Source organism: Primulina eburnea, chromosome 16 (genome assembly GCF_022965805.1).
Source record: "Primulina eburnea isolate SZY01 chromosome 16, ASM2296580v1, whole genome shotgun sequence".
Classification (NCBI taxonomy): Eukaryota; Viridiplantae; Streptophyta; class Magnoliopsida; order Lamiales; family Gesneriaceae; genus Primulina; species Primulina eburnea.
In genome coordinates this window covers 8,487,740-8,559,828 of record NC_133116.1, presented here as the reverse complement: position 1 = coordinate 8,559,828, position 72,089 = coordinate 8,487,740, and the positions used below count along the sequence as shown (strand labels likewise).

The following is a 72,089-nucleotide window of genomic DNA, read 5'->3' as shown; positions in this document are numbered from 1 at the left end:
GATATGGTTGTCACTCAGTAAGAGGGGGCGGGAATAACTCCCAGTTTTCGAAATCATTTTCATACAGAACAGTAATACGAAAATATACAGAAATTCTTATTTTCATAACAGAAATCAGTGTTCAGTGTTCAGAAATCAGTAATCGGTATTCAGTAATCGGAAATCAGAAGTTTATCAAATAAGCACTGAGCACATTCGTGAATTTCATGGCTAAACTGATATCAGTCCCCTATATGTTCTCTCCTCTAAGGGGTGAGGCCAGTAATCAATAATCAGTAATGTTCAGAATATATATTCCTACTATTAGTTCACTAAGTTTCAGTGCTTCGAAATCAGATAACAGGATTCAAGAATATACTTTGCTTTAAAACAGAAATCACCAAACGGTTTTCAAGATATTTATACATAAACCCACTTACCGTAATTTGCTTAGAGGTTTCGGTTGAAGTCTGGAAAAATGCTTGCTCTCGCTACTGCTTTCTACTGCCCGAAAATAAGCACTCTCCTATCTCAAATATTTCAAGTGACAATTCAAGATTTGTGTAACACCAATTCAGAGGTTGAGGGTGCTATTTATAGGCAAATATTCTGACTGTTAGCTTCCCATTTAATGGCCATAATCTGCCATTAACCACCTTTATTCCGTGATAAATGCTTCAGTTACAAGTCTAAGCTGAATCAGTAACTGTCTGCTGGAATTCGCTCTTCTGCTGCTGGATTTTGTCTGCTGGATTCGGTCTGCTGGATTTTGTCTGCTGGAAAATGTCATCTTCTGAAATATGAGTTGCTGCTAGAATCGTTGGCTTCTGCTGAATTTGGCCAGCTGCTGCTACTGCTGGAATTTCAGGTTCTCACACCGTGGAAACTTAATTAAATCACTCATCTAGATATTTTCTCTCATTGATATTTTCTCGATTCGATGATTAGATTAATATTTATTTGCAATTAATTCATTTTCAGTAAACCAAACATTTTATTGATTTTTCTAAATAAAGTCGTGACTATTTTAATTACAAGTACTGATATATTTTTAATACAAACTTCTCGTGAGAACGATACTTTACTCACATATATTAGAAGTTGATAATCGTTTGCGAGTGGAAAATACGCAACAACTCCCCTCAAATTTGTTGTGCATCGTAGAGTAAAGCTTTCTATTGATGTGGCGACAAAAATGGTGGATCGATGATGGAAGCTGGTGAGAGAAGATGTGAAATATTGGTGAGAACAAATAGGGTTAGATAAAAGAAACATAAATTTTGTTCTTTAAAAAATATTTTTTATTTGCCGTTTTCACCCCTAGCCTCTGAGGAACTGCTTGAGACAATATGAGAAGATGTTTTCTTGTAAGACGTGATCACGAACAACATTTTTTAAAAGATATTTTTTTATTTGCCCTTGAGACAACATTAGACAAAAAATTACAAATTAAATAAAATCTAATACTACTAAAATAATAATTTTTTAAATGTTCAAAATCCAAACACTCGTATACATATATATAACCGAAAATAAAATTTAAGAATTTAAACATTAAAAAATTAAAAAAATAGTGAACCAGTTCGACCTATTCAACTAGCTCTTGACCGATTTTGACTATTAAAACGTTTTGAAATATCATCCGCAAAAGACTAGTGATGGCCGGTTCGGTTTTATAACATGGTCATAGCTAATCTTACTCCAAAAATATCACTTGCACATAACATGACATTTTGAAATCTAACAAAATTCATCAAATATCAATCTTATTTTAAAATCTCATTTTGCCAAATACTAACAATTTCAAATCCTATCAAATTTAGTTTTGTATATTCTGTCTATTTAATCGATGTTTCAATTCGGTTATAGTTAGTGGGGGAGGCATGAAGCATTTGTCATCTATGTTTAATGACCTTGCAAGATCAGTTACGAGAAGAAAAAAAAAACGACAGATTATTTTTCTTTGTCATTTAAAGCCAAGTCTATAAAAAATTAAGAAAAAAATAATTCGAGCTTTCGGGTATCCGAGGAGTAGCCAGAACCCGACCACACTCAATATATCACCCAAATGAATTACCCTAAAAATGCACCCAATCGTGTTCGGGTCGGGTGAGCCAATCTGACTGCCCACCCCCAGTGAGGAACACATCTTTTTAGTCAAATAGAAGTCATTCTTATAAATTTGAACACGGTTAGTTTTTTTTATTATATTATACCCGGTTCTTCTCTAGAAAATCATGACTCAATGTTTATAATCACAATTTGGTGAGTATAATTTACACCTAACTATCTCGAAAGAACGTTAATTACGGAAGAATTCTAAACTAAAAATCCCAGAAAATATTATGGAAAATTTTCGGCCCACTATATCTCTCCTACGCTACTCCATCCATCCACCTTGAAAATCTTGACAACCTCCAACTAGATTCTTGTGAGATCCACAACCTTAATTATCTTCCATGCCCATCCCCACCGAGGTGACATCATTTTTCTTGTTTTGTTCGAATCAAACAAATGTTTATTTATTAAGAATCCTTAGCATGCACGTACAAAATTTTACCTGAATAAACCAGCAGTCTTGTTTTTTAATTGTCAACTCAATTCGATCACCACTGTTTTCATGAAGAATGATCCATCCAATCCCATTGAAGGCCGGAAGCCTTCAAGCAAAGAGGTGGATGGATTGCCTCCATGCATCGCTTTCATTTTCAATTTTCACTCAAGAACGTAGGGACCTGCCACCCTAAAATAATTGGTACAGGTACTCCCAAAGAATTCATTACTACAGCACTAATTAATGCTTTGCAAAATACCAGCTCAACAACAGTGAGAATCTAACCACTTTTATTTAATTCTTGGAAATTAAATCTCATTACATTTAATGTCATAAAATCAGTTAAATTATAATATCCCATTTTTCAGAATCTAACCACTCTTATTTAATTTTTGGAAAGTTAATCTCCTTACATTTAATGTCCTAAAAACAGTACTTAAAATTATATTATCCCATTTTTTATTATTATTTTCCCAGTTTTGATACTTATAATTGACATCAAAAATCAAGGTAAACTGTCTTAATTAACTTTGCGTTAGGCAACTGGCAACGGGTCTTGCTTCATCTTTTCATTTATTGCCAACAATATCTACACACACACACACACATATATATATATATATATAAATGTGTATATATATATATATATGTGGTGATCAAAGAATTCACTGGAAGAAACATGAAGGCGAGATAAGCTTAGCATTTAAAGCAAAGATGGTCCACTAAACTAATATCGGGATGCTATTTAATTTCTCTAGTCTGAATTATTCATGAAATTAACTCATGTATATATGAATTTCGTCTAGTACGGCTGTCTGCTGCTATAATATCCAGGTTCTTGAAACTTTTTTGTTGGGTTAAAAATAGCGAAGGAGTTATTCTATTCACTTAGGATTTTGTCTAATAGTTGGTGGTAGAATTGGAAAAAAAAAATGGAGTTTATATTATTATTATTTTTTAAATAAGGCCAACTTAAAAAAAATTGGCCTTACTATAATAAATCTCAGTATATTAATCTGTCAGCATTTCAGTGAAAAAAAATAAGAAAAAAATATTAATTTCTTGTGCTAAAATCAAATTTTGACTAATAAAATTCTCAAACTCTTGTATGTGTATTTACATCAAAGTATAAAAATGTTAACAGTCGTGTCGTAATATTGAAACCAATGATCGAGGTGACACTAGGGCTAGTCTTGTAAATGCACGTCAACGACCAGCGAACGACCAATCTGTCTTTTAATAAAGAACGATTGATCGATTAATATAGTAGTAAATGATTTTCTTTCGAGAAAGTAAATATTAGATTTTTTTTAGATTTAATATGGACAATTTTATCTGGACAAGCAAACAACTTGACTTCATGTAAGAATACAAATTTTATTTTAATATTTGAAAAATGGATCGAGTCAATATTATTTTTTTAAAAGTTTTTATTTAATTTTTTAAATTTATTTCATGACCATTAATCCAATCATTATATTATGTTTCCATTTCTTGTGTACTGTATAAGAAAAAAGAATCGGAAAATCATACATAAAAAAAGTCAATGAAATTAGGCATCCATAAATAAACTTTAGATTAACGTAATAATTTACGAACAAGACTGTCAACTAAAATCACCGAGCTTTGTGTGACTTGGTAGAAAAAGTTTCTATGATGAATCAAACGAGTGTAGTATAAAATTCCACGTGGAATCGCTGGTTCAAAGTGGGTCTGTCTATTTAAATCCCCACGTTTCCGAAGCAAGCACCCAGCTCAAGATCACACACACACACAGCGACCCAGAAAAATGGCTGCCAAGAGTCCACAATTCTCCCAGTCAGTTAAACTCAAGTACGTGAAACTTGGCTACCAATACCTCGCAAGTCACATGCTCGCCTTCTCCCTCATCCCCGTAATCATCACTCTTTCGGTAATACTCCTCCAAACGGGCCCTGAACAAATCTATCAGCTATGGAGTTCCATGCGGTTCACCTTTGTTCAGACCATTTGTTTCTCATTCCTCGCTGTTTATGCTTCCACTGTCTTCTTCATGACGCGGCCTCGGACAGTGTATCTGGTCGATTTCGCGCTTTTCAAGCCTCCACAGAGCATGCGAGTCTCGTTTGCAGGATTCATGGAGCATGCGAGGTTGGGCCTCTTCACTGAACCTAAGAGTGTCCATTTCCAGATGAAGATTCTCGAACGGTCGGGTCTTGGAGAGCAAACCTGTTTGCCGCCTGCGGTTCATTACATACCTCCGTGTCCGAATATGGCGCTTGCTAGAGAAGAAGCCGAGTTTGTCATCTTCTCCTGCGTGGATACATTGTTTAAGAATACAGGGATCAAGCCGAAGGATGTTGATTTCTTGATCTTGAATTGCAGCCTTTTCTCGCCGACACCTTCTTTAACAGCTATGGTGATTAACAAATACAAGATGAGAAGCAATATTAAGAGCTTCAACTTGTCTGGAATGGGGTGCAGCGCTGGTCTGATTTCAATTGATTTAGCGAAAGATCTTCTGCAACAGTATCCCAATTCAAACGCGGTGGTTATAAGCACAGAAATCCTTACCCCTAATGTTTACAAAGGGAAAGAAAGAGCGATGCTCCTCCCCAACTGCTTGTTCAGAATGGGTGGCGCCGCTATACTGCTGTCGAACAGATGGTCGGATCGGCGCCGCGCGAAGTATCGCCTCTCCCATGTTGTGAGAACCCACAAAGGAGCGGATGATGCATCATACAGATGTGTATCGCAAGAGGAAGATTCAGAAGGAAATGTAGGGATAATGTTAAACATCGAACTAATGAGGATCGCCGGTGAAGCCTTGAAATCCAATATAACAACGATCGGCCCTCTAGTTCTCCCTGCATCGGAGCAAATTCTGTTCGCGATCTCACTCATCAGAAGAAAACTCTTCGAATCCAAACTGAAGCCATATATTCCAGATTTCAAGAAAGCTTTCGAGCACTTCTGTATACACGCCGGAGGAAGGGCGGTGATCGACGAACTACAGAAAAGCCTACAGCTCACGGCGGAGCAGGTGGAGGCCTCAAGAATGACTCTGCACAGGTTTGGAAACACTTCTTCTTCCTCACTCTGGTACGAACTAAGTTACATAGAATCGAAAGGGAGGATGAAGAAAGGAGATAGGGTTTGGCAGATCGCATTTGGAAGCGGATTTAAGTGCAACAGCGCCGTCTGGAAATGTAACCGGACGATCGAGAAACCGGCGACCGGAGCATGGGCCGATTGTATTGATAAGTACCCGGTTCATATCCCGGAAGTGGTGAAGCTCTAAATTTGAAAATAATTTCAGATTTCTCATTAAATATTTTCACAGATCAAGATTTAATTTACTCTATGGGGTGTGAAATTATTGACTTCTTTCTTTTAGAATTAAAAATAATAATTTATTTATCCTCAATTTTTACGTAGTTTTAATTTTTAGCTTCTTCACTTTATTTCATGTCGTGGGATTTCTCGACAGTCTTAAGTAGAGGATTCATGAATCAAGCTGCTAATTTTCATGTCAAAAACTTGTGTGAGACGGTCTCACGGATCATATTTGTGAGACAGATCTCTTATTTGGGTCATCCATGAAAAAGTATCACTTTTATGCTAAGAGTATTACTTTTTATTTGAATATGGATAGTGTTATCCTGTCTCACAGATCAAAATACGTGAGTGAGATTCACTCAATTTTCATTATACTCCTTCCGTCTCATTCATTCATGTCTATGCGTGTTTTCAAACAAATTAAGAAATTGTTTTGAAAGATAAATTTTTTAAAATAGTTTACCATTTTATGTCTTTTTATTGAAATTTTAATAGTAAATGATATTAAATAAGGGTAGATTATTAATGATAAAAGAGTTGGGAAAATAATATTTAATATGAAAATTGAATTTTATAATTGAAATAGATGAAAAAAGAAATTCATTATAAATTATCAATGGGACGAAGAGAATATTTAATTTGAAGTCGAAGCGTCTGTTTTTTTTTTTTTTTAATTTTACCAAAACATTTTCTTTATTCGATCTGCATAGATTTTGGATTAGTTAAAATCAATGTGGCTTCCGAAGTTAAGATCTTGAAATTCATTTACGTGCAACTGATATAAATAATTCAGTTGGCAGGAAAATAGTCGAATTCAAATTTTGGTTTATTACATCATATTTTGTCGGAGGAGACCAAAAAACATTAACAATATCTAATATTATATTAACAATGGGAGGGAATAAGATTAAAAACAACCAAACTAACTTATTTTATTAAAATTAGTCTAATTAAAAGAACGAAGACTAAAATATGTCAATTTATTATACGAGTTTGATATTTGTTCCTTAAATTGGAGTAAATACAAATTCAAACCCAATTAGAAGCTATGGTTAATTAATAATCCCCTAATCTAAATGAATTGATAATTTCTCGATCCATCAAAATTACTGACTGACCCACCTAATCAAGTTGGTCTTTCTAATAATGAGTTGTGGGTATGCACACTTTGCTAGCTCATTTTGACATTTATGGTGACCAATTATGGGTTTTTGTAAGAAAAAATTCAAAATTTGAAGTCTGAATGTATAATTGGGTGGGAATATTTTTACTATATTATATTACATTGTGTGGAAGCAATTAATAAGCTCAATTATTCGCATTTGTACTCTAAAATAATTTTAGAAATTAAATTACTCGAGAACATTACAGATACTAATATGATTTAAACATATAATCACATATTCGCGAATCATTGAATAAGTTAAAAGATTTTATATTAGCTGCATTGAGTTTTTGTAAGTTATATATATACTTGGACAATCCTTCTCATTGAGTTAAGTTTTGGACAATCATTCTCATTGAGTTAAGTTTTTTGTAGTTAAGTAAGGTGTAAGTCAATGATCTTAACTTGTTATTAAAGCTCAGATTTATCGTTAGGTATTGGATTGTTTTAATAAACTACTCGTTGATGTCTTGTAAATCTCACGTTTTAGTTATTTATTCTTAGACACAAAAATGTATATCAGATATCTCATATCATCGGTTGGATATATAGATATCCTTCACTTCGATGGTGAGTGGAAGTAAAGGTAGGCGAATGAGCTTTTTGTTTGGAGTGAGTTTCATGTGAGACCGTTTCACGTATTTTAATATGTGAGACAGGTCAACCGACGGATATTCACAATAAAAATTAATACTCTTAGCATAAAAAGTAATATTTTTTCATGGATAACCCAAATAAGATATCCGTCTCACAAATATGACCCGTGATACCGTTTCACACAAATTTTTGTCACACAAATTTTTGCCTTTTGTTGATTAAGTAGGAGCTGGCAGTTAGAAGTTCGCAGTCTATTTTATTTAATGACTAATTTTAATATTGATTGGGATTTGCTAATGAAGGTAAGTCAACACACGTACATTTAATAGAACTAATCTGTTAATTTATATATTTGTTGAATATTGCGTGTGTGTATACGTCACAATTGTTAGATTAATATTATTAATTTCTTTGAATTGAGAAGATTTCTATTGATTTTTTTTTATTATTACATTTTTTTGGCTTATTTGGAAAATGGCAGAAGATTATATCAGTGGATAATAAACCTTCTACCAAAACCAACAAAAGTATATCTAATGGGAGCGTGTTCGTAATCATTTAAAAAAACTGAGTGCTCACTTTTCATTTAAAAAAAATTTAGTTTTTGTGCGTCTTAACCCCAAATTATGTTGTTTCTTAATCAATTCAAAATCATAAATTTAGTCATATGGTGATTCTGATTCTTTAAAAGTGATTCTGATATTTTGGTAAAGAAATGAAAATTCTGTTAGAGTAGATGCCCTGCAAGCCAACGGTTGGCTAGGGAATTTATTGACTCAAGTGAAATAAACAATCTTTATTTTAATATAATTTAACTTTTTATGGTCTTGTTATACTTTATCTGTATACACATGCAAACAGCATAGATAAAGTCCTTGATTATGCTTTAATACAAATGAATCGTAATTCGATGTTGAAACTCATTTGTAAACACTGCATATTCTAAATTCGTTCCTAGTCGATTCAGCCGCCTAAAACAGGGATAAAGGCCGCTTGAGCTCGAGACTAGCATCTGTGATGTTGTGTACTGCGTTTCTTGGTAAGGGCATAGTGATGTCCAAACATGCAGATGGGTAGTCATATGATAATTATACCGAACAACCCTCCCTCGGACTTTCTAAGTGGTTATCATTCATCGAGAGGATAAGTCCGTGATTATGATTGTACACCATTAGTCCTTACGACCCGGGACAACACTGAGGCTCTATATGCTAGGGCTGTGCTTTGACCCGTTTACCGGCTCCAGGAGAGTCATCAGGTGGCGAGATTGAGTACAGTTGCGACACATATAGGAGCCAGTGCATTGTAGTCGGGGATTCACCGCTCACCTACGGGTGTGGATATCCTGTGTGATCTGATGAAATAATAGTGCACGGAATCTCTGGCCAGAGTATGAGATGTACGTTAGAGAAGGAGTTCTCAAATAGTACACGCGATGCCACTATTATAGTTATCACATAGTTATCGAATTAATATGCAACCCTCGATGAACCAATGGTTGCAGATTCGATCGGGATATATGAGATGAAGGGACCGTACTGTACGTTAATCATAATCTACTGGTTCTTGCAGGCACTATCAGTGATACCTAGGGGATCATGGGGCGATGCTACTAGACGCTCTTACCATGATCCGATGGGTGCTATCAGAAATGAGTTCTGACATTCTTGATCAAGGTGTTGATGAAAAGAATGGGGCTAACTAGGGTAAGCCCGAATAAAGGATTATGTCCTGAATCACAAAGAGTTGTGAACCCACGACTAGCTGTATCCCTGAACCATTGAGGGTCACACAAGCACTAGATCGTTTGTTCCCGTTGAGAGAATAAATTCAAGGAGTTGAATTTATATTATGATATAGTAAATTCAAGGAGTTGAATTTATGATAATTAAATTTTGAGAAAATAAATTCAAGGAATTGAATTTATGATATAGTAAATTCAAGAAGTTGAATTTATGAAATTTGGAGAGAATAAATTCAAGGAGTTGAATTTATAAAATTTGATAATTTAATTTATTAAACTCAAATATTGGGTTTATTAGATATTAAATTTTGGAGGTGATCTAAATTCAAGGAGTTGAATTTATAATTTAAATAATAAATTCAAATGTTGAATTTATAATGTATTTAATTAATTTATTAAGCTCAAAAGTTGAGTTTATTAATTAATGAATTAAAATTGGTGGGAAGTATATTTATGGGCTTGTAGGAGTACAAGTCCAATATACTTAATGATTAAAGTTTAATGGACTTGGATTAAATAATTAAACTAGTTGGACTAGTCTAATAAATTAATCAAGCCTATTAATGTTAATTATATATTTTAGGTCATGTGTTATATATAAATAAGATTTTGCAAGTCAAAGACCTAGCCACCACCCATTCTTCCAAGGTCATTCACGTGAATGACAATTCAAATTCCTCCAAAATAGTTTTTCCATTTTTCAAGAAAAGAGATTTGTGTCTCTCAAATTTTAAATCTCAAACGAAAAACATCTTTTAATTTTCTAGTGCAAATTAGAGGAGGAACAAATCTTCCAGTCGTGAACCTGATTAGAAGATTATTGAAGAAAGTTCGTAGGGATTCAGCAAGAGCCAGATCTGTAATACCGGATCGGTTGGTGTCCAGTGAATTAAATTCACAAAGGTATAATTACTAAACATCCTATGTATGTTTGATTATGAAAATCATATGAGCGTCCAAATCAAATATATTTTGATTGTCTAAATAAAATAAAAATTTTAAAACTTCCGCTGCGTTTGGGCGTGTAGAAAACCGTGATCCAACAGTGGTATCAGAGCCAGGTTCTCTATATCGTATGATTTTAAATCATATAGAATAATTTATTTCTAACCACACAAGAAAATTTTTCAGAAAATTTAGCACCACGAAAATTTATTTTTTCAGATTTTCGAAAAAAAAAAAAATTAAATCTGCCCGGAACTGTTCCGGGCAGTCCGTGCGCGCAGGGCAGCGCACGGCAGCGCGCAGCGTGAGCGCAGGCGCCGGCCGCCTGCGCGCACCGCGCTAGCGCAGGCGCCGGACGCCTACGCGCACAGCGCTATCGCAGGCGCTGGACACCTGCGCGCCGCGCGCTAGCGCAGGCGTCCGACGCCTGCGCGCGGCGTCGGCGCGCCTGCGGGCGTTCTGCGCGCACAGGGCCGCTGCCGCTGCCCGAAACGTTCGGGCAGCGGGCGGGCAGTGGGTGGGCTGCTGCCCGGGAGCGTCTCGGGAAGCGCGCTGAATAATGGGCTTGAATTGTTTGGGCCTAGGGTGCGATTTTCTGATTTTTCAAATTTTTGGGTAAAATTGATATTTTTGAAAATTGGTTCAATTTTTATTTTGAAAATTAATTTTTGTAAAATTAATAATTTTCTTGTGAAATAAATAATTAGAATATGATTTTAATTATTTATGGTAAAAATGAGTTTTTTTACAAGAAATCAATTATTATTGATTTAATTGGAAATTAAATAAAGGGGTTTATTTAATTTATTAAATTCTTTAATAATTGTGGTGGTTTGTGATAAGTTATTAGATATATGATTTATCAATTAATTAAATTGTTTAATTAAATTGATGTTAATATTTGATATTAAATGCATGAAGGATGATCGAGAGCCTTGACCAATGTGTTAGGTTTAATTAAATGCACGCGATTTTCAAATAAAATGATGAGACAAATTTTTTTAATTAAAATCCCTCATTTTGAATAAGATTCAAAATTTATATCAAACCGAAAAAGTAAAAATTAAAGGAGTTTAATTTTTCCTTGCCTTCCATCAACCGTGGTTGCATGTTGATCGCTACCCGCGGACAGTGTCTGGCTCATATTATTGGGGAGGCCTGTACGCCGGAAAGCTGTGACTTCCACCGGACATATGATGTGAATTGAGTGGAACTCCCATGACTTCGGCTCATATTATTGGGGGAACTCATGGCGACCGTCTACTACAATTCAATATTGATGGGTTGGTTTGGCACGCGAAAATAAACGACGTCATATTATTGGGTCCTTATTAAACGTGAGGCAAACACGCGGAGGTTGCATAGGGATGCAATTGGACTCTACCTTTTAGAAATTATAATTGGCTGATATTATTCGGGATTATAATTGGCTAATTGGACTCTACGTGCCTACTAAGGAAATACGATTTCCCTTTTTCATCAGAGGGTGGTGGAAATGTCAAAATAGTGGGAGGGAATTTATAAAATAAAAATCCATATTTTATATCTTAAAATTATTTTAAAATAATCGGCAACAATTATTCTGTTTCCATATCAGTATATTTTTTCGATTTCGTTACATGATCCAATTTTGTTATTAACAAGCTAACCGAATCTAATTTTCAAGACTGGTTGGGAAAATTGTTCTGAATTCGGAGAAAATGACATACACACTAATGTCAGTCTTGTTGAACTGACAATGCATGCAAGATGGTGGGACCATATTTTGCAAGCTAAAGTGTGATGGGCTCGCTTCTATGTCAAATGAACTGTAGGGACAGTTTGAGAAAATGGTGAATGTTGCTGACATTCGAATACACATGCAAGAGTTGCATAGTGCATGAAACTCGTACAGTGATGCACACCCCTTTTAAAAGCTCATGACTACACGAATGCAAGATGGGGCTTTGGTCCATGAGCGTGGTGTATATATGATTGGGTTTAATGAGAAAGTGGTGGGCCTGGAATAGGTGATTCCTAACAAGTTACTTCATGACAATCAATTTGTTGTCATTCTCTTTCTCATTTGACGGGTTTATGTTGAACTTCAATTTGAATAAAATTGATGATAGCCTTGAAGAGCTATTCAACATGCTTATAACTTATGAAGTCATCATAAAATAGGAAAATGTTGTTTCCTAGTTGGGCTTGTTGACATGAACAAAAGTGGCCCGCAATATAAGGGAAAGAAATGTTCTGCCCCTCACAAGAAAAACCCAATAAGAGGCAAACTCCGAAAGACACTTAAAAGGCCTACAAAGCCCGATAAGTCAGAACATAGTTCACTGCAAGAGGTTCGGACATAAGAAGTTATATGCGCCAGAAATGTTCTGGAAATGATAAGTGAATGTCCAAGAAAACATGATTTCAACAAAAACCAAAAGAAAGTTAGATGATCCAAATCCCACACAAATATGGCATGCTAGACTAGGTCATATTTCCCAAAGAAGGATGCACAAGCTAGTGGGAGAAAGCATGTTTGACTTGTCAGACATAAATTCTCTACCTGCTTGTATGTCATGTCTAAAAGGAAAATTGACCAAGATTCCATTCAATGGAAACGTGGAACGTGCGCATGGTCTATTGGATTTGATCCACACAGACAATTTTGGCCCGCTAAGTGTTAGCACAAAATATGGGCAATCCTACTTCATTACCTTTACTGATGATCATTCGAGGTATGGGTATGTTTATGAAACTCAAATCTGAAGCATTTGAAAAGTTCAAAGAATTCACATCTGAAGTAGAAAACCAGCTAGAAAGAAGTATTAAGGCATTTCGATCTGATCGAAGTGGAGAATACTTGAGTGCTGAATTTTTGGGTTATCTAAAAGAAAATGTGATTCTCACAGTGGACTCCACCAGCAACACCACAATTGAATGGTGTTTCTGAACGTCATAAGCAAACCTTGTTTGACATGGTTCGATCAATGATGAGATTCGCTGAATTGCCTACTTCGTTTTGGGGCTTTGCGCTTGAAACTGCGGCAATGTTGTTGAATAATGCCTATACTAGAGCAGTGGATAAAACACCATATGAGATATGGATGGGAAAAACTCCCAAATATTCTTACGAGAGAATATGAGGATGTCCTACTTGTGAAGCAGACACTGGGAGACAAATTGGATAGTAGATCCACTTTGTGCTACTTTGTAGGATATCCAAAGAATTCTGTTGGATATTATTTCTATCATCCTAATGAAGCAAAAGTGTTTGTTTCAAGAAATGTCACCTTTTTGGAAAGGGAATTTCTATTAGATAGAAAAGGCAAGATGATAGAACTTGAAGAAATTCAAGATACTCCCTCAGAAGTTGAACCCATCTCCAACAACCAGTAGTTGAAGTACAAGCTCCTAGGAGGTCTGTTAGGGTTATTAGACCACCTGCTAGATATACGCTTCTTCATGAACAAGACCATGATGAGTCTTGTGTTGGATATGATCCAATGAACTTTAATCAAGCAATATCTGATACTGATTCAACCAAATGGCTTGAAACCATCCAGTCAAAAATGGACTCTATGTATTCAAACCAAGTCTGGACGTTGGTAGATCAACCTGAGGAAATCGTTCCTATAGGGTGCAAATGGATCTACAAAAGAAAGCTTGGGGCGAATGGGAAGGTAGTGACCTTCAAAGTAAGACTGCTTGGAAAAGGTTATACTCAAAGGCAAGGAGTTGTCTATGAGAAACCTTTTCACCAGTTGCTATGTTTAAGTCCATTAGATTGCTACTAGCCATAGCATCATGGTATGACTATGAGATATGGCAAATGGATGTAAAGATTGCGTTCCTCAATGAAGACATCAAAGAGGAAATTTATATGTCTCAACCTGAGGGACACAGATCAGTAGGAAGTGAGCATAAGGTATGCAAACTTCAGAGATCAATATATGGTCTCAAGCAGGAGTCAAGGAGTTGGAACCTCAGATTTGATAGCACTATCAAAGAGTTTGGTTTTGCTTAGAATCCTGAGGAACCGTGTGTGTACAAGAAATTTAGTGGGAGTGCAGTGACATTCTTAGTACTTTATGTTGATGATATCCTGCTCATTGGGAATGATGTAGGATTACTGCAATCAACTAAAGTATGGTTAGCAAGTAAATTCTCCATGAAAGACATGGGTGAAGCATCCTATGTATTGAGAATACAAATCTATAGAGATAGATCAAAAGGATGCTAGGGGTAACCCAAGCGATTTATATCGATATCATTCTAAATAGATTCTCTATGGAAGAGTCCAAGAGATGATACTTACCAATGTGTCACGGTATTACTCTATCTAAAGCTATGTGTCCCAAAACTGATGAAGAGATAGAGATGATGACACGTATTCCATATGCGTCAGCTATTGGTAGTATCATGTATGGTATGATATCGACACGTCCTGATGTTGCTTACGCTTTGAGTGTTATAAGCATATATCAGGCGAACCCTTGTCCAATAAATTGGAAGGCTGTGAAAGATATTCTTAAGTACTTGAGAAGGACTGAGAACTTGTTCATGGTCTAAAGGGGTGGAGAATTAAAATTAGAAGGCTACACTGATTCTAGCTTCCAATGTGACGTAGATGATTCGAAATCGACCTCTGGTTTTGTATTCATGCTATATGGTGCGGCTGTCTCTTGGAAAGGTTCCAAGCAAGACATCGTTGCGGATTCCACCACTGAAGCTGAATACATTGTTGCATCTGATGCAGCCAAAGAGGTAGTTTGGATGAGGAATTTTGTCCAAGAGTTGGGCGTTATTCCTAATAGAGTTGATCCAGTCCCATCGTACTGTGACAACACTGGTGCCATTGCGCAAGCAAAGGAACCAAGGTCTCATCAGCGATCCAAATATGTACTGAGAAAGTTCCACATCATACGGGAGATAGTGGGAAGAGGAGACATATCAGTTGAAAGAGTCCCCTCTGCAGATAATGTTGCTGATCCACTTACATAGCCCTTGCCAGGACCATTGTTTGAAAAGCATCGCGAAGCAATGGGATTAAGGGTAGTTGGCTCTAGGGCAAGTGAGAGATTGTTAGAGTAGATGCCCTGCAAGCCAACGGTTGGCTAGGGAATTTATTGACTCAAGTGAAATAAACAATCTTTATTTTAATATAATTTAACTTTTTATGGTCTTGTTATACTTTATCTGTATACCCATGCAAACAGCATAGATAAAGTTCTTGATTATGCTTTAATACAAATGAATCGTAATTCGATGTTGAAACTCATTTGTAAACACTGCATATTCTAAATTCGTTCCTAGTCGATTCAGCCGCCTAAAACAGGGATAAAGGCCGCTTGAGCTCGAGACTAGCATCTGTGATGTTGTGTACTGCGTTTCTTGGTGAGGGCATAGTGATGTCCAAACATGCAGATGGGTAGTCATATGATGATTATACCGAACAACCCTCCCTCGGACTTTCCAAGTGGTTATCATTCATCGAGAGGATAAGTCCGTGATTATGATTGTACACCATTAGTCCTTACGACCCGGGACAACACTGAGGCTCTATATGCTAGGGTTGTGCTTTGACCCGTTTACCGGCTCCAGGAGAGTCATCAGGTGGCGAGGTTGGGTACAGTTGCGACACATATAGGAGCCAGTGCATTGTAGTCGGGGATTCACCGCTCACCTACGGGTGTGGATATCCTGTGCGATCTGATGTGGCGAGGTTGGGTACAGTTGCGACACATATAGGAGCCAGTGCATTGTAGTCGGGGATTCACCGCTCACCTACGGGTGTGGATATCCTGTGCGATCTGATGAAATAATAGTGCACGGAATCTCTGGCCAGAGTATGAGATGTACGTTAGAGAAGGAGTTCTCAAATAGTACACGCGATGCCACTATTATAGTTATCACATAGTTATCGAAACCAATGGTTGCAGATTCGATCGGGATATATGAGATGAAGGGACCGTACTGTACGTTAATCATAATCTACTGGTTCTTGCAGGCACTATCAGTGATACCTAGGGGATCATGGGGCGATGCTACTAGACACTCTTACCATGATCCGATGGGTGCTATCAGAAATGAGTTCTGACATTCTTGATCAAGGTGTTGATGAAAAGAATGGGGCTAACTAGGGTAAGCCCGAATAAAGGATTATGTCCTGAATCACAAAGAGTTGTGAACCCACGACTAGCTGTATCCCTGAACCATTGAGGGTCACACAAGCAATAGATCGTTTGTTCCCGTTGAGAGAATAAATTCAAGGAGTTGAATTTATATTATGATATAGTAAATTCAAGGAGTTGAATTTATGATAATTAAATTTTGAGAAAATAAATTCAAGGAATTGAATTTATGATATAGTAAATTCAAGAAGTTGAATTTATGAAATTTGGAGAGAATAAATTCAAGGAGTTGAATTTATAAAATTTGATAATTTAATTTATTAAACTCAAATATTGGGTTTATTAGATATTAAATTTTGGAGGTGATCTAAATTCAAGGAGTTGAATTTATAATTTAAATAATAAATTCAAATGTTGAATTTATAATGTATTTAATTAATTTATTAAGCTCAAAAGTTGAGTTTATTAATTAATGAATTAAAATTGGTGGGAAGTATATTTATGGGCTTGTAGGAGTACAAGTCCAATATACTTAATGATTAAAGTTTAATGAACTTGGATTAAATAATTAAACTAGTTGGACTAGTCTAATAAATTAATCAAGCCCATTAATGTTAATTATATATTTTAGGTCATGTGTTATATATAAATAAGATTTTGCAAGTCAAAGACCTAGCCACCACCCATTCTTCCAAGGTCATTCACGTGAATGACAATTCAAATTCCTCCAAAATAGTTTTTCCATTTTTCAAGAAAAGAGATTTGTGTCTCTCAAATTTTAAATCTCAAACGAAAAACATCTTTTAATTTTCTAGTGCAAATTAGAGGAGGAACAAATCTTCCAGTCGTGGACCTGATTAGAAGATTATTGAAGAAAGTTCGTAGGGATTCATCAAGAGTCAGATCTGTAATACCGGATCGGTTGGTGTCCAGTGAATTAAATTCACAAAAGTATAATTACTAAACATCCTATGTATGTTTGATTATGAAAATCATACGAGCGTCCAAATCAAATATATTTTGATTGTCAAAATAAAATAAAAATTTTAAAACTTCCGCTGCGTTTGGGCGTATAGAAAACCGTGATCCAACAAATTCTTCGTATTTTTTTAAATTCAAAATTAAGTTTTGAATGAATAGAAAGATATTTTATTTAATAAGGATGATTTTTTTATTATTATTAAAAAATAGTATAAGAATCACTTATTTATAAAATAATCTACTTTTAAAAAAATCACTTTCTCAAATTAGAATAATGTTATGTTTGGATGAAAAGATAAGAATTTGAAACGTGGATAGAGATTTTCAAATCCATCATAGTCATCATTGTATTTACATAAGTTAAGAGCGAGATTAATTTAAAAATAAATTCAGTTTAAATTAATCCAAATAATCAAATGAATTTTAAATCCATGAATCTGAAAATACAAATTAGTGAACTAAGACTATAATTGATCGATAACATGAGACAAAAGAGAAAACAATCAAATCACAAGAAAAAAATATAATTTTCCCTTTTTAATACGATATTCTAAAACTTCTTGTATGTTTTCATGTATTATATATAACTTAAAGTGACATAACGTACATGATGCCACATCAAAAGTGCTCAAATAGGTGTCTACAATGGATGCTCATCTTATTAAAACTGTGTGTGTTTGTGTATAATGTGTGTGTTGCAAACCCATCGTGCCTACCTCTTTACCCACCAATGAATTACATACAATATATAAGTGTCATTTCAATGATGAGCACGGAGGTGAGGGTTTATCCACACACACACACACACACACACACACACACACATATATATATATATATATATATATATATATATATTATAGGACCGAACACTGGTCTCTTTACCAAAGCTATAATTGGTGGTAATTGTGTAACTCAAATTATCTTTTAAACATACAGTAGTTCAAGCATCATGTTTCGATTGTCCTATCCAACACATACAATTATCTTACCTAAAAGCATCTCTCCTAATAATTGCATTTATTTTCATCAATGAGGATCAAACATGTGACATTGGTTCTATATCAATTGTAAGACTGATCACTCTTCGTTTTACCAAATGTCATAGCTGATAGTAACAGTACAACTAAAATCTTGTAAATCATACAATAGTTCAATTACGACATTTCGATTGAATTAACAAACATGAACAATTATTGTACATTATACATATAATATGTATGCATAAACAAACAAGGTTTGATTTCAATTACACTCACTGATTAAACAAGAAATGAAACAACTGCTTACATTAAACATATTTGTGCACTTTGGGTCATCCCGAGTAGAAATTGCTAACGTAAATTATATATGGATTTCATATGCTAAAATCTTAATGGGAAGTGTAATAAAATTTTCTAATTTTTCTTTTCAAGTTAGTACAATATTCTTAATTTATTTATCGTCCTCGAGTTCACATGAATCAACACTTGGATGGGGACGGAATTTTAATGCTAGATGAAAAGTGCATAAAACCAAAGCTGAAGAGCCCTGCCTTGAGGACTCGGTGTGTCATAGCCATTCATGTATCGAGGTGACTTTGGATTTAGGTAATTTGTCGGATATATAATTAGCTCATTTAGTCTGTCTTGCGATATTGTTGATCGAAGATAATTTTTGTAGAAACTACATTTTTAGTTTCTATAATTGTAGAAAGTACAAAATCAAAGAATTATTTGAGTCGAAATAACTACAAAATCAAAGGACAAAAAAAATCCAAAAAACAAAGAATTTCATCTTTGAACGGTCCACACATTCAAGCTCTATTCACAATTTATTTTATTTCCTTAGACTATCCACTTATTAATTACACAAGTAGCGCATAATATTTATATAAAATCATAATTCAATTGTAACTAATTAAAGAATTTAAATCATCCGATGCGTGCTTTAATTATATATTTAATTAACTTGATCTCTAAGAACATTACAATACCCATATCGCAAGTAAATTTCATTTTCAGTGACGATCTTTTGATAGATTCATCTAAAAATATAAACATAAATGTGTATTTATAAAGAAGATTTGAAATGGAAATAAAGCATAATTAATGAATAAAATTACTTACCGTCAGACTTAAGAGAAGTAAGGGACCGTAAAATTTATTTGTTGAATATGAACAAAAATTAAGGTTGAGATTTGGCGTGAGTTAGAAAACAAATAACATATATCATATAATATAATATAATATATATATATGACCTCTTGTGAGGCCAACCAAGCGATCGTCTCAGGGTCCGGTCCAATAAGATGCCCAAATTTATATATATAATGATGTTTAGAATGTATATTTCATTCTTATCTTATTCAAATATACCAAACATACCCTAAATTATGAGTAGCGACACTTTTAGCACCAGTAATCTCATCGATGCTAATTATTTCTTCGCCCAAATTTTAACAACCTTTTTCAATCGTTACAAGGCTTGTGACGGTTTTTCGACTAAACCGTCGCTGGATCATTGAATATATTTATTGTTAAATTGGCAATGGTTCTTCAATCGTCGCAAGATTTGGCGTCGGTTTTTATAAATCTTCACCACGTTGTAACCTTTTAATTGAAAAATTACAAATTTTCTCTCGATGAATTTGCATTATGTTCCAGCTAAGACATTTTAATTTAAATAGTCGCAAATAAAACAAATCAAAACGGTTGGATTAAACCATCGCATGTTCAGCAATGGTTTTAAAAACCCCACTTGGGCATGGAGTCATAGCCTAGGGACAAACTGTAGTCGTTGTCCCAATACCATAAACCCTCCATGTGTTGACCTCACCAACAATGTCAATCTGCTCTGGACAAGGGAGGTGGGAGTCTGACCCATCCTCGTCCTGGGATAATTCATATTTTCTAATAATATTAAAACTAATAATTGTAAGAAACATTATTAGAAATCTTATTACTAATAAACAAATGAATATTAAGAAGGTTTGTTACCAGCTCAAGGACAAATGATGAAAATGACTTCGAGCCACCAATGCCCGACAGGCTCGCTGTGCCTGTTTTTCCTTGAATTTTTCTGTCCGGGCTGGACAATTCAGAGATGCCTAAACCTCCTGCCATGCCGCCAAGGTCTGATCACTAACTTTCTCCAGCCTTTTACCTGACTTGCTCCATGCATAAATGGTTATCCTGTACAGTACGACACACTACTCATATTGAACATATATCAGATTTGATTCTACCGACCCATTGAATAAAAGTCTATAAATATGGAAGACTTAACTCAGTCTACACACTTACACTCTGGCATCTTTGAAAAAGTTCACGCATTCTGGAGCTTTCAAGAATCCAAATGATATAAGTTTTATAGCACATACTTGAGTGTAATATGATAGTAAGTGCACAGATCAATTTTTTTGAAGTGAAATTACTAAGAGTTTCAGTGTATGGTAAATTCAGCTGAAGTGGAATTACTAAGAGTTTCAGTGTATGGTAAATTCAGCTGAAGTGGACAGTTGCAAGTGTTGTAATATTTCAAATATTTTAGTGTAAGCATTCTGATATGAAGAATAAGTGACGTATGGGTCTTGAGCGAACAAAGTATTTTTCTTTTGATTAATTATTATATTATATTTGTAATGCAATAATTAATCTAGAATCAATTTGATGAGCACAGGTATAGCACTGGTATATATATAGGAGAATGGGATTTCTTTTGAAATATTTGGTAGGTGGAAATATAATGAATTTTAAGAATTAGTTTAAAATATTTCAAAATTATTGCAATATGTGCGTTGTTTTCTAAACAAAATCAAGTAAATTGCTACTAAAGTGGAACCTTGGAAATAAAGTGGATTTTCTAGACATAACCTAAAAATATTTAAAAAAAATCTACAGTATTTCGTAAATTGCTACATAATTTAAACACAGAATGAAATTATGCAAGAGCATCTCTAAATTCTGAGGGAATTAATTCAGAAAAAATTTAATATAATTATATAAAAGAACACATTTAGAGGATGTTAGGATTGAAAATATGTTTAAAGTGGTGGTGGATAAACATTAAAAAAATATTTAAGAGTTGTAATAGCTCGATTCTTGAAATGCCGAGTACCCATAAATTAAATTGATAAAATTAAAATGAATGATTTGAAATTATTTTTTTTGTTCAAATTATTATTCCCCAGCTTAGTCATATGAGAGATTGGGCCTGGTTTGGTGGTGGGCCGGAGCCAAACAACACTGCTTTGTTTTGTGGTCCATCAATTTATGGGCTTGTGAGGCCCTGCCCAGCTTGCTTGACATGAGCATGGTACCATTTCATTTGCCCATTGTTACAAGGCTTTCACAATAACAAAATTTTCAAATAAGCCATTATAAACCCTGGGGATAGGATTGATGGTAAAGCAATCAACACGGGTGAGTTGGAAATATTCATATCTACCAAAATATGGGTCAGCTCGACTCGTCAGAGTCAGCACAAAATTTTCCTGATCAATCGGATCGGATCGTCCAACCACATAAAATAAAGGAGTTGGATTGATAATTTTGCGACGTGCTAAAATGGCGGATTGCTGCTTGCTACATGCAATCCGTCTCACTGACCTGTCTTCACAATAATATTAGATAGGTCTTGAACTCCAAACATGTTTCATTTATAGGATATTTTTTGCCACTATACCAATAAATCGGAAAAATCGGTGGCCATAGTATTCCTTTTAGTGCAACCAATGGTTACAAATCCACCGGAATTTGTTTTCAATGTTTCGATTCTCTCCTGTGCAAAAGAATAAAATTTGGGCCCAAATCTGATCGAGTCCTCGTCGGTTCACAAATCTGATCGAGTCCTCGTAATTTGTGAGACGGATCTCCAAATATACATGTGATATCCAGAGCCAAATATCCTCGAGTTGTATACGGTCCGCAATATGAGTTATTAATACTTAAAAGACAGAAACCAGCCAATGACAACATAAACGTCTATGTATGAACCGGGTCGATCAATCAGCCTACTCGTAATTGATTCATTCAATCGAAACATACGCCCGGCTCAAATCTGATCGAGTCCTCGTCGGTTCAGTGGTGGGTTAATATATTTGGTCTGAAGATAATTAGAAATTTTTTATAAATACGGCCGAAGATATTGTTGTTCCAATAAAAATATAATATACCTAATTCGTTGGATATCAAGAATCCACATTGGTCTGGATTATGCGAATATAAGACCTTCACTGAATCATAAGCCAGACAAATTACCAATTCAACTTGTCGGATTTAGCTTAACAGAATGTATTTTCATAAGATCATATAGAGGTTTCTGTTGCGATTTAATTGATGGATTTGGTTTGGATAAAATAATTTGATTTGAAGAAGTATCTGAGAGATGAATTTTGAATGAAACTCTTATAGAGTATATTCGAAATCCACCATAATTACTATTGAAAATTGTTCGTTTAAATATTTTTTTATTCAAACAAGAAAATATATTTTGAAATTCATGGGTCTATAATTTGTTGTTTTAGATCCAATGATCAAACACAATCTCTGGTAGTAGATTTTCGATTTTAGTGTCAAATTTGTCACGCCCCGGGACGGGGGTTGGTTGACACCGACGTTGTTCTCAAATATTCATTCGAAAACAACAAGCCTCAGAAGTACGAAATTCAGAAACCAGTCTTTTATTCATAAACACTGAATATTTCAATGTCTGATACAAACTCGAATAAGTAATGTTTTACAGCGGAAATGTGAAACAAACCAGACATCACAATGTCTTACATACGTAGCGGAAAACAACATAAATAAAACTGAGAATTAACAATCTTCTTCACCAGCCCCAGAACTGGATCTGCTCCTCTTCTTCTAGCCTTTCTTCATCGTTCTTATCTGAGATGTTTTGGTGGGTGAGTGATATGGTTGTCACTCAGTAAGCGGGGGCGGGAATAACTCCCATTTTTCGAAATCATTTTCATACAGAACAGTAATACGAAAATATACAGAAATTCTCATTTTCATAACATAAATCAGTGTTCAGTGTTCAGAAATCAGTAATCAGTATTCAGTAATCGGAAGTCAGAAGTTTATCAAATAATCACTGAGCACATTCGTGAATTTCATGGCTAAACTGATATCAGTTTGCTATATGTTCTCTCCTCTAAGGGGTGAGGCCAGTAATCAGTAATCAGTAATCAGTAATGTTCAGAATATATGTTTCTACCATTAGTTCACTAAATTTCAGTGCTTCGAAATCAGATAACAGGATTCAAGAATATACTTTGCTTTAAAACAGAAATCATCAAACGGTTTTCAAGATATTTATACATAAGCCCACTTACCGTAATTTGCTGGAGAGTTTCGGTTGAATTCTGGAAATAGGCTTGCTCTCGCTACTGCTTTCTACTGCCCGAAAATAAGCACTCTCTTATCTCAAATATATCAAGTGATAATTCAAGATTTGTGTAACACCAATTCAGAGGTTGAGGTTGCTATTTATAGGCAAATATTCTGACTGTTAGCTTCCCATTTAATGGCCATAATCTGCCATTAACAACTTTTATTTCGTGATAAATGCTTCAGTTACAAGTTTAAGCTGAATCAGTAACTGTCTACTGGAATTCGCTCTTCTGTTGCTGGATTTTGTCTGCTGGATTCGGTCTGCTGGATTTTGTCTGCTGGAAAATGTCATCTTCTGAAATATGAGTTGCTGCTGGAATTGTTGGCTTCTGCTGGAATTGACCAGCTGCTGCTACTGCTGGAATTTCAGGTTCTCACAAAATTGAAGCCGTGTATGTAAATAAAAGTAAGGTTCTAAAAACCGTGAAAGATGTCAAAGTGTTGGATCGAAGATTTTTTAGCTTAAGAGAGATTAATATAAGCTTAAGTAAAAAAATAATAATAATTGAAACTATATTTTTAATTATCTCAAACAAATTAATAGAGCAAAAAATGCACAAATATAATAAATTGAAATGTAATGCATAATTATTTTTTTTGTCAAATTTCAAATTTAATTTATTATATCATTCATTTTATATCTCGTGTAATCAAATACAACCCCGATTAATTGGATTACTTTAAAACAATAACATTTTATCTCTTATAAGTTATAAAATGTCCATATTCACCGCATATCCACATCGTTACACTTAACAATTCAAGATTACACATTACTAACATGGTAAAATTTCAAATTCATATTTATCTTCTTTTTATTCATCAATCTTGATTTTTTAAAAGTCGTAATTAATCATTAGTAAGCACGATTTTACATTACTAGCATCATTTATTTATAAAATAGCTTCTTCTTATTCATCAATTTCGTTTCTTCAAAAAAGTAGCACTTAAGTGTATCTAACGACGCTTAATATGATCAACCTATGTTTAACTGCTTTTGATCGAAGCAAAACGTTTTTAAAAAACTTCAAACTTAACCGAGGCTTAATCAAGTCCTTGTAGAATACTGATAAAAAGGAAAAAAAGAAAAGAAATAAAGGTTTTTAGAAGACTAAGAATGGAACAATGTTAGAATTTGGAAAGATTCAATAGCTTGAACGACAAATGATGTTATATATATAAACCATGATTAATAAATTATAGCAAATTTTATTTGGTCATGTTGTAACCTAACCCAACAATTGAATAATGTCTTTGTTGGGAATATATATTTTTTTAGGAGTAGATCTCTTATAAGACAGTCTCAAGAATCTTTATCTGTGAAACGGGTCAACCCTATCGATATTCACCATAAAAAATAATACTCTTACGCTGCGTTTGGTTGCTGTGATAAGGTGGGTTTATTTTTTTTTAATCCACCTTATCTCTCGTTTGGTACGCGTGATTATTTAACCAAGTCAATACCTCATATGAATGATTATGTTATATTAGGTGGTTAAAATAATACCTCATCTTCCCTAGGATTATTTATCCAACTCTTAATCCTTCCTATTTTTCTAATTTTAACCTTCTCCTATATCCAAATTCACCATCATTTCCCGCCACGACCTCCGCCACCGACCACCAACCGCCGCTGCTGTCGGCCGACTGCCGACTCCGGCCGACAACCCCCACCGTCGACCGATCTTAGCCGGCAGCCGCCGAGAATCAGCCGACGCCGCCGACCGATAACTTCCGGCCGGCCGACGCCGCCGGCCGATAATTACAGTTTTGAGGACTATTGGACTAAGGCATCATCACTATGAGTATTGATATTTTGTTTTGAGGACAATTTATATTATTTTGACTTGGACTTGATAATGATGCTATGCAATTTTCTTTTATGAGGGTTCAAATTTTCTGTAAATGGCAGCTGAGATTGAAAAGTATCAGCAGAAATTTGCGCCCTTCCATTGGGGTCATCAATAATTAAACTAAACCTATTTGATTTTTCGTCCTCCACAAGTAACAAACACATGAATGCACTTCCAAGAGTTTGATTTCACCAACTATATTTTTTAATATTGGCATAATGGGGCCAACGTTTGAGGAAGAATTAATCGGGACGAGAGTAAATTTGTGAGATTATATAATTTTTATTGTTTCATCCAGAATATGTGGAATTTGTGCCCATCAAAACTATTTCTTTGTTATGTCTGACATGTTATTTTAGAGCGATGTTAAGATTGAGATTTGAACATAACTCAGCTTCAAAAATTAGCTAAGGAGGGATGATTGTCCAAATTCATATATGCAACTCTCGGGAATTTTATCTAATCGACGTGGGAGAACTAACATCCCTATTATGTCAAGGAATAAACATCTTGAGCATGAAGTTTACAAGACAACGGATGACACAACTATTTACAGTCCAAAACATAACGGTGGAACCTGATCTCTAATATCATATTAAGATTGAGACTTAACCCTAACTCAACCCAAAAAGCTTGGATTTTCCATACTTAGGCAACTCGTTGTCTTGTAAACTTCACGCTTTGGATGTTCATTCTTAAGCATGAAGTGAGTGTGTTAGTTGTCCACGTTGATTAGATAAAATCTCTGAATTTACATGTATGGACTTAAACAATCCTTACTCATTGAACTAGTTTTTGGGTTTGAATTAGGTCCAAATATGAATCTTCACATGAAGAAGAAATGAGAGCCAAGATCAAGTAACGTGAGAAATAAAATTCTTGCAGGATTTTCTTTCCTCCAATTTATTGTTTTTCTGAGAATCACATAAATCTATTCAATAAATAAATCAGCCTTAGCTACACTAACCAACCACAAGAGAAATGATCTTTCAACCCACATCAAAGGTGGGGGACTGGATATTTGTACACTTGTACACCTGACGCGCCAAGGGGTAGAAAATTAAACAATGATTCGTAGATGTCTCCAGCATACAATATCCGCTTATGGAATAATCCCATTATATATTTATGAAATAAACCATGGTTTTAAAATCAGTTCTTATGACCCGTATCAAAACGGTTTTTAAATTTATTGCAGCTTTTATGTTATCGTATATTCACAAAAATGGTCCTAAAATCGGTGGTAAAAGCTGTTTAGACCATTTATGCTGGGGATTTCATAAAGACCATTCCTGATAGAGGATCCCGACAAATGAAAATATCATTTTAATTTGTTTTAGGAAAGTTTGGAAAATTTTGAAAATTTAAAATGTTAATTTTTAAGAAAGCATGGGCCCAAGCATAAATGATCTAAACAAATACGTTGTAGTCGGGGATTCAACGCTTATCTATGGATGAAAATATCTTATGTGATATGATGAATTAATAGTCTAAGGAGTTTCTGGTCAGAGCAAGACATGTGCTTTATGAAAATGTGTTTTTCTAGTTTCAAATATATATCACATCGTTATCGAATTCAGTGTCCCCGTTGAGATCATCAAGTTCAAGGAGTTGAACTTGACAACTGTAGTTTGATGAAAATCAAACAGATTTCTGACAAATGAGTTTATAAGTGGATTTCATGTATTAGAAGTTGTGAAAGTTAGCTTAATTGCTAACTAAGTGATGAGAATAGAATTGTTTGTTTTGGTGAAGGAGTTCACAAAACCTGGAGCTGCCAAAAATAGATCAAGAAAATTTTGATCTTCGAAAATTTCAATTTTCATTATAGGAACAAGATTTATAGAATTTGTACATCGATGTTGTCTGATCGTAGATCGAAGTTATAATGAGTTCAAAATTATTTAATTAGTAAATTTAGAATATACTAACTAAATAATAATGTTAGTAATTGTCACTATTATATATACATGATTCACATGTAATATTCTATAAGGGTCTAGAATTTATTATTTAATTTTACATATATGTCTATACATGTACATATGTGTATATGTATGTGTAGATGTGTTATATATATGGTATATACATGGGAATTTTAATTATTAATTAAAATAATATTCCTAATTGGATTAGTATAATTATTCCTAATATGAGCGTGATTCTTGATGTACTTATAAATATTTTATTGAAGATCGTATGAAATAACACGAGTTTTTACACACGGATTTAGGTAGACAAAATTTTGTCTCCCCTCCTTCTCTCCTCAAAACTTCGGCCACCCCATTTTCACAATGAAAATTCATGGCCACTTAAACGGCCATAGCTTCGCTAGATTTCTGGAATTCAAACAATCAAGTTTCGACGCAAAGTTTGTTTAGATTTCCAGTGCTATCTAAGAGCGAAATCCAGGCTCCGTTCGAGAGAATCCGATCATTGACTTGATTAGGCGATAAATTTTGATTAAATTGTGGAATCTTACCACCAAATAATTAGAATTATATTTTAATTATTTATGGTAAAAAAATGTTTTACAAGAAATTTAATTATTAATGGATTAATTAAAATTAAATTGAGATGTTTATTTAACTTATTAGCTTATTTTTAATTAGGATATTTAGTGATAATTTACAAGATACATGATTTGTTGATAATATGTGATATTATAGATTAATATAATATTTGATATTATTTGGTAAAGTATGAACGAGAATCATGACAAATTTGCTAGAAGTATGTTAGGATATTTTATATGTTATGTGTGAGGCCCGGCGTCGAAGAGGGCGGGGGGTGATCGTCGGTGCCATCAGTTGTGATCGAGCAAAACTTGCAATGTGAAATCCTTAATAAAAATATGTTTTATATGCTCAAAATTAATCGCAAGTGCACGATGTCAAGTAATAGTATAATGTACCGGAGTACGAGTATCGTTCCACTGAAAACTGTATTTAACAATTATTATTTTCAGTTATTAGATCTTTAGCAACGAAAAGTGATTGGGTATTGTATTACTACTAAAATCAAATAAACATGCAAACAAAAAAATATTCACAATCAAGTAATGAAATATAATGTCTAAAATGGTTGAGTAAAATTCAATAAGAAATGAATTTGTTGGGAATATCGATTCACCTACCCCTCGTTAATTAATTAATTTATTCGATAATGATCATATGCTTCCGGCAGGATTTCCTATTCAATTGAACACACTATCTCGAGCTATGTCAAACTAATTCTACTCAATGAAGTAATTAAATGTCTTTAATTATTTATCAAGAGTGAATCGCACTTCGATCTATGAAATCCCCTATTTTTCGACCCTAAGGACTATGACTATCGGCGCGTATCCAATTTCATATATCTATGCAAATTGTAGATCCACGGATTATACTACTCGTTCCTATCACAAGTTATTCTCTCGAACTCAGTCGCAATATACAAACGTTGTTAAAGTTAGCTACGCTCTAACAACACGATAAAACAATAGTATAATCAAGAACAAATCAAAAATCGATATGTAATTAATTTAAATCAAAGTTTGGGGTAGGATCCTCTTAAATCCCAACAAATATTAAAGTTTAGCTACTAGAATTCATAGTAAGATAGATTCAACAATGTTTAAAAGATGAAAACCAAGATAGAAATACTAGAATTGATGAAAAACGCGAATAACGGTGCCCGGAATTCTTTGAATCTTCAACTTCGGCGCGAAAACGCTCCTCCCAGCTTCTAGCCGCCTTCAATAATCTCCCAATATGTCTGAATAATCCAAAAATCTCGTCCCTAGCCTTACATGTTGTTAGCCAGGAATAGGATTTCATTCCTTTATCTGGCTCCTCAACACCTTACATCTCCAACTTTAGCCAGGAATATGATTTCATTCCTTTATTCGGCTCCCCCACACCTTACCTCTCCATCTTTCTCTTTTTTTTTTCTTTTTTTTTAAATATGCTGATAGATACCTCGATTCAAGAGAATGTCGTCAAGTTCAATTTACACCTTCAAACATCTTCGTTCCCCACTTTAGTTTTAAAATTTTCACAATCTTATCATGCATGCTTCTAGTTCTAACATTTGTGCAAAGAGAGTTCAATGTTTTAAATAAAACTTTATGTCTTTACCATAGTAGTGCTAAAGGTGTGCGAATATACGACAGACAGGGCATGTCTCATCACTTCCTAATCATCCTTGCCTAATAATTTACTACTCCAAACACTATCGGGTGCCACACAAACATATGCAAAACAACTAAAACTACATGCCAACAAATATAACCAACAAGACACCAAAAATAAACACACGAAACGACACCCATCCACCCCCCAATACTAAAGTCGAGCATTGTCCCCAATGCAACAGACGATAGAAAAAAAGACAGATAGGGCACAACAAAATGGATGCAATATACCCTAACCATGTAATAAAAACAGAAATAATTAAAATGAATGGAACAAAATGCAGTAAATAAAAGAAGGGATAGAAGTGACTCCTCTCTCACTGATCCTCCTTCTCGTGCTCCTCTGGCGGGAAGATGCCTAAAACTAACATTAAAATAAGAAGAATGACTAACTCAAAATAAATAAATAAATAAATAAATAAATAATAATAAAATCGAATTAAATGCAAGATAAGGGAGAGAGGGGTAGTTCTCAATTTATAGTCGAGAGCTTGACTGTCGGTTCCTCTCAGCTCTGACTGTTTTGGAATCGAGTGACTCCAATTTGTGGCTCCACTGCACCACCCAAATAATGCTTCAGTCGTTGAGCATGGACTGTGAACGTCTCATTTTTCCCATCTCGCACAGTTAATACTCCCGAGGGTAGTACCTCGGTGATCTTGTAAGGGCCTGTCCATCTTGACTTGAGATTGTCAGGAAATAAGCGTAACTTGGAGTTGTGTAGGAGCACCGCTTCGCCTTCTTTAAATTCTCTTGGTGTAATGCGCTTGTCGGGTGCTAGCTTTTTACGCTTTACGTACACATACTTCAAGTGTGGAGGCAGTGGTTCGAACTCACATGTCGGCGGTTCCTCAACGCTTGACTTTCGAGGGGTCAGGTCCCTTCGAGCTCCCAAATCATCCAATTTCATTCACTGGCTTCGTCCATGGATGGTTAGCATTAAAGTATGCCTCTCTTTCAGATATTTCGTCATCAAGTTCATCCTTCAATTCAGTGGTAAGGGTGACTTTCAATGAATCCTTCATAACATCCTGCACAAATTGACACAGAAGTGAATCCGATGAATCAACTATAAAACAATCATTAATGTGCAGTGTGTGCTTAAGAGGGTTAAAAACATTAAAAGTGATTTCTTCCTTTCCCACTCTCAATCTCAACTTCCCTTCTTGCACTTCAATCACGGCCTTGCTAGTTGCAAGGAACGGTCTCCCTAAAATCAAAGGCATCTCTCTATCCTCTTCCATGTCAAGCACCACAAAATCTATAGGAAATGCAAACTTTCCCACTTTCACCAACACATCTTCTTTGACTCTTCGTGGATGTTTGACGGATTCGTCAGCTAGTTGCAAGGACATCTGTGTCGGTTTAGGCTCGCTCAATCCAAGTTTCCTGAATACAGATAAAGGCATAAGATTTATGCTCGCACCAAGATCACACAAAGCTTTGTGAAAAACAAAATCACCAATCATGCAAGGAATAGAAAAACTCCCTGGGTCTTTTAGTTTCGGTGGGATTTTGTTTTGCACCAAAGCAGAGCAATTTTCAGTTAAGTTCACCGTCATGTGATCCCCCAACTTTCTCTTGTTAGCTAATATGTCTTTCAAAAATTTAGCATAACTAGGCATTTGCATCAAAGCATCGGCAAAAGGAATATTGATGTGCAATTTTTTAAATACCTCAAGAAACTTATCGAATTGCGCATCAAGTTTTGTTTTTTTCAATGCTGCAGGGAAAGGAGGGGGTATAACGATTTTGGATTGTGCAGTGGGTGATGGTGCAGTGTTAGAAGACTTACCTTTAGATGTCTCAGTCAGTTCACTCGGCACTTGATTATTTTTCCTTTTTCTCTCGACTCTAAAATTTTTCCACTCTTCAACTCGATGGCCTTCATTTGCTCTTTTGGATTTGTCTCTGTGTTACTTGGCAAGGTGCCTAGCTCTCTACTTGCTATCATCTTGGTTAACTGCCCAATCTGATTTTCAAGCCCCTTTATCGATGCATCTTAATTCTGTAGTCTAATCTCGGTAGACGAGATGAACTTAGACATCATCTGCTCCAAATTGGACTTCTATTCTCTAGGAGGACCAGATCTGTACATCGGTTGTTTCCCATTTGATTGTCCTCCTTGTGGTCGATTCTGGCTGTTTTGACCACCCCATGAGAAGTTTGAATGTTGTCTCCACCCCGGATTGTATGTGTTCTAATAAGGGTCATTCCTTGGGCGGTTTTGGACTCCCACTTGATTTATTGGTGCCCCTTCTTGCACATAAAATGGATTGTCATCTTGACTGTCCTTCACATAGTGTTCCCCTCCACACTTTTAACAGAATATCTCTTGAAGACGCATAGCCGTGCCACCCACATTCAAGCTGTCTAGTTTCCTATTTAAAGCATCAAGTTGTGCAGTAATAGCAGAAAAATCGGTTACCTGGTGAACTCCTGCACTCCTCCGCTGGTTGTTTCTTTCTGATTGAGGATGATAGCTGCTAGCAGCCATCTTCTCCAACAACTCATATCCTTCTTCCGCAATTTTTCTCAACAAATTTCCACAAGCAGCAGCATCTATCATAGTACGGTTAGGAGTAATCAAACAATAATAAAATGTTTGAACGACTAACCCAAGGGGTATTTCATGATGTGGGCATCTTCGTAGTAGATCCTTGAAGCATTCTCATGCCTCATACAATGATTCCTGCTCGAATTGAGCAAAGGTGGTGATGTCTGCCCGAAGCTTCATGGTCTTAGATGGAGGAAAATATTTGATGAGAAACGTGTTAAGTGCAATTTTTGCACTTAATTTACATTAGAATCCATTATGAATTATGCGTGTTTCGAACAGGATTATGCGTTTTTTGGTTTGTTTTTGTTGTCATTTCAGGAATAGTGAAAATAGCGATCACGAAGCCAAGTGAACCAAGAAAACAATGAATTGCCATAACCTCGGACAGTGGCTCTCGCGCCCCAGCGCGACATCCCGCGCTATCGCGCGTACTGACATGCAAGGCACCAAACAGAACGCATCGCGCCACCGCGCGACATCTCGCGCCTTCGCGCGGAATCCCCATCACACCACTTGCAGAACACCATCGCGCCATCGCGCGACATCACGCGCGACCGCGCGCTCGCCACAGCATCCAATGACAGAGGACCGCACGCCCCACCGCCAAACCTCGCGCGACCGCGCGCCCACTCAACTTCACACTCAGCAGCACACAACGCGCCCCAGCGCCAGAGCTCGCGCTATAGCGCGCACCGCGACCCAGATTTATTATAAAAGGCCGCGCGAATTAGGTCATGGATTCATTCAGCCGTGTGGGAAGAACTCAGACGAAATTACACCATCTTGGGGAGAAAAGCAAGCGAGAGCGGAGCGCTGGCACGAGATAACGACTCAGAGTACGAAGAACGGTCGCAAATACGAAGACGACGCATCTGGACACAGAGACGACACTTCGGATTTGTTACTCTTTCTCTTGTTTCTTTGTTTTCGTGTGTAACGATGTTTAGTTCTACGAACATGTCTTGTTTTCCCTTGGCTTTCGTGATGAACTAATTCTATTTTCTAGAGATTGACGTAGTCGATGTCGAACCTATGTTATTGACGTTTTGATATTGCATTGAATTGTTTCATCGTGTTTATTTGTGATTTCCTGTATTTAATGCTTTTGGATTATTGGCCATAATTCGACTGATAAAATAATTGAGATCTAACACTCGAGAGAGGTGATCGAAATTAGGAAAAAGGGAAATTACATCGCTAGTTGTTTATAACGTGCAAAAGACGTATAACCCCTGCGAATCTTTGATAAGAACCTTGTGTGCATTTATTACGTGTTGCATGATTTTGAATAGACATATTAAAATCGGTAATACGTAATACATTTCTATTTAGCACTCGACAGAGGGAATAGAAAATATTGTGAGTTCTTGGTTAATAAATATGGTGCAATTTAATATAATGTTAGTCATGGATAATTTAGCATAGGGGAGACTCGACGAAATCATATCTCTAGATTGCTTTACTCACCGAATTTCAACCGCTTGATTAGATTTCTATAATTTGTTATTTTATTTGAATTAAGTACAAACCATCTTATTGATTGTTCTAAATAAAGTTTATCTATGTCAATTACGGTATTTAATATAAAGTTTAATTAATTACTCCTCGTGGGATCGATATATGTACTCATACAGTACTACTAAACTTGACACCGTATACTTGCGGTAGTGAAAATACGCAACAAGTTTTTGGCGCCGTTGCCGGGGAGTAAACTATTTAATTGCATATTAATATCGTTACTAAGTAGTCTTGACTTTAATTTAGACTTTATTTTATTTATTTATTTTGTTACGTTATAATCTTTTCTGTTTTGCAGTGTATGCTAAGATCGCACAGCCCTGATTTGCTTATCTTTGATCCGGAGATCGAAAGAACTGCGAGAAGACTAAGAAAAGCGAGAAGGGAAGAAATCCAAACAATGGCTGAAAACAGAGAGGACGCAAGATATAACCCGCCAGAGGCTATACCGATCAGAGATCACTTCAGACCAGTGATCAATACACATTATTCTGGCATTGCTCGGGGGACCATAAATGCCAACAATTTCGAGCTGAAGCCTGCCTTGATCAATATGGTTCAACAAAACCAATTCGCTGGAACTGCTACTTCAGATCCTCATGTTCACCTGAGAACCTTCTTGGAGATCACGGATACGGTAAAAATTAATAATGTTTCTGATGATATTATTAGATTGCGCTTGTTTCCGTTTTCTCTCAGAGATCAAGCTAGAGGATGGCTCCAATCGCTTCCCTTGGGAAGTATCACGACATGGCAGGAGTTGGCAACGAAATTCCTTTCTAAATATTTTCCCCCAGCGAAGTCTGCACAATTGAAGATTGAGATCAGCACTTTTAGACAGACTGACTTCGAGCAGTTGTATGAGGCATGGGAAAGGTACAAAGAGTTGTTGCGGAGGTGCCCGAATCATGGGTTTGAAGACTGGGTGCAGATCGAGCTTTTCTATAACGGGTTGAACGGTCAGACACGGACAACAGTGGATGCAGCGGCAGGTGGCACGATCTTTGCCAAATCTCCTGCTCAAGCCTACGACTTGCTTGAGCAGATGACTATTAATAGCTACCAATGGCCGTCTGAGAGGTCAGGAGTACAGAGGACTGCCGGAGTTTATGCTGTGAATCCTATCACATCACTGACTGCGCAAGTATCAGCATTGACTACACAGATAGCGACTATGAACAAAGCGAGTACATCAAACTTTGAGGGACCATCAGTTGTCGTTGAAGAGTCACACACTCCTGAAGAAGTGCAATACATCAATAACAAGAACTTTGGAGGCTTTGGCGGATATCGAGGTAACCCTCCCCCTAATACTTATCATCCTGGGTTGAGAAACCATGAAAATTTTTCTTATGCAAACAATAAGAATGTGTTGAACCCTCCACCGGGGTTCAATACATCAAATGGGGAAGGGAAGCCATCATTTGAGGATCTAGTGGGGACATTTGTTGTTGAATCTGGTAAGAGGATGTCTAGAACTGAGTCTAGACTTGACAACCTTGAAACACATATGGCGAGTATTGGTGCTACTTTGAAAATCCTTGAATCGCAAGTGGGGCAGATAACGAAGCAACTCACGTCTCAACCGTCAGGCGCAGTTCAGAAGACTGCCGGCCCAAATCTGAGAGAGGTGAATGCCATTTTTATACATCATGAAGAGACTTGTGTGGTAGGCAGAGAAGAGAAGAGGGTTGAACTCACACCTGTTCAGGATGAAAAACTAAGTCCAACCAAAAGAGCCCGAGGTAAGAAGTCTGAGAGGTATGATTTAAATAAATGCATAGATATTTCTTTACTTCCCTACCCCCAGCGATTTTTTCAATTACAAGCTGAATTTCGAAAGAAAAAAGGTCTTGAAGATCTCAAGGACCTACACACTAATAATGAGTTTGTAGATCAGGTGGAAGGTGAAGTTACTGAAGGAACACGAAGAAATCTTCCTCAAAAGTTGCTCGATCCCGGTGAATTTATTGTACCATGTGAAATAGGAGGACATTTAGTAGAAAAGGCTATCTGTGACTCAGGAGCAAGTATAAATATAATGCCAAGTTCTCTCTACGAGAAACTTGGATTGAGCAAGATGAGATCCACCGAGTTAAGCGTGCAGCTGGCAGATAAATCGGTGAAAGTACCATTGGGTATTGTGGAAGATGTTGAACTGAAGATTGACAAATTGAAAGTTCTAGCAGAATTCTTGGTACTCGATATGGAGAATAGTCAGGACGTTCACGTCATTCTAGGACGACCTTTATTGGCTGCTGTTGGAGCCATCATCGACGTGAAACGAGGAAAGATGACCATGGAAGTTGAAGGTCAAATGGTAGCAGTAAGGGCATCCCAGAAATCATATGACCCACCATGAACAGGATTGGTGACAGTCGGGCTGATGACGTTAAACCAAGCGCTGTGTGGGAGGCAACCCACATTTATTTATTTTTGCATTTGTTTTAGTTATTTTATTTTATTTCGATTCCTTAGTCTATTAATTTTAAATTTCTCGATTCAAGTATTAATTTGCATTTTGTTATTTTTTTTTTTGCAGGTATTTTATTTAACAAAAAAAAAACAGGCTAAAAACAGACGAATGCGCGCCCTAGCGGGACATCTCGCGTGGCAGCGCGATCAGGTCCACACTCGGTTTTACAGAAGCTCGTGCGCCCCAGCGCCATGTCTCGCGCGATCGCGCGCATCATTTATGGAGGACTTACAGTATGTCACGCGCGATAGCACGACTTCTCGAACCATCGCGCGCCTCAATTATTACATCGAATACAGTATCTCGCGCGCCACAGCACTGAATGTCGCGCGATCGCGCGCCTTCCATAGTTGCCGATTTACAGTAGCTGGCGCGCGGTAGCGCGACCGCGCTTCCTCAATTACTACCGACTCACAGAAGACTCCGCGCCCCAGCGCGGATTGTCGCGCGACCGCGCGCATCGCGATACACCACCAATATAAAACCCGCTTTTGTTTTCTCTCATCACAAATCACTCAAACCCTACTTCATCTCAATCTCTTGGCAGAGCCGCCGCCGCCCTCACACAACCCACTTCAAACTCAAACTCTACCACAATCACAATTCCTCTCCAAAATGACTCAACCACAACCTCCAGCCTGGCCACCACCCCCCCAGATCTTTCACCACCGCAGCAAATGGATGATGATGATGATGAAGGGACCATGGATGATGACTCGAGCCCCGAGTTCTGACACTCGGGCGCGAGGTATGTGTTGTCATATTCTTTATTTCTATACATTGAGGACAATGCATATCTTAAGTTTGGGAGGGGTAAATTTTCTGCTTGTTAGTTTTTGTTTTATTTTTGCTCAGTAGTTAAGTTTTGATTTGTTTCTTTAGCTTTAAGTTCAATTCTGCATGCTAGTTTTGTTAGGAAAAGTCATGAATAAGTAAAGTGTGTGGCCGATGATGAAAATTGAATTGCGGTCCTTAAATATATATGTGTTCATAATGCCTTGAGAGTCACAAATTTTTTTGCACTGTCGTGTTCGTTGATACTATTGTTGCTTAGAGACAAGTTGTATGCCTTTGATGCCAAATAGACGATGGAGATCTGAATCTTGGTAATCTTGCATGACATTGATTGACACTTTTGCAGACATAGAAACGATCTAGGCATTTCTTCACAACATCTTTGGGCATGTGTTCTTTGTTACTGTCAATTGTAGCCCGTTGAGCTTCGAAGAAATTGAGCTGTTTAAAATTCCTTTTGTACTTACCTCGTTTATCATTTTTGAACAAATGCATGTGATTAGTTTATATGAGATGATTAATGGATTGACGGTAATCTAGAACTTGGTTGAGCACTTTTCGAGGCGAAATACGGATAATATGTGACATAGGAATGATTTAGGCGATCTTTGGAACCGTTGAGCCTTCGAGCCTACCAAATGAACATGAAATATCACTAGTGACCCATTTTGAGCTTGCTAAAAATCAAGTGGTGTGTGTCAATGACACACAATAGCCCCTACTTGTATCTATTCTACAATCCCACAACAACTACCAAATGAAGCTTATACACTTATTTTCCTACCTGATTTTGAGAGAAATAAATTCATCGGTGTTGTAATGATTCGAATACTCCTTGAAAAGAAAAAGAAAAGTTGAAGTGTGCAAAAAAAGGAGTTGGCGAAGAAAAGAGAATGAAAAACAATGAAAAGAATCAAACAAGTGGTGAAAAAGAAAAAGAAAAAATATGTAGAACATGAGTGATATGATTGAGAGGAAAACAATAAAGAGATGGTGAATGAAATGATATGAAAATGATTACTTCTCTCAAATTTTGAATTCCATTCCCTTATTGTAGTCATGAGCCGTAGCCTAACGTTACAAGCTTACAAGACCTATTAACCTTGTCACATTTACCCAATATACTAGTGGAGAAAAGCTGCTCAAGTCAAGCCTATGGATACCTGAAAAACATTGTCATCAAGTTAAATTTTAGTCACTTGCATGCGGGCATCTCAATGTCTGATTTCCTCTTTGGTTTACATGTTTGTTGAATATCTTTTGAGCAAATTAATCACCGATAAAGTCCTTTGTGATCTATGAATGTGAAATTGGATTTTAATGAATTGTGAGTTGCACTGAGTTGATGATCTCTTGAGTCTGCAAGGCGGATGGGTATAACAACTCTATTTGAGTACTCGATGGGGTAAACGAACATTGACATATCACACACACGTGACTCTTGGGAAATCATGAACTACATTTTATCAGATACGTCGGAGGCAAATATCACGTTTCGCATATCCATGACTGTAGTAGTTGCATTTCCTTCTTGTTTATTAGTTTTATTTTATTTTGCTCGGGACTAGCAAAAATTCAAGTTTGGGAGGTTTGATAAGTGCAATTTTTGCACTTAATTTACATTAGAATCCATTATGAATTATGCGTGTTTCGAACAGGATTATGCGTTTTTTGGTTTGTTTTTGTTGTCATTTCAGGAATGGTGAAAATAGCGATCACGAAGCCAAGTGAACCAAGAAAACAATGAATTGCCATAACCTCGGACAGTGGCTCTCGCGCCCCAGCGCGACATCCCGCGCGATCGCGCGTACTGACATGCAAGGCACCAAACAGAACGCATCGCGCCACCGCGCGACATCTCGCGCCATCGCGCGGACTGCCCATCACACCACTTGCAGAACACCATCGCGCCATCGCGCGACATCACGCGCGACCGCGCGCTCGCCACAACATCCAATGACAGAGGACCGCGCGCCCCGCCGCCAAACCTCGCGCGCCCCACCGCCAAACCTCGCGCGCCCCACCGCCAAACCTCGCGCGACCGCGCGCCCACTCAACTTCACACTCGGCAGCACACAACGCGCCCCAGCGCCAGAGCTCGCGCTATAGCGCGCACCGCGACCCAGATTTATTATAAAAGGCCGCGCGAATTAGGTCATGGATTCATTCAGCCGTGTGGGAAGAACTCAGACGAAATTACACCATCTTGGGGAGAAAAGCAAGCGAGAGCGGAGCGCTGGCACGAGATAACGACTCAGAGTACGAAGAACGGTCGCAAATACGAAGACGACGCATCTGGACACAGAGACGACACTTCGGATTTGTTACTCTTTCTCTTGTTTCTTTGTTTTCGTGTGTAACGATGTTTAGTTCTACGAACATGTCTTGTTTTCCCTTGGCTTTCGTGATGAACTAATTCCATTTTCTAGAGATTGACGTAGTCGATGTCGAACCTATGTTATTGACGTTTTGATATTGCATTGAATTGTTTCATCGTGTTTATTTGTGATTTCCTGTATTTAATGCTTTTGGATTATTGGCCATAATTCGACTGATAAAATAATTGAGATCTAACACTCGAGAGAGGTGATCGAAATTAGGAAAAAGGGAAATTACATCGCTAGTTGTTTATAACGTGCAAAAGACGTATAACCCTTGCGAATCTTTGATAAGAACCTTGTGTGCATTTATTACGTGTTGTATGATTTTGAATAGACATATTAAAATCGGTAATAGGTAATACATTTCTATTTAGCACTCGACAGAGGGAATAGAAAATATTGTGAGTTCTTGGTTAATAAATATGGTGCAATTTAATATAATGTTAGTCATGGCTAATTTAGCATAGGGGAGACTCGACGAAATCATATCTCTAGATTGCTTTACTCACCGAATTTCAACCGCTTGATTAGATTTCTATAATTTGTTATTTTATTTGAATTAAGTATAAACCATCTTATTGATTGTTCTAAATAAAGTTTATCTATGTCAATTACGGTATTTAATATAAAGTTTAATTAATTATTCCTCGTGGGATCGATATCTGTACTCATACAGTACTACTAAACTTGACACCGTATACTTGCGGTAGTGAAAATACGCAACAAAACGCTTTCGCCATATCCTCCCATCTGGTGATCGAACCTATAGGCAAACAATTTAACCATGCTTTAGCTTTATCACGTAAAGAGAAAGGAAACAAACACAACCTAACAGCACCATCAGAAACTCCATTGAATTTAAAAGTATCGCAAATTTCAAGAAAATCTGTGATGTGCGTGTTTGGGTCATCTACTGCAGATCCTCCAAACTGGACTGTGTTCTGAATCATCTGAATTATAGCTGGTTTGATTTCGAACTGGTTTACTCGCACCATAGGCCTCACAATGCTGGGGCATGCTCCATCCAAAGAAGGTTGGGCATACTCCAGCATCGGTATGCGGCGTGGTATCTCAACGTGTTTATCTTCACGCTGTTCCTCCTCACGTTCTTGCTCGGGTCTCTCCATCAGTTCTTTAAGTATCTGCTGTTGTCGTCTCCTGCGGAAGGTTCTTTCAATATCGGGATCGAATATCTCTAGTTCAGACTCTAGAGACTTTGGCATGCACAAAAGAGATACCTGCGAAGAAATCGAAGGTGCCAAACAAAGTAAAATAGAAAATGCTAAAGTAAATAATGGAAAATAAAATTGGGAATTAACAGTCCCCGGCAACGGCGCCAAAAACTTGATCAAGAAAAACTTGCACTGTGAAATCCTTAATAAAAATATGTTTTATATGCTCAAAATTAATCGCAAGTGCACGATGTCAAGTAATAGTATAATGTACCGGAGTACGAGTATCGTTCCAATGAAAACTGTATTTAACAATTATTATTTTCAGTTATTAGATCTTTAGCAACGAAAAGTGATTGGGTGTTGTATTACTACTAAAATCAAATAAACATGCAAACAAAAAAATATTCAAAATCAAGTAATGAAATATAATGTCTAAAATGGTTGAGTAAAATTCAATTAGAAATGAATTTGTTGGGAATATCGGTTCACCTACCTCTCGTTAATTAATTAATTTATTCGATAATGATCATATGCTTCCGAAAGGATTTTTTATTCAATTGAACACACTCTCTCGAGCTATGCCAAACTAATTCTACTCAATGAAGTAATTAAATGTCTTTAATTATTTATCAAGAGTTGATCGCATTTCGATCTATGAAATCCCCTAGTTTTCGACCCTAAGGACTATGACTATCGGCGCGTATCCAATTTCATATATCTATGCAAATTGTAGATCCACGGATTATACTACTCGTTCCTATCACAAGTTATTCTCTCGAACTCACTCGCAATATACAAATGTTGTTAAAGTTAGCTACGCTGTAACAACACGATAAAACAATAGTATAATCAAGAACAAATCAAAAATCGATATGTAAATTAATTTAAATAAAAGTTTGGGGTAGGATCCCCTTAAATCCCAACAAATATTAAAGTTTAGCTACTAGAATTCACAGTAAGATAGACTCAACAATGTTTAAAAGATGAAAACCAAGATAGAAATACTAGAATTGATGAAAAACGCGAAGAACGGTGCCTGGATTCTTCGAATCTTCAACTTCGGCGCGAAAACGCTCCTCCCAGCTTCTAGCCGCCTTCAATAATCTCCCAATATGTCTGGATAATCCCAAAATCTCGTCCCTAGCCTTTCCTTATCAGCCTCCTCCAGAAAATTAGGGAAGAAATCGACCAGCAAATCTTTCCTTTCGAGTGCGCCCCCGGGCGGACATAAGTTTCCGCCCGGGCGGATGGTCTTCGCAAATCTTGTATTTTTCTTCTTCTTTAGCACGCCCGAGCTGACATAAGTTTCCGCCCGGGCGGATGATCTTCGCAAAATTTCTTTTTCCTACATCTTGGAAGCACCCGGGCGGACATAAATGTGCGCCCGGGGGAATGACTTTCGAATTTTTTCTTTAAATCTTCACTTTATTCCCAACTCACCTGCATTTTCACCAACTAAACTCATAAATAACCAGAAACATAAATAATGCTAAAATAACACAAAATGCATGAAATCTAAATGATAAATTCAATACAATGCGACATAACAAGATACGCAAAAACACGCAAAATCCACCTCTATCAAGTTGCACGGACAATGAGCGGCTCCTGGCAGGCTTCTAGGTGGAGGGAACATGAATGAACCGACCCACACGGGAATGAGAGGGATTCCGAGACTGTTCAATGTAATGGACTGTACAGTTGAAGAGGGCTTAAAAGATTTGATTTGTACTACTCATATCACGAAGGTGCATCTTCTTTTCGGTAGCTCGTTAAATAAGAACTCCAAAGTTAAGTGTGCTTGACTTGGGGAAATTTTGGGATGGGTGACCTTCTGGGAAGTTTCCTAGGGTGCGTGTGAGTGAGGACATAAGCACGCTGAAAAGACTCGTCTTGATACAGTGAGGACAGTCGTCGAATCTGGGTCGTTACATTATGTTTTTAATTATTTGATAATTATTTATAGTGATTTCACCACTAAATTTGTATCTCATTGTGCTATGAAATTTAATGTAAATATTATATTTAGTGGGAGATCATGATTTGAAGATCAAAGACATGCAAAATATTGGAAGCTTGTGTAATATTTCATTTTCATCCATGCACTTCCCTAGGTTTCGGACATTAATGCATATATGGCTCATATGAATCAATTAGCTCTCTGTTATCAATCATATTTTATTATTCATAATGCATGTGATATATTATAAATAATTAGTATGTTTGTTCTTATTAACGTAATAACAAGAGTTGCATGAATATGGAAATATACAAACATGATACAAGATTTTAAAACTAATGATGAGACATATTTTTAAAATTAAAATCTCTCATTTTGGATAAAAATCCAAAATTTAAATCAAGCTCATTAAATATAAATTAAAAGAAAGTTTTATATGTTCTTGTCTTTCATCAATGATGGTTGTATTATGAACGTTACTTGCGGTCAGTATCTGAGTCATATTATTGGAGAAGCCTGGATGCTGGAAAGCTATTACTTTCACCTATATATTTGATGTGAAATACGTGGAACTCCATTACTTCGGCTCATATGGGGGATCTCATGGAGACCGTGCACTAAGGTTTAGCATTGATGGGTGGACTCGACATGTGAAGAGAAATGAGATCATATTATTGTGCCCTTTTCAAACGTGAAGCAAAATTACTTGAGGGTTGTAAAGAGTTGTAATTGGGCTCTACATTTTGGGAATTGTGATTGATTGATATTATTTAGGTTATAATTTAGCAATTGGGCATTGCGTACTCACAAAAAAATTGGATTTCCCATTTTCATCAAAGGATGGTGAAATGTAAAAATATTGGGAAGAAATTCATAAAACAAAAGTCCATATTTTATGTCTTACAAAATATTTTAAAATACTTAGTTATGTTTATTCTGTTTCCGTTTCAGTATACTTACGAAGTCTTCGCGAAATCCTCTATCTGTTATACTCAATGAAAACAAGCTAACCGCACCAATTACCTAGATTGGCTAAGAAATTGCTTCAAATTCTGAGAAAATAGCATATGTGCTCACAAAAGCGCCTCCAAAAATGACTGCTGCAAATGCCTCTGATGAGGAATTGTCTAGGCTTGAGAAATAGTAGGACCATCTGCAAGCTAAGAGCTACATGATGGCTTCTATATAAAACTAATTGCGGTGGTGGTTTGAGGAAATTGTAAATATTGATGACATTTACGATCACTTGCAAAAGTTGTATGCTGAACAAACACGTCCACTAAAGCATGCTACTGTCAATGAACTCATGAAATCATGCCTGCGAGAAAGGTTTTCGTCCATGAGCATGGTGTGATGATGATTAGGTTTATCGAGAAGCTAGTGAGCCAACCGGACCTTGTTATTCCAAATGAATTGTCAATGGACATTTTAAGTTTTCACTACCGTTGTCGCTCGATGGATTTGTGGTAAACTTCAATATGAACAAGCTAGAAGCCAGCCTTGAAGAGTTGAGTATAACAGGAATCATAGTGGACTCCTCGTTTGAGACATAGAAATGCCCAAAAGGAAAAGGGAAGAAATGTTATGCTCCTTCAAAGAAAAACAAACCAAGTACGGAGCAAGCTCAAAAAATTTCTAACGACCCACAAAGCCTGATAAGATTGAAGATGTTTGCATCTACTGTAAGAAGTATAGACATTGGAAGTGCACTTGCAAGGAATATTTAGCACAGAAGATTCTGGCAATGATATGCATAATATTGAAGTAAATGTCTCAATTAATTCAATTTCTTACGTATTAGATAATGAATGTAGATCTCATCTATGCAATGATTTACAGGTAATGATAAGAAGTAGAAGGCTAAGGGGTGGTGAGACGTTTTGAAGATGGTACAATGGAGTAACAGTTGTTGCAAAAATTATGAGAGATATTTACTTAATATTAAACAATAATTTTACTTTTTTTATATATATTTTATGATAAGCTTTCATTATTAGTTATGTACCACAACAATCATTAACAAATGCCTTCGATTGGAAGACAAAGCCCCCTATGTCACGCCTCTGATATAGAAGCTCGCTCATTCGTATGTCACAAAGTAAAGGATTATGTATAATAAAATTAGAATTATTGGTCACAACAATGTGATTTTGAGCAAATTTCACATCGACAAAAATAAGACACATACACAAACAAGCGTGAATTGTCATCGCCAGTTGTAATAATGAACATTATTGTTCTTCGGTGGGACAATTGGCAAATGGAGGAGGAATTTGGGATACAGCTAACAACGCCTACACATAACATCATAGCTTTGAATCCAAGACAATCCTACTCTCCTTTTTGTGCGACAAACATATTTTTTTTAATCATTATTTACTATATTTTATGTATATTATTATTAATAATTAAAAGGAGATTCAATTAAAATAGCCCACGTACCAACACTAGCCCCTTCCACGCCCCCAATAGACAAAAGACATGTTAAATCTACATTGCCTCATATATATAATATTTAAATGAAAATAATTCTTTTCCCTCATTTTTTGTAAACAAATTTTATATATTAAATAAATTGAAATAAGATGTAAATAAAATTAGCTTGTTTAAATAATTTTTAATTATTATACGATTAATATTTGGAACTTGATATTTACACTCTATTTTATTTTATCTTCACTCCACTTAACGTACAGAATATATGTCGAATTCATTCATGAATAAAATTCAAATAACAAAAAATAAAATATAAATATCAACTTGAACAAATTAGACTTGATTAGCCGGGCCCTCACTCCTTGCTTGTAAGAAGCTATAAAAAGTTTATTAATATTAATATATAAAGATGAAATCTTCCGTTTAATTTAATATGTTTTATTTTACTATATGATATAATAACTCCTCGTTCTATACGGGAAATTGGCATCAAGTGGAGCCAATGATGACTTAGTTTTCTTGAATAAATAGACCTTGATAAGTACGATAGTCAGATATAGAATGTGAAATCTCAATATATATTCCAATCGTTCATATCGCAATACAATTCAAAGCATGAAATATGGAAAATTTATAATATCAAATACACCCATTAAAAGTTGACAATCTCTTATATTAATAACCAAAAAAAAAAAAATTTGTCCCAAAATTGTGACCAAATTACAGAAGAATGAAGCACCCTTTGGACTGCTCTAATAGCATAGGAAAACCCAAAGGCTCCTTCGAACTCTTTGACCAATATCTCATTCCTCGCACAAAATTTCCCTCCAAAACCAAAACTGGTAGCTCCGAAAAATCCCTCGAGAATGTAAATTCTCTTATTCTTGAAAGAACACTCCCCTTCAAATTAACAACGTAATATGCTAATTCTAACAATAATCATTTGATATCAATAATATAAATAATAAATATATATCTAACAGCTGCAAAACTTAAGGGCACGCGATATTGAGGGCTGCACCATTCATCGCTGATGATGCTCGGTTCATCCCGCTTGGCGGTTCATCCATCCATTCAAGAACTTCACTACAAGCCTTGAAGTCAAAATCGAAGTCGAAGTCCGGTAACTCAATAGACCGATCGCCATCCTGGAATCCACAAGTTGGAAGATCATCAAATTCGCAACCGAATTCATCCAACGGCGCCATAAAATCATTGCACACCAAAAGTGAGTCGAGTTCGAAATCCATTTCAATCTCCACACCGATCTGGGCCATCGCCATCAACTCGTCGTCTACTAGTCCAAGATCACAAGACTCGGCCACTTTATCCTCGAAAACATTAGCAATCTCATTCTCATCTTTGTATTCAGTTCCGAAACCCGTGGCTAACTCCATTTCGAACAGCGAAGATGGAGATGTGTGGGAGCTGAACGATACTACGCTCGAATTAGAGTCCTCTGATGCAAAAGCCGTATCAGATTCTTTCTTCCCGCTCTCATCTTTCTTAGAAGCAACAGAAATAACAGTTTTGCTGCCATCATCATTCAAACTCTTACTCGCAGAAACCTCTGTGCTAATAACCAACGCCTCGAATTCCATTCTTTTACTTTCATACGCTCTCGATGCCTCCTCCGCAGTATTGTAAGTACCCAACCAGACCCTCTTATGCTTAATCGGATCCCGGATTTCCGCGGCCCATTTGCCCCATTTACGCTGCCGAACGCCTCTATATTTTCCAAGAACAGGGCTCGGTCTGATACCGGTTATGGGGTGTACTCGTTTCCTTTTGGGATGTTTCTCCCCGGTGTTGCTTTCCTGAACTGAACCCTCTGATTCAGCAACTTTCGGAGCTCGATTGAAGTACTCAACAGGGAAGCGAACTTCCCGAATGAGCCTCTTGGTTTTCCTCTCACAGACTCCCTCATCATCAGATGAATCAGTAGCATCCGGGTCGCTACAAACAATTCGAATAATCCTCGCAGGTGGGATGAGTTCAGATTTGTTACTGAACTTTCTGGTCGCTGTTTCTTGTTCCGATGTAATAGTTTTCGGAGGTTCTGGCATTTTATCTCTACTCAATAATCCCTCAAATAAAGAAAAACACTTAAAATGGTGCCTTTCAAAAGCAAATCAAATAAAAACAGCAATAGGTAAAATCGAACGTCGCAAGTTGGCTCTATGTCACGAAGTCTTAGATAACAGAACCTCTGGAAAACAGGAAAGATTAAATAACCGATTTATGTGGTAACCTCCAAAACACTCTACTCCAGAACAAGTCCTGCAACAAAAAAATAAAAAAACTCAGAAAAATATTAACCAAAACCCAAGAGAATCAACTCAAAACCAGCCCCGAAATACACAAACAAGAACCGAAACCCAAAAGGGATTAAGGAAGCAAGCTTTTACCTTTTGGGCCTGAAACGCATCGAAACAGTAGGGAAGAAAGAGAGGGTGCTCCAGGGAGCGGATACAGAAGAAACTGACGAGAAACAGAGGTTGGACGGAGCCCGAAAAGCAGCAACCAGATCAAAACTTGCCGACATAAATCTCTAGGCTCCAGTCCAGTCCCCCTTATCTCGGTATGCAACCCTTCTCCTCTTCTTCTCAACACTTGGAAAAGAGAACCCCAGAAAAAAGGAATACGAAATGCCTCAGATACACCTATTTATTGTAAAAATAGACAACAAACTTGTGTAGAAAAACGATTAGAACCAATCCGAAAAGTGTAGAAAAGAGATTAGAAATCTATGGTTACTATTTTTTTCCACAATCGTACAAGACAAATAAAAGATTCGTGAATCGTCGATAGAATCCTCGACGAAGCAACGTGAATAGACCGGGGCTCCAGCTACCAACTCCTCTCGAGAAAGGAGAGTGAATGGTCAGGCAAAAGTGGCTACCACTGTAAATATAGGTGCAAAAATGTGGAGTGGAAAAAAGTGTGTTGATTTGCCCATTAATTTGGCAACAACCATTTACTGACAATGAATGCAACTCTCGAGAGGGAAATAAAAAAAAAAAAAAAAAACAAAACAAAGTCAAAAATTAAATTAAAAGTCAAAAATATCGGGTAATGTGACCTGCTTTTTCTTGGAAGACTGGCTTTCTTTTAATATAGTTAACCTTGTCCTTTTCACACTCACTCCGTGTATTTTGTGTGAGATTTTTCTCGAGCTGCTGTTTGCGTTTTCCTAAGCGGTCAAAAGTATGCACATGCAACATATACTTTAATGGGGTTCAGGTAGGGATGGCAATGCTTAGGTCTAAATCTGACTATGTATTAAACTCAGTATGGGTAAAACGGGTTTAGACCCGATCAAATGGGTCTCAAACCGTCCTAGGATCCGATAGATCCACTGCCAATATATAAATACAATTTTGATACGTGGTTTAATCTTAGAATTCGATATATCCACTTTCGCTATATATATACAATTTTGATATGCCCGTTAATAACTATATCAACATCTTTGTGTATTTAGTAGATGTATTCGTAAATAGTGTGATGTGAGTACAGACGTGGACTCAGTTGTTGAACAACATATAAAAACCTATAATATATATAAATATATATGTACTCTTTGCATAAATTACGCATTTGTACAATCTTTTTTCATTATTAATTTGGTTTATATTCTAATTGGATTAATATCTTAATTGTAAAAATTAGCGAAAAATCATGTTGTAATTTTAAATGATTACTTATTACAATTTCAATTTATTATATTTAAATAATGATTGTATCATAAGTTTAAAAATTAATAAGTGAAAAAACTGTAATTGAAATAAAACAAAAAAAATAAAGACAAAAAGTTAAAATATACCATGACACTAAAAAAATTGTCTATATTATGCTCAAACTTAATAAATAGTAAGAGATATATTATTAAAAAATATTTATAAAATAATTTATATATTAATCCTTAATTTTATCTCATAATATTTTATTGTTGAAATAAATTATTTTATAATGATTTATAAAATAAATATATATATACTTGTTCGTTTTTCATGAAATTTTTCAGAAGTTATTAAATTAAAAAAATTTATATTTTATCCTTATTTAATTTATTGAGACGATTCGACTCGGTCAACATTTGGAATGAAAAATGATATTTTGACATAAAATAAAAAAATCTGTGAATGATAAGAGAGTTATCTCACAAAAAGTAACTCTTGAAATAATTTTACATGAGTTTTTGTTTAATAATTTTAATTATACTAATATTTACCAGCCGAACATCGAAAACAAGAGGTCAATTGTTCAATTTATTTTTCGTGAAGAAAATATAAAAAATATTACGAGTGCATGTCATGGATGTATCATGAAAAGCAAATTACCAGACGTATCAATGCATGACAAGTTCATGATGACATGACATGGATGTTGGGTTGTTTCCCATATTTTTTTCACAGAAAAAAAAAAAAAAAAAAAAAAAAACAGAATTAAGTTCTGTTTATTTAAAATTAAACATTATCTCAAACTGATCTCAAGATTTTTTTGCTACGACAAATATTCAATTTTCCGTTCTACCGCACAATAGATGGTAATAGAAATTTAATTTTTTTGATTTTATATGAACATGTTATTTGATATCGTATCAAAAACACATTCGATAGTAGGTCTTTTGTGATACGGTCTCACGAATCTTTATCAGTGAAACGAGTCAACTCTACCGATATTTACAATAAAAAGTAATATTTTTTCATGGATGACTCAAATAAGAGATTTGTTTCACAAAATACGATCCGTGAAACCGTCTCACACAAATTTTTGCCTACATTCGAAATTATTTATAATATGAACGAGTAATTCAAAAATCATGAAAATAATCTCTGGAAAAATTCGTCCGAGTTGTGGGGACCCGGACACTAATTCATTCCTTAATCGTCTTTAGAAATAAATAATCAAGTATAATAAACAGGGTCTAAATTTTTTTTCTAAATTACACGGCGAAAACATAGTATAATTAAATTCAAATTACATATTAAATATCACATACAACTATGTATGATCTACAATAATCCGACTAGGTTCAACTACAAACCCGTGCTGAATCCTACGCTGCTTCAAAGCCCGGATCTCCACGCTATCTACTCCAGCCTCGTTCTCGTCCTGACCCCGCTTCTATCCCGCCTGTTGCCCTGCACACATACAAACAAGACAACAGCCGGATAACTCCGGTGAGATATAAATATCCCAGTATAAATCATGTATACATGCCATCATATAGACAATATAAAAGCATATATCAGAAAATCATATTATATATCAAAATCATGATATCAATCCATAACAAGAATAAATCATATTCTATACATGTATCCTAATCCGGAACATAATTCAATATCTAGCATAAATTCTATTCTAAGCATGTACCAATATCAGGAACATACTCAATATCAAGAATAACTCCTATTCTAAACATGTACCAATATCAGGAACAACAACGAACACGAACCATATTCAGGAACATAATCAACATCAATAAATATAAATCAATATAATTGTCACTCAGACTCGTGACTCCACGTTTTAGACTAGATTCAATCCTAGCCTAGGGATCCCGGTGTCCAGATGTGGCATTCCTATATCGAAAAACAGTAATAGAAAAGACTCCAGTTCTATCCAAGTCGATATAACCAAACATCCAGTGTCCAGATGCATCCGTCATAGACTATGGTCTATCCCCATATCTTGTGACATCGTGCAATGTGCCCGTGGCGATACCACCACTATCAGGCACTTCTGTCACAAGATTACTCGTCTACCACCTGCTATCTATAATTCAAGAGAACAAGTATGTCAATCAACTCAATGCAAATATCAATGCAAGAAGTAAAGTATGTGATTTAGGGAAACTCGAGTCAAACCTCACTCGAGTTGTGCAATCCCAACTCAACATCAATTTATACTTTTATCTTCTCGCTCAGAAGAAGAAGAAGAAGTCCCGATTCTATCTCGATCCATTCTTAATCTAGTAATAACAATACCGAACAGATATAATATCAATATACAACTCAATTCAATACCTGTTCTGCTCAATACTCAAATCAAAACACATACTCTGATCAATATCGAATCAAGATGCAATCTAAATCAATACCGAATCTGATCAATATCAATTAACTGATGTTTCGACGGCATAACAATACAGTCTCGATAACCCCGTCAATTCAAACATCACAGATATAATACCAGAATTCGTAATCAGTATCAGCAGGAATCATAGTCTCAATGATGACATAACTCTGATATCAATTCTCAATCAAGTCGACTCCGAAAATCATAACAATTACACAATCAATCTGTTTCTCAATCTGACTTCGATTATATGATGTCTAACATGAGAAGAACATCATATCTGAATCCTATTCAATTCTGACAATAGTCTAATTTCAAAACATGTCAAAACATAGTAAAACTTACGTCCAATTGTAGCCTGCGTTGATAGGAACTCAGTACCGAAGTCGGATTCAAAATCAGACGGACGGATTGAAATAAAAAGGCGTAAGAATTTTCTATAATCTTTCTCGACCCCTTTTCTTGATTATGAAGAATGAAATCAATTCAGATATATATATGTATATATATATCTCGTGCATGTTCAAGGGCAAGTGGCAACCTTTCGTTCTGCATGATTGGCGCATATGCGCGCCCAAGATCCGCGCATATGCGCCGGAAGTACTATCCGGCCTACTGGACTGCTCGCGCATATGCGCGCAAATCGTCGCGCATATGCGCGAGACCTACTGCCTCTTGCCATCGATCACCCGCGCATATGCGCGTCCATCTCGGCGCATATGCGCCCAAGGTTCTGGACCTCCCGCGCATGTGCGCGCTTACACACGCGCATGTGCGCGAACTTCTCTGGACTCGCTGTTGGACATTCGCATGGCTCGCGCATATGCGCGCACACTTTCCGCGCATATGCGCGAGACCTTCGGGTCACGCACACCCAGCCCTTCCATTTCGATTTTCTTTCGTCTTTCCCAGTCCGATCCGTTCCATTTATATTTACCGTAATTAATCAATAAATCATTTCAGATTAATTCCAGATTACGGTAATATACTCAAATCATTTCAGATTACGATAATCCAATTCTCGGGCATTACATTTCTCCCCCTCTAAGATATGATTTCGTCCCCGAAATCACAAACACTCAATTCGTGTTATACAAATAATCATATCATATCTCAAATCAGATACCAGAAGGAGATATACAGAATATGCAATAAGCTCATATCAATCACATCACTCGTGATAGAATCAATCACACACTATTTGATATACAATATCCGTATATGCCAATCGACCGTTCATAATAAACCAAAACCATCAGCTATTATCAAATCTATGTATCTTATTCAATAATATATTCATTCTTCAACCTTAATTACCAACAGTCATCATCCGACGTTGGATTATTAGTCTATGTATTCTGAGCTATTCTCGATTTCTTCTGAATCAGTTTTTTTTTTCTCAGATTTCTGATCTTATCAAATCTGATATCAGGTATTATCGCAATATCATTCTCATACGAAGGAATTTCGCAGTTCTCATTGTACAATACTTCAACTAAAGCTATTTCGATACTCATTGAGTAGCTATTATCGTACAATAGTTCACAAGTGACAATGAATCATGTCAACTAGTGCTATAATCCAGCACTACATTTCCTGGATATCCTCCAGTATCAGGATAGTTCACTCCGACTATCCGTCAATCTATAAATCATAGATGAAAAATCATGTTATACACTCAGCCAAAAATATAAAATCAAACGAAAATCACGGCCTGATATAATCAATTTTGGCATTCAATACAATCTGACCCCTTTTCTGACATATCTCTCAGTCGTCTGGTCATATTTGTACGTCATCCTGTACAATAGAATCTATACAGATTTGAACAATCGTTCAATCACAATTACTATCTTGGCAAGACTACAGTAGTGTCATCACACAATTCATAGAAATGTATTCCCATTTCTATTTAGAAATCAATAATCAAGATCTTTAATCTAAAAGTTTCTATCTTTCTGTCTTCATCTGTTAGCGATTTAGACATTTCAATACAAATTCTGACATAACTGATTTCATCTGTTTATATCAAAACTGTCTATTCGAATTATCACACATTTCCTGTTACCAGAATAATACTGACTCTACTACTGTGTGCGTCTGACCATAACTGTCATTTCAAATTCGAATATCTGACACAAACAAATCAGCTAATAATATAAATTAAAGAAAATACCTACCTGGTATTCGGTTCTGACTATCAAGATCAAGTTCTGAACAGTCTGAGCAAACTTCTGAATCGCTGAATTTTCAAAACCAGTTCTGACTCGACTGAACTGTATATAAGCTTAACGGTTCATAACAATCGGTATCAAACACGGACTCAGAATGATAACAATATCGGCTCAGATTCAAAATATCAATACGCAATACTGATCTAATAACTGCATAAGATACAATCTCTGACATTTCTGACATCTATGAAATTCTGCTATATTTAATGTCGTTCTCACCTACCGATCACGGGTCTACTGTGCTATAATCAATCAGTATACTATCTTCAGATATTACAGACTCTCAATACAATCTGTTGCAATCAAGATTCATATCCGAACAATTCTGTATACAACACTCTCAGTACCCAGAATATTCAATACAAATTTCCACTGTTCGCTTCAATCAATCATACGCTACGAATATATCAAAATCTTATAGATAAACCGAGCATAAAATCATCAGAACACTTCTAAGCACAGGATTTATCAACCCATAAACGGAACTGAAGTACTTTACAGAGAAACATATAATCAGATGTAACTCTAACTCTTTAGGCAATACATATTTCAACTGATATCTCAATTCAATCAGTATCAGTCTATAAGAAATTCTAAAATGAAACCAATACCTGGAATCACATCAAGGCTAAAATCATTCTCCCAGCTACAGGACAATCCTGAAATCTCATCTGAAAGACTATAGCAAACTTCCTGCTACCAGTGAATCAATCCCTGATAGGCTCAACTTCAGTAATTAACTGGATACATATGGAATTACTCCATTCCTTTCGATAATCATCGAATCATACGTAATACGGTCATCAAGGAATTCAAAATCGAGAATCCTTACCGTATCATTTATTCTTTGACCATGTCAGGTACGAATCTTACCATCTCCTGGCAAGAATCTAAGATAGCTCCGTACTTGTTCGATATATCAATATCCATCACGCAGTCATCATCAGACAATACAAGTACAAGCTAGTCTAATTCAATCTCATTTTCAACTTACTGCAGTATACAATATATTACAGAATATCACTGATATCAAATTCTTTCCCCAAAAAGGTAAGAAATCAATACTACAGTAAATACAGACTCAACAGGTACAACGTATATCAATGCAACTCAGTCAAAGATAATCGTAAATAATGCATTAGTATATATCAATACATATGTAATATAATCATAAAAGATCAGTACCTGTCACTGTATCATCAAGTGTGTCCTGGGTCTGTTTCTCGATCCCTCCCACTAGAGGATTCTGCTCCCTGAAATCTTCGGGGACCCCTCTGTGGACAAGCTTTAGCAAAATGTCCTTGCTGTTTACAGATATTGCACCTACCAGTTACTCCCCGGCATTGCTCCGTGGAATGTCTTCCACCGCAATTCCTGCAATAAACTCCAGTATAACTTGGGCTAGAACCACTGGAGCTAGATGAACCACTCAGTCCACTTTCTACTTTCTTGAATGGCTTCTTTCGAGCTTTCTGCAAATCCTGCTTTCCACTCGTACTACCACGATCAACCCGGAGAGAAGGTTGCTGTGTCTGGGGTTGCTTCACACACAACCTCCCTAACTGTCTAATCAGACTTGCCTCAGCTCTCTTTGCTCTACTCAAGATGTCAGCAAAATGGTAAGGTCGCTGCATATTCATAAATGCAACTACCTCCGAATTCAACCCTCTGATGAACTGATTTACTATAGCTTCATCATTACCAGCTATCTGAGGAGCAAAATGCAGTAGAGTAGAGAATTTGGCGGTATATTCATCAATACTCAACTGACCTTGGCTCAAATTCTCAAACTCTGCTTTCTTGTCCTCTCGGTACGAGACTGAAAAAAATCGTCGATATAATTCAGTTCTGAATATTTCCCACGAAATCACTGTACCTCTCTGTTTCCCACATTCTTCTACTGGTAATCCACCAACTCCTGGCGGCTTCTCGTAAATGATAAGGTACCATTTTAACTCTCTGTTCATCTGTACGATCCAGTAAATCGAACAGCATTTCTATGTCATCAAACCAGTTCTGACAATCTTCGAATGTCTCGATACCATTCAGAATCGGCGGCCGCAATAACTGAAACTCTCTCAGCTTTATTTCCATCTGAGTTTCTGATGCATCTATCTGATCAGACGAAGTACTACCTCTTTCTGGAATCCTTCTAGGAGGAATATCTGATAATCACAGATGTTAGTAGTAACAAGAGACAAATCCGTCTCAATCCCAATCCTGATCAGCTTACCTCTGATCAAGAATTGGTTCTGATCCAATTTCAAATAATACATATTACCAAATCAACTCAGATATTCAGGTAACATGTAGCTTTCTAAACAGTAAAACATACTGAAATCATAGCATATACAATGTAGTTTCAACATTATATTCAATCATATGCCATATAAGTCCAGGCAGTAAAACATAATATCATGCTAGCATACACAATGTAATTCCACATTATAATCAATCACATGCTAGCAACCACATGCAAGGAAAGAAAACTCATTCTATCCCGCTCACTCTCCTCTATCTCAGTGCTAAGGAACCTACAGTTCAAGGACCTGCAGCTCTGATACCACCTGTTGTGGAGACCCGGACGCTAATTCATTCCTTAATCGTCTTTAGAAATAAATAATCAAGTATAATAAACAGGGTCTAAAATTTTTTTCTAACTTACACAGCGAAAACATAGTATAATTAAATTCAAATTACATATTAATTATCACATACAACTATTGTATGATCTACAATAATCCGACTAGGTTCAACTACAAGTCCGTGCTGAATCCTACGTTGCTTCAAAGCCCGGATCTCCACGCTATCTACTCCAGCCTCGTTCTCGTCCTGACCTCGCTTCTATCCCGCCTGTTGCCATGCACACATACAAACAAGACAACAGTCGGATAACTCCGGTGAGATATAAATATCCCAGTATAAATCATGTATACATGCCATCATATAGAAAATATAAAAGCATATATCATAAAATCATATTATATATCAAAATCATGATATCAATCCATAACAAGAATAAATCATATTCTATACATGTACCCTAATCCGGAACATAATTCAATATCTAGCATAAATTCTATTCTAAGCATGTACCAATATCAGGAACATACTCAATATCAAGAATAACTCCTATTCTAAACATGTACCAATATCAGGAACAACAAGGAACATGAACCATATTCAGGAACATAATCAACATCAATAAATATAAATCAATATAATTGTCACTCAGACTCGTGACTCCACGTTTTAGACTAGACTCAATCCTAGCCTAGGGATCTCGGTATCCAGATGTGGCATTCCTATATCGACAAATAGTAATAGAAAAGACTCCAGTTCTATCCAAGTCGATATAACCAAACATCCAGTGTCCAGACGCATCCGTCATAGACTATGGTCTATCCCCATATCTTGTGACATCGTGCAATGTGCCCGTGGCGATACCACCACTATCAGGCACTTCTGTCACAAGATTACTCGTCTACCACATGCTATCTATAATTCAAGAGAACAAGTATATCAATCAACTCAATGCAAATATCAATGCAAGAAGTAAAGTATGTGATTTAGGGAAACTCGAGTCAAACCTCACTCGAGTTGTGCAATCCCAACTCAACATTAATTTATACTTTTATCTTCTCGCTCAGAAGAAGAAGAAGAAGTCCCGACTCTATCTCGGTCGATTCTTAATCTGGTAATAACAATACCGAACAGATATAATATCAATATAAAACTCAATTCAATACCTGTTCTGCTCAATACTCAAATCAAAACACATACTCTAATCAATATCGAATCAAGATGCAATCTAAATCCATACCGGATCTGATCAATATCAATTAACTGATGTTTCGACGGCATAACAATACAGTCTCGATAACCCCGTCAATTCAAACATCACAGATATAATACCAGAATTCGTAATCAGTATCAGCAGGAATCATAGTCTCAATGATGACATAACTCTGATATCAATTCTCAATCAAGTCGACTCCGAAAATCATAACAATTACACAATCAGTCTGTTTCTCAATCTGACTTCGATTCTATGATGTCTAACATGACAAGAACATCATATCTGAATCCTATTCAATTCTGACAATAGTCTAATTTCAAAACATGTCAAAACATAGTAAAACTTACGTCCAATTGTAGCCTGCGTTGATAGGAACTCTGTACCGAAGTCGGATTCAAAATCAGACGGACGGATTGAAATAAAAAGGCGTAAGGATTTTCTATAATCTTTCTCGACCCCTTTTCTTGATTCTGAGGAATGAAATCAATTCAGATATATATGTATATATATATCTCGTGCATGTTCAAGGGCAAGTGGCAACCTTTCGTTCTGCATGATTGGCGCATATGCGCGCCCAAGATCCGCGCATATGCGCCGGAAGTACTATCCGGCCTACTGGACTGCTCGCGCATATGCGCGCAAATCGTCGCGCATATGCACGAGACCTACTGCCTCGTGCCATCGATCACCCGCGCATATGCGCGTCCATCTCGGCGCATATGCGCCCAAGGTTCTGGACCTCCCGCGCATGTGCGCGCTTACACTCGCGCATGTGCGCGAACTTCTCTGGACTCGCTGTTGGACATTCGCATGGCTCGCGCATATGCGCCAAGCATTTTCGGGTCACGCACACCCAGCCCTTCCATTTCGATTTTCTTTCGTCTTTCCCAGTCCGATCCGTTCCATTTATATTTACCGTAATTAATCAATAAATCATTTCAGATTAATTCCAGATTACGGTAATATACTCAAATCATTTCAAATTACGATAATCCAATTCTCGGGCCTTACACGAGTGCACCTTCAAACAAGGTGAATACTTATTTTTGGCCGGGCTTTAAATATTTTATGGACTCACCGTATTTTATGTCTTCAATTAGACTCAGTTCGATCTAAAATGAAACTATTACTTGATTAGAGTTATAGAACAAAAAAATAACTTATATTTCCTAAATTTATATATGAATAATCTCATATTTCTCAAACAAATGTCATGTCCACGAGTCTTTAGATTTCTTTATTTATTTTGGTTAAAAACGAATATATAAAAATATCAACTCATTAATATATTTTAATCATATTAATTTTCAAATCATTAACTTTACAAACTTAAATTAATTTTTATATTTGAGTTGATCGCAATCAGTATTTGTGTGACCTACAATAGTTCATGTATATGCTAGCAATGAGATGACAACTTGTGATTTTATGTTCAAACTACTTTTGCACTTTCTCGAGCATAACTCTAAGTGCCCCAATCAATTATTAAACTATTTTAGTTATCAATGTCTGAAATCAATTTCAGTTATACTAATTGAATCGTGATTAGTGTCTAGCAACATTACATCACAATCGATACAAACTGATAGTAACCTTCAAATACAGTTAGTGTATAGTACAATCATTTCGTTCATATGTCCCAACCTATTTGTGTACGATAATCTCCCCACATCTATGCTGGTGAAATGCAGTAATGACACATTACGAACACTAAGTAAGCAAGTCAATATCTTTCTTTTTAAACAGTCCATCGACCAGGAACAAATTTAGATATCACAACCACTAAGAAATGTGTTTTATAAACGCCAATAATTACACAACCACATTTCACATTAATTATAACAATCTCAAGATCTTTATCAATGCGTGACCTTGTGTATAGAGATGAAGTGTGTCATAATAAGACTAATATTCAAAATAAAAAAAACGTTCGTGAAAGTTTTAAAATAATCCAATACTAGGCTTGCCAGGCTACCAATTCCAACATTCAACTCAAAATATTTGAACATGTTTGCGTACTATTCTGTTTTATGCTTATTTAATCGGTGTTTTAATATAATAAAAAAATATTGAAAGTAATCAATGTATTAAAGATAGATGTAGATTGATAAAAGAATTGAGAAAATAATACTAAGTATGGAAACAAGATTATAAACTTAGGACGGATAAAAAAATAAAGTGCAATTTTATATATGAGAGTAGATGTCATGTAAGACAACTGTTGGTTAGAGAATTTATTGAGTCAGTTATAATAAACAATCTTTATTTTAATATAGTTCATTATTTCATGGTTTGTTATTTCTTTATCTGTATACCAATGTGAATAAAATAGATAAAGACTTTGATTATACTTTAATACAAATAAATCGTAATTCGATGTTGAAGCTCATTTGTAAATAATGTATAATCGAAATTCGTTCCTAGTCGATTCAGTCGCCTAAAACATGGATAAAGGTCACTTGAGCTCGAGACCAGCATATGTGATGTTGTGTACCGCGTTTCTTGGTAAAGGCATAGAGATGTCCAAACATGCAGATGAGTAGTCATATAATGATTATACCGAACTATCCTCCATCGAACTTTCCAAGTGGTTATCATTCATCAAGAGGATAAGTCCGTGGTTATGATTGTACACTATTAGTCCTTACGATCCGGGACAACACTGAGGCTCTATATGCTAGGGCCATGCTTTGACTAATTTACCGGCTCCAGGAGAGTCATCGGGTGGCGAGATTAGGTAAAATTGCGACACATGTAGGAGCCAGTGCATTGTAGTCGAGAATTCACCGCTCACCTACGGGGGTGGATATCCTATGTGATCTGATGAAATAACAGCGCATGAAATCTTTGGCCAGAATATGAAATGTACATTCGAGAAAGAGTTCTCCAATTGTACATGTGATGCCACTATTTATTCTCAAAGATGTGCCACATAGTTATCGAATTATTATGCAACCCTCGATGAACCAATGGTTGCAGATTCGATCGAGATATATAAGATGAAGGGACCGTATTGTACATTAATCATAATCGACTGGTTCTTGTAGGCACTATCAGTGATACCTGGGGAATCATGGGGCGATGCTACTAGACGCTCTTACTATGATTCGATGGGTTTAATTAGAAATATTATTTCTGATATTCTCATGATCAATGATTGATACATAGAATGAGGCAAATTAGGGTAAGTCCGAATAAAAGATTATGTCTTGAATCACAAAGAGTTGTGAACCACCGGCTAGCTGTATCTCTGAACCATTGAGGGTCACATAAGCACTGGTTTACTTGTTCCCGTTGAGATAATAAATTCAATGAGTTGAATTTATATGAAATAAGTTTGATATGATCAATCGATAAACTTATAAATAAAGTTTATAAAAGCTTATAGAAATTTTGAGAGTATGACCATTAAGATCACAATCAAAAGGAGTACACTTGTCTTATTTAGACATTGGAAATTAAAATGTTCATCATATTAACAAATAAGTTGAAATTGTCACATCGATATCGATGATATTTGATCGTCGATCGGGATTATGATGAGATTAATGTAATGAGAGCATGAATCATAGGCTTGTAAGAGTATAAGCCCATCATGCAAATTTATTAAAGTTCAAATGGACATTATTATATTTTAATTGAGTTAAAATATAGTCCATTAAGTTTTTATTAAATGTGATATTGATTTATGTAATATGAAAGAGGAACAAGTATTCCAGTCGTAGACCAGAGTAGGAGTTTTCGAAGAAAGTTCGTATGAAATTTACAACAAGAGCTACGCCCGCTTATATCGGAGTAGTTGGAGTCAAGTGAAAATTGTTCACTAAAGATATATACTAAACATCCTTTATATGTTTATTTAATTTAAACCATACGAGTGTCCAAAGAATATTTTGAACGTCAAAATAAAATTTTAAAACTTCCGCTGCGTTTTGAGCACGAAGAAAACCGAAATCCCAACAGAAAAGAATAATATATTTTCATTTGAAAGACCAAATGTGATTAGGTATACCGTGGAGGAGAGTGGTCATCAAGGTACGGAGCTGGGGTGTTGGCTTGTTGGGTTCTTGTTTGACGATGGTAAGGCTGAGTAAATGCCGAGAATCGGATACGGTCCGGCCAACCTTGAATGAATTATAGGTAGGATTTGTAATTAGGACTCGTTGTTATGCTAAAGTCGATGGTTTTCATTTTGAATATTGATGGTTTAAATTTTAAAGAAAGGTAGAATCAGGATCGAATTATTTAGATATAATTTCGGTTCGAAACGTTGTATTTAGATATGATATGGGCGCTAACGCAAACTGAACGCGATCGATTAATCTTGATCACAATTCGTTCCAAAACTCGTAAAATAATCGTTTGAGCTTCGATGTTAACTTTTTAAAAATAGCTAAAACCCCAAAAGTTTTAACCCTTCCTCACAAAATAGAGCTACACGATTAATTTATAACACTCAAGTATCTCCCATTAGTTTCAAGATCTTTGCTATTTTCCAAGTCCACATCGTATAAAATTCTATCGCAATCCTAGTTCAAGTTCACGTGAAGCGAGTAAAATTTGTCATACCGAGGTCACGTGATCATCCCATCTATCAATGCGTATGTGTTGAATACTTGTGTCACGTGATCGTAGAATCGAGTACGTTCCTTGGGTTTGGTCGGAATCAATGCGCATTTATTTGGTTTTTTAATCCTTCAATGTTCTTTTACATCCACAACATGCGCGTGACACCCCATGTGCATAGTTGTACGATGTAATTTAAGTGTGTCTTAACTTCAACATGACATATATTTTGCATATAATATATTTAAGAGTCGTAAGTAGGCATAGGGAAATTTTTTTTTGCTACGGAATGGATGGTCAAGATCTAGTCAAGGGATAAGATCTAAGGGTCGATCTCTGCCTTCCACGTCGAATTCCCGTGTATTTTCAGTCTCTTAAGAAGATACTCACACTCGACATTCTGAACACTTTTATTGTTAAGTTTTAAGAGCTTAAGAGATCAAGAATCTATGAAACACATGCCTCAATATTCATATCCAATATTTGAGGATCAATTGTTATAGTTGCATTTTGTTCGAAAATACATATAACTGACAGTAATAGTTTTATTGATCAGATTGTGTTAGTTGTGAGGATAGATACGAGTTTCAGCAGATCATCGATAAGCTCTGCTGAAGGGGGTCGTTGTAAATTTCTTATAATCACCGAAGCCTTCTATTGATATCCTTCTGAAATAAAAGGAGATACATAAGAGTGTTTAATATTCGAACTTTTATAAACAATTCTTTTGTGTATTTTATTTCAGTTTTATGATTTTTATCATTTTTTAGCCTTACCGAGTATATTTTCAACCAATTCTGTGAGTATATTTCCGCGCAGTTATCTTACTGCTAGTTTATTGAAGCCTAACCGACAAAATTTAAAATTTAGGATATTGCTAATACAACCGTATTATTTTTGGGCAGATGGATTATTCACGCCCTCTAATCAATCTCTAATCCAAAATTGTTATATTTTTACCGAGAATTTCATGTAACACTACCCACATCAGAACTACATATGTTTCATATTGGTGTCACATAATGTTACACTGTAAAATAACTAAAATTAAATAAATAAACAAGATAGTGTATTAATTTGACAATATAGAAAACTAAAATCGTAAAAACACACTATATTGAAACAAAAATAAAATTTTCCAATACGCACACGTATATACATATTCACACAATTTTGTGATGGAATTTGACTCAATGATCACCCAAAGTAACCCATTGGTGGGGCTGTAGGGCAATGGAGGTTGCTTCATTTCCCCGCCAAATTGCGGGGTAAGGACCTACCACCACTCGTTTCCCCGCCAAATTCATGGCTACATATATTAATATATATATACACACACATACACACATAACACATTAGCACGAATTATTACTTACTTTATTATAATGATATAATATCATATCTTGGATGCCTGGCCACTAATGTTTTCACTAGACTCCAGACAGACCCAATTCAAGGCCCCAAATACAGTAGTCTTACTTTCTTTCTTTTTCTTTTTTTTTTTTTTTTTGATTTCCTAAACTATGGGGTAAGATGGCTCGAACCGAGTCACTTACAGGGAAAAAGAGGGTGAGACCACTTGGACCGACCAAAGCCCGGTCTCCAGTGGTCTTACTTTCGAGTAGTATGTAAATAGGAATATTGGGATCTTCCTAAATTGTTCATACTCCATTTTCTTTCCCGTTCTCGCATGTTCAATTAAGGATGTAAATGAGTCGAGCCGAGCCGAACAGTAGCTGGCTCGGGCTCGGCTCGTTTAACTATTTTTTCGGCTCGGGCTCGGCTCGAGCTCGTTACGAGCCTTTGGTTTGAAGCTCGGACTCGGCTCGTTCGGAAATTATGACGCTCGGGCTCAGCTCGAGCTCGGCTCGTTAATGGCGGTTCGCTAATAGCAACGGATTTTGAGTAAAAGCGTCGCTAATAGCGATAGGTATTGACAAAAACGTAATCGGCGACGTTATTCTTAAACCGTCGCCAACAACGACGGTTAAGCATAACGTCGCCGATGGCGACGGTTTCAACAAAAAACCGTCGCTAATTGTTTTTTTTTAATGATATAATTATTTAAATCTGAAATAAAAATATATTGTACTGTATAATCGAAAAAAAAATTAACAAAATTTGAGAAATGTAATCATATTATTAATCTGCAAATAATAATACAAGTGTTTCATACAAAATGAATCAGCCATGTAGCGCTTCATCTCCTCCTATGATGTTGATTTAAAATGAATCAAATTGAATTTTCTTAATGTAACGTTGATGAGAATAACGAAATTTAATAAACTTACGTGGAGCAGGCGGGATCGCGTGTCAACGAAAAATCCATCTGCATGTCGATGTGTGTGAACGTATAGCTCCCATGACTTTGGATCTCTGCCATGTCGTGCTCGCTAAAATAAATTCAATAATTGTAAAACATTAACATTTATAATTAATGAAATATATATTTTTTCCAAAGTACAATTCAATAAATGTCACGAACATCGTCGCTCGAATATTGAACCTCTTCTGTTTTCAGTTCAAATCAATTTCGTTCTCGTACATAACATTAACATCGACTAGATTTTGAGACGATAAAAGAAATTGAGTTGATATGTCATGAGGTCCACTTTCGTTGTTTTGAAATGCATCGTTCGCATCAATTTGATTATGCTCAGTATTTGGCTCAACATCAGTGACATAAGCTCGCCTTCGTAGAGTACTCACATGCATCCAATCTGATTCTGCTCTCTTCGTTGTTGGATAAGTCAAATACACAACTTGCGAGGCTTGCGTAGGAAACACAAATGGTTCGTAGTATCCAAGACTCTTTTTTCGATTGACATCAACAATTTTGTACTTTTTATTAGGAAACACAAATGATTTGTAATTTCGTCTAAATATGGTTTGTTCTGACATTTTTTTCGATTGTAAGGACAATGGATATATCTATTTAATAAACACTCAGGATGACTAAGTGCAAATGTTACAAACGACTCTAAACGCGACAATTTACAGACAGTTTGCTAAAACCCTGAACCCTAAACCCTAAACCCTAAACCCCAAAACCGTTGCCATCAGCGACGGTTTGCTAATACCGTCGCTTATATTAATCGACGACGGTTTATTCATAACGGTCGCTATTATAGCGACGGTTTGATGTAAGCCGTCGCTATAATAGCGACGGGTTTTAATAAACTGTCGCTTAATTTAATATGCGACGGTTTTAATGCAGACCGTCGCTATAGCGCGGTTAGTAAAACCGTCGCTGATATTTCCGTTTTTTTGTAGTGGAACCAGCAGCGCCCGTGAACCACTTAAACGAGCCGAGCTCGAGCTCACGAGCCAGCTAAACGAGCCGAGGTCAATTTTGAGCTCACGAACCTATTATCGAACATGTTCAGAGCTAACGAACCGAACATTATTAATCTCAAGCTCGGCTCAAAAAAATTGTCGAGCCCAAAATAAGGCTCGGGCTCGGCTCGATAAGCTTAACGAACGAGCCCGAACGAGCTTTTTAACGAGCCGATATCCCAAAAGCTCGCGAACAGTTCGGTTCATTTACACCCCTATGTTCAATATATAATAAATATCAGGATACGGGAAAAAAGACATTATTATTGACATTAAAGGGTGGTAAACATAATCTGTTAAAAATAGATTAATTGTCAAATAAAGAGTAAAAAGTATTTTGGTACACAAATAATTGGTTAGTTGACAAACTCATATATTTACTCTTGTAAATAAATAACTTTATTGATATATGAATAAAAAATATTTACGTCTAATATGAATTGCTTTTAAACCAATTATTTTTATTAAATTCAACTCATGCTTATTTTATTTTTAATATAATTTTATTAATTAAAATTTATATTATAATAAATAATTATCGTAGCTTTTATACAAAAATTTTATGACTATTAAGTAATAAATTGTATATTCAATTTTAATACATTTTAAAAAATTATAAACATACAATAAAATGATTTTTTTCTATATCTCTGTCATAGTTTAAAATTATATTAATAAATTCAACTCAATAAATAAATCATATACACAGAGAACATATCTTTTAATATATTGATAAAAATAAAATAAAATAAATAAAATAAATTTATTCTTATATTTAAATTAAAGTATAAGTTGAAAAACCATGAAACTTACCAAAATACCTAAAAAAACAGGTACAAAAACTTTCGATAGTTTGAATTATACAAATTAAGTACACAAAAACTTGTGTGAGATGGTCTTACGGTTCGTATTTTGTGAGACGAATCTCTTATTTGAGTCATTCATGAAAAAATATTATTTTTAATGCTAAGAATATTACTTTTTATTGTGAACATCGGTAGGGTTGACCCGTCTCACAGATAAAGATTTATTAAACCGCCTCATAAGAGACCTACTCAATCAAGTTAATGAGTGAGATTCATGTGCCGTCGTGTTAGTGCTCCGGTTGCCAAGTGTGGTTTTTATTTCGAGATTCTTAAAAATCAATACCGGATTTAGAGAAACTAAAATGATTATTATTTATCAATATATTAAAATATATGTTAGCAATTTATGTGATTTATTTATTTACTTATAATTTTATTAATATATAATTCATTTTTTGAAATTTATTTGTACTAATTAATCATTTTAATATTTTAATATGAAGAGTATGATATTTATTTCTGACATTGTAATTTTTAAATAAATACACTATACATTTTTTTAAAAAATAATCAATAAAATGATCTTCAAAATAAACAATATATATATAATTTAATTTAATAATTAAACTTAAAAGAAATTTAGATTAAATGTAAAATTGATTTTTTATTTGGATCATATAACAATTAAATCATTTAAAATTATTCATGTATCAATTTCTCAATAATTCGTACACTAAAATACTTTTTACCCTCGAATTAAATAATTTGGCAGGAGCTCCCTGATTAAAACCCTAACAAGAAAAAAGGGAGTGTTATTTAAACTGAAAAAATGTTAATATCAATCCACTTTACTTTTTTTAATTTAATGTTTGACAACATTACACCTATACATCACTTTCCTTTTATTATAAAATTTTGATTCAACCCCCAAAAAATCAAACACAATAATTATGAGTTTTAAAAATCAAAATGACATATCGAAAAAATAGTAATAAAATTTTAAATAAATATAACACAAAATAGAAAAATCTAAATGCAATGATTATTTGTTGAACCCAATTTTATCATATTTTTTTTAAAAAATTAATCAGAGTTTTTATCATATAATATAAAATAAAATAAAAACTGTTTTTGGTTCTAAAATTTCAATATGTTTAATAGATTATCTTAGAATTTAGTATGGAATACAAAATTTTGTTTTTTTTGCTTTTAAAAAATATAAAACTATGTTGGGATAAAAAATGTGTTTAGAAGAGAATTAATAAACACATAATTTATTTTTCTAAAACTTGAGTTGGTCTTAACATTTATTAGCTGTTAATGCATTTTCTTGCACGACTAGATACAATTGGACGTCAAAAAGGGTTAGTTCGATTATGGGTGTGTGGGCAGTGCCCACACCCCATATGAGTGGTTGAGATTCCACCTCATGGGGAAAAAAAAAATTAAAAAAAAATAAAATTGGGCCAGAAAAAATTTTGGCCCTTGGATGTACCCCTGCAGGCACTGCCTGCAGGGGTAGGATGAAATAATCCGTCAAAAAGTGTTTTATAGTGTGAAAACAATCCAACTAGACTAGTGATAATGTATATTTAATCTAAGTAGCCTTTTAACGTACACAACGACTTAGACAAGAAAAAGAGAAAGCAGATAGAATAAGAAGATTAAAGTAAATGACACAAGAAATTTATGGGTGTTCGGAGAATAACAACTTCTACGTCACTCTTACTTTAACTTAGGAAGACATTCATTAGAAAACTTTGATTTATACAACACTTGTACAAACCCATTTCAAATAGGACTTATCAATGCCTACATTGAAACTCTAAGTATCAAAATACGGACAAAAACTATCTATTGAACTATCGATTTAGACATATACAATACAACTATTGTAATGATATCTTTGAACAACTAGAGTTGGAATAGCAGTACTGATAGATCCTTGATGATCTAATAGGTAGAACAAGCGTGTGCAAAGATAAACAACTTGACATGGAAAGAATAAGAGTGCTCAAGATCTTGTGGATAATAGATTATAAAGCATCAATCTTTTGGTATTGTTCTTGTGTCTTTATTCTTATCTAGAATCTGCCTATTTATACTTAAATTTCTTCCGACAGTAAGAAACTTTTTCAATGATCATATTTAACTTCTTCTGACATAAGGACATTGTCAACTTCTCTTTATAATACACCACACTCAATGCACATTTAATGTTTCTCGTAATTTATATATTTGACTTCTGAAAAATTGATTGATCTTTGAAATTTTAAGAAACATTCTTTTCAATGGAGTTGCTGGATAGGTACTTCATATGATAGACTTGACCGGATAGGATTAGTCTGCAGCTTGAGCTTCTGCAGTTTGTTTAGAGTGCAGCTTGAACCGAAACAACTTGATTGAAATATTTAAGTGAGAATGCAGTCTGGATTGACTTCAAGATGTCCAGCTAGAAACCTGTGAATACGCTCAAATATAATCTAAACCCTGAAACAACTAGATTCTATTTTTATCACCAAAATTATGATATTTTCAAACTAACAAATTTTCCCTTTTAGGTTATGAAAAGACTAAGATGATAGAATAAATATATAAGATACATTTGAGCAATTCAATATCTAACAAAACTTAGAAAAATAATGTATCTTATTGAGTAAATGAAATGTCATTTTTACAATTAAGAAAAAATTATTAAAAACCTATTACAACTATAGTAACAAAAAATTATCTCTTGAATCTTGAACTCCTGCCGCTTCCACCAATTGTCTTTCTTCTAGATTTTTCATGTTGTAGTATTCTCTATCCAGCTCGCATGTCTTCTTCATATTTGTCTTTCTCAGCCTTCCTCGTTTACTCTTCTAGCTTCTTGTAATCTTCATCATTTTTGGCATCACCATGGTGCATATATTCCAAAACTTCAGCTGCCAATTGTAGTCTTAAGATGATCAAGCAGCACATCTATGAGAGTCTTGACTTGAGTGATTTGAACCGAAAGTTCATTGGCGGCTTGACTCTACAATGTAGCTTGATCAGTGCTCATTATCTGGAAATTTTTCTCAATAAAGCTAATATCATTGAGCACTTTAGACTTTAAGTTATCAAAAGCAATCATATAAGCAAAGTGCTTAATTTATAAAATATTGATTGACTTCGACATGACTTGAATTTGGGATAGAAAATTTTGAAGCATGAGATCTTATTCAGGAAGGTTATCATACTTAGATAAATCGCCAATGAGGATCTATGAAGAGGGGCCAACTTGAGATATCTGCAGAGAGTCTAGCTGGGGCCCAGAAGGTGGAGAGGCGGTCCTAATCACTAATTCTCCACCGGTCAGAATGTGTGGAGAGAGATCCCCATCCATCTAGGTTATTGTTTTACCGGCTGGAGTGGCAATAGAAGAAGCGATAACTGCTTTTTCAGGTTGCAGATAGTTAGGAAACATAAAATAAAGAAGGAACAAATTGAGAAATGAATTTCATAATTTCACGTCTATTGATTTACAAGATGATGCTGAACATAAATACACAAATGTAGTAAATCAGATCTTGACACGCATCTAAATATTTTTGTTTTATGGTTACAACCATTTCAACAACTTCAAATCTTATCAATAGATGTTGGGTTTAGCTTGATGAGCCAATGTATGGACTGGTCTTCAATCCTGGGCTTCCAATTCTTTAGTTTACTTAACTCAGATCAGAAAAGTCTTCCATGGGCTCAAGACCAGGTTGTACTTGATCAAAATAAAACTCCAACAGATATTTCACTATATCATCCACTGATGTAAGTTTCATCTCTGACAAGTTATTTATCTGAGAATAAGATAGAGGTGGAGATGCATGAAGTGATCTTTCGATTGACATTTGTATGTCATTGGGAATTGGATCGGCCGAAGGATTGTCAGAATATCCAAATAGTTTTTAAAAATAGGGAATATTAACTTCTAGTTGGATGGGAGCTGGATTAGCTTGACTTTTGGGGTTTTCTTTCATAGAAAGATCCTCAACATCCTGAGTCGATGAATGTCCAGCTGGAGTTTTCACTGCAATTATCTCAACCTCTACACTTTGCAACACTACGGCTGGAATGCTCATATATTGTCTCGCTGCATCAAAATCTGACTTGCCACCAATGAGAGTTTCTTCAACATAAAAAAAGCCCGAGAGTCTTCTTTATCTTCTACAGGAAACTCATATTCATATCTCTTCATCTTCACAATCATGGAAATAGATAATGCATCCATTTCCAGCTTCTAAATCACTGCAACATCATCTCTGTAAGAAACGTTGTTTGACAGACGCAAGTGTGAATAACAATATTAGCATAAGATGTAAATATTTGTTTTATCATATTTAAGTATTGTACCAAATATTACAACATTTGGGACAACATGCAGCAGAATATTAAATATTGTAACACAAATTACTTTAAATAAACAGATGGAAAAGGTTAAATTTGCACAAATATTTATGCCTCAGGGCAAAAATTAATCACTATAAAAACCATAACGTTCACACGAAAACAATACCAATAGCGATTACTACTAAAATCAATTTTATCAACATATTGAGAAAATAAAATACTTTATAAAATAACCAACAAAACTAAAACGTAAAATAAGAAAGCAAAAACATGAGCCAAAAAAACTTGGAGCAACAAAAAACGATCTTCAGCCAACTTCGTCACGGATGTTGTCTACAGATGTCTCCAATACTCAAGGCAACACTCAGTATCTTCACTCTTCAAAACTTCACGTCTCTTGAAAAATGTTTCTTCTGAGATTTCAATGAGCACGAGCGTGAGTATATGATTGATTCTTCGTCCTCCCGTATGACTATCCTTCCTCCCTTTTTTCTTCGAATTCAACAATCAAATCTATAAGATAAGGAAGATTAAAATTTGATTAGTAAATAAATTCCTCTTTTAAACATTATACCATATCATGATAATATTATCATACTTATCTCATTATCTAGAAAGACAAAATCTCAATAAATATTTTATACTATCAAATCTACAAGGAAAGATAAAATTAGGGAAATTATTTAAGATAAGAAATTAAATCAATTAATTATAGAAAATAATATTTCCCTTCAATTTCTCCTTTTTTGCCTTTCTGGACAAAATGAGATCAAACACATTAATCCTTGAAAGCACTCGACATCTGCCCCTGAGTTAGAGAATTTTCTCCCCCTGAATAAGATAATGTTAGCAAGGGTGTTGTTAGATTTGTTGGCAACACTTGAGACAACACATGCACTATTTCATTAACATAACAATTTAAGCATAACCATCTCCCCCTTTTTGTCCAGAATGGACTCCCACTTCCAAAAGTAGCCTGTAGTTTGCAGCCAAATCTTCATAATAGGCAATATCAGCCTTGGCTTGCTCAATCTTGGTTAGAGCATGATCAAGTTGGGCTTGCACTACTGGGACAGTAAGCAGGATGAAGTCGTTGGGTAGTGGATTAGCATAGGTACTGGGGGGTGGGGGACATCAGATACTGTAGGAGTATCACCAGATGCAGACCAAGGAAGTCGATCTTCCTATTTCCCTTAAAGAGAGCCGGGGCAATTTTAAACGATTCACCAATGGTGGACAGTGGCTCGCTAACATCCCGAACAAATCCTTGGGATACCAGCATCCCATAGATTAAACTGTGAAAAGGAAGCTTAGATGCCTTAAGACCTCCTGCTGCATACTGTCGTACCATGTTGAAGACCATCTGTCCTAAATTAAACACTCCATTTGTCTCAATGGAGTACAAAACCATGGTTTGGTGTCTGGTGACTATGGTGGTGTTCGTGGAAGGTGTCCAATTTCGAATGGCTAGCTTGTCTAGCACAAATAAAACGATGTTAAATTGGTAGCTGATAGCTTATGTGGATGGATTGGGAAGCGAGTAACAATGCCCCCGGTGAGTGTGGAGGTGACTAGATGAATGTCTGGGGCAATTCCATCAAAATCTTCCGCTGGGGTCTGGTAATGGGATTTTATTGCAGCAGCACTAAACTCATATAGTCTGTTACGAACAAAGACTTTCCCAAACTTTGCTGATCACTCATTTTCCACGCTTGGAGATAAGTTAGCATAAAATTCGAGCACGGGTTTTCGGGAGAAGGGTGTGACAACTGACACAATTGAGAAAGCT

General features: G+C 35.7%; 3 protein-coding genes across 3 annotated transcripts; 1 reads left to right on the top strand and 2 right to left on the bottom strand.

Moving 5' to 3' along the window:
- Positions 1–4,267: 4,267 nt before the first annotated feature.
- Positions 4,268–5,939, top strand: LOC140816337 (3-ketoacyl-CoA synthase 6-like). The gene has a single exon (XM_073175544.1). It carries the CDS (start codon positions 4,323–4,325, stop codon positions 5,811–5,813), a length of 1,491 nt encoding a protein of 496 aa, XP_073031645.1. The 5' UTR covers positions 4,268–4,322; the 3' UTR covers positions 5,814–5,939.
- Positions 5,940–30,699: 24,760 nt separating this feature from the next.
- Positions 30,700–31,272, bottom strand: LOC140815986 (uncharacterized). The gene has a single exon (XM_073175052.1). It carries the CDS (start codon positions 31,270–31,272, stop codon positions 30,700–30,702), a length of 573 nt encoding a protein of 190 aa, XP_073031153.1.
- A 14,387-nt stretch (positions 31,273–45,659) lies between these two features.
- On the bottom strand, positions 45,660–48,043 carry LOC140816324 (ethylene-responsive transcription factor ERF119-like). The gene is made up of 2 exons (XM_073175518.1): positions 47,513–48,043; positions 45,660–47,384 (listed from the first exon to the last, which is right to left on the bottom strand). Exon 2 carries the CDS (start codon positions 47,168–47,170, stop codon positions 46,097–46,099), a length of 1,074 nt encoding a protein of 357 aa, XP_073031619.1. The 5' UTR covers positions 47,171–47,384; positions 47,513–48,043; the 3' UTR covers positions 45,660–46,096.
- Between the last annotated feature and the right edge of the window lie 24,046 nt (positions 48,044–72,089).

What these genes read in the sequence shown, in the direction of transcription:
- LOC140816337 (XM_073175544.1), top strand. Translation starts at nt 4,323, where the DNA reads ATGGCTGCCAAGAGTCCACAATTCTCCCAGTCAGTTAAACTCAAGTAC.
- LOC140815986 (XM_073175052.1), bottom strand. Translation starts at nt 31,272, where the DNA reads ATGATTGGTGATTTTGTTTTTCACAAAGCTTTGTGTGATCTTGGTGCG.
- LOC140816324 (XM_073175518.1), bottom strand. Translation starts at nt 47,170, where the DNA reads ATGCCAGAACCTCCGAAAACTATTACATCGGAACAAGAAACAGCGACC.